The sequence below is a fragment of the Bidens hawaiensis genome, unplaced genomic scaffold, assembly GCF_021521415.1.
Source record: "Bidens hawaiensis isolate Kalapana, Puna unplaced genomic scaffold, B.hawaiensis_p1.1 tig00037728_1, whole genome shotgun sequence".
Classification (NCBI taxonomy): domain Eukaryota; kingdom Viridiplantae; phylum Streptophyta; class Magnoliopsida; order Asterales; family Asteraceae; genus Bidens; species Bidens hawaiensis.
The window spans coordinates 53,829-123,984 of record NW_027505503.1 but is presented as its reverse complement, the minus strand read 5'-3'; the positions used below and the strand labels follow the sequence as shown (position 1 = coordinate 123,984).

The 70,156-nt window shown below is 37.1% G+C and overlaps 8 protein-coding genes and 1 pseudogene across 12 annotated transcripts; 7 read left to right on the top strand and 2 right to left on the bottom strand.

Moving 5' to 3' along the window:
- Window positions 1-13,141: 13,141 nt before the first annotated feature.
- On the top strand, window positions 13,142-16,058 carry LOC143613568 (protein COP1 SUPPRESSOR 2-like). The gene is made up of 6 exons (XM_077087243.1): window positions 13,142-13,248; window positions 13,373-13,591; window positions 14,271-14,394; window positions 15,133-15,206; window positions 15,388-15,545; window positions 15,629-16,058. The coding sequence occupies exons 1-6, from the start codon at window positions 13,160-13,162 to the stop codon at window positions 15,817-15,819; spliced, it is 855 nt and encodes a 284-aa protein (XP_076943358.1). The 5' UTR covers window positions 13,142-13,159; the 3' UTR covers window positions 15,820-16,058.
- A 669-nt stretch (window positions 16,059-16,727) lies between these two features.
- LOC143613567 (large ribosomal subunit protein uL2my, C-terminal part-like) lies at window positions 16,728-18,528 on the bottom strand. 2 transcript variants are annotated; one of them, XM_077087242.1, is made up of 3 exons: window positions 18,440-18,528; window positions 17,450-17,529; window positions 16,728-17,340 (listed from the first exon to the last, which is right to left on the bottom strand). In XM_077087242.1, the coding sequence occupies exons 2-3, from the start codon at window positions 17,520-17,522 to the stop codon at window positions 16,856-16,858; spliced, it is 558 nt and encodes a 185-aa protein (XP_076943357.1). In that variant the 5' UTR covers window positions 17,523-17,529; window positions 18,440-18,528; the 3' UTR covers window positions 16,728-16,855. The 2 variants fall into 2 exon arrangements, with proteins under 2 accessions (XP_076943357.1, XP_076943356.1); XM_077087241.1 differs by having other exon boundaries at window positions 17,450-17,569; window positions 18,440-18,522.
- A 2,314-nt stretch (window positions 18,529-20,842) lies between these two features.
- Window positions 20,843-25,609, top strand: LOC143613562 (protein MODIFIED TRANSPORT TO THE VACUOLE 1-like; annotated as a pseudogene). The gene is made up of 5 exons (XR_013150140.1): window positions 20,843-21,049; window positions 22,159-22,899; window positions 24,320-24,475; window positions 24,549-25,394; window positions 25,470-25,609. The product of XR_013150140.1 is annotated as a protein MODIFIED TRANSPORT TO THE VACUOLE 1-like (transcript).
- A 2,911-nt stretch (window positions 25,610-28,520) lies between these two features.
- On the top strand, window positions 28,521-31,693 carry LOC143613569 (amino acid transporter AVT1I-like). The gene is made up of 3 exons (XM_077087244.1): window positions 28,521-28,617; window positions 29,598-30,205; window positions 31,048-31,693. The coding sequence occupies exons 1-3, from the start codon at window positions 28,524-28,526 to the stop codon at window positions 31,558-31,560; spliced, it is 1,215 nt and encodes a 404-aa protein (XP_076943359.1). The 5' UTR covers window positions 28,521-28,523; the 3' UTR covers window positions 31,561-31,693.
- Window positions 31,694-35,511: 3,818 nt separating this feature from the next.
- LOC143613566 (uncharacterized) lies at window positions 35,512-38,661 on the top strand. Its single transcript, XM_077087240.1, has 3 exons — window positions 35,512-35,643; window positions 36,393-36,464; window positions 36,556-38,661. The coding sequence occupies exons 1-3, from the start codon at window positions 35,634-35,636 to the stop codon at window positions 38,565-38,567; spliced, it is 2,094 nt and encodes a 697-aa protein (XP_076943355.1). The 5' UTR covers window positions 35,512-35,633; the 3' UTR covers window positions 38,568-38,661.
- Window positions 38,662-45,597: 6,936 nt separating this feature from the next.
- LOC143613560 (uncharacterized) lies at window positions 45,598-56,398 on the top strand. Of its 3 annotated transcripts, none has more exons than XM_077087236.1 (14): window positions 45,598-45,720; window positions 46,907-47,057; window positions 47,159-47,256; window positions 47,369-47,430; window positions 47,514-47,605; window positions 47,709-47,832; window positions 47,917-48,003; window positions 48,091-48,289; window positions 48,373-48,473; window positions 55,445-55,510; window positions 55,580-55,667; window positions 55,766-55,826; window positions 55,921-55,984; window positions 56,232-56,398. In XM_077087236.1, the coding sequence occupies exons 1-14, from the start codon at window positions 45,663-45,665 to the stop codon at window positions 56,364-56,366; spliced, it is 1,386 nt and encodes a 461-aa protein (XP_076943351.1). In that variant the 5' UTR covers window positions 45,598-45,662; the 3' UTR covers window positions 56,367-56,398. The 3 variants fall into 3 exon arrangements, with proteins under 3 accessions (XP_076943351.1, XP_076943350.1, XP_076943349.1); XM_077087235.1 differs by lacking the exons at window positions 55,445-55,510; window positions 55,580-55,667; window positions 55,766-55,826 and adding exons at window positions 49,013-49,078; window positions 49,145-49,232; window positions 49,313-49,373; XM_077087234.1 differs by lacking the exons at window positions 55,445-55,510; window positions 55,580-55,667; window positions 55,766-55,826; window positions 55,921-55,984; window positions 56,232-56,398 and adding exons at window positions 49,013-49,078; window positions 49,145-49,232; window positions 49,313-49,373; window positions 49,500-49,563; window positions 49,692-50,219.
- Window positions 53,419-55,281, top strand: LOC143613570 (E3 ubiquitin protein ligase DRIP1-like). The gene is made up of 8 exons (XM_077087245.1): window positions 53,419-53,432; window positions 53,977-54,056; window positions 54,159-54,220; window positions 54,292-54,383; window positions 54,475-54,595; window positions 54,667-54,732; window positions 54,822-54,915; window positions 55,015-55,281. The coding sequence occupies exons 1-8, from the start codon at window positions 53,419-53,421 to the stop codon at window positions 55,152-55,154; spliced, it is 669 nt and encodes a 222-aa protein (XP_076943360.1). The 3' UTR covers window positions 55,155-55,281.
- A 1,829-nt stretch (window positions 56,399-58,227) lies between the features above and the next one.
- Window positions 58,228-60,509, top strand: LOC143613563 (20 kDa chaperonin, chloroplastic-like). The gene is made up of 5 exons (XM_077087238.1): window positions 58,228-58,407; window positions 59,148-59,327; window positions 59,434-59,589; window positions 59,676-59,753; window positions 60,221-60,509. The coding sequence occupies exons 1-5, from the start codon at window positions 58,240-58,242 to the stop codon at window positions 60,392-60,394; spliced, it is 756 nt and encodes a 251-aa protein (XP_076943353.1). The 5' UTR covers window positions 58,228-58,239; the 3' UTR covers window positions 60,395-60,509.
- Window positions 60,510-60,768: 259 nt separating this feature from the next.
- Window positions 60,769-62,017, bottom strand: LOC143613565 (myb-related protein 330-like). Its single transcript, XM_077087239.1, has 2 exons — window positions 61,689-62,017; window positions 60,769-61,475 (listed from the first exon to the last, which is right to left on the bottom strand). Exons 1-2 carry the CDS (start codon window positions 61,949-61,951, stop codon window positions 60,995-60,997), a joined length of 744 nt encoding a protein of 247 aa, XP_076943354.1. The 5' UTR covers window positions 61,952-62,017; the 3' UTR covers window positions 60,769-60,994.
- Between the last annotated feature and the right edge of the window lie 8,139 nt (window positions 62,018-70,156).

The window sequence follows — 70,156 nt, the reverse complement described above, 5'->3', positions numbered from 1 at the left end:
CCTTGAAGGCGGTCGCGTACCGCGATGGGACCCAGAAATTGCCTATAAATAGCAGCCTCGGGTCTCCGTATTTTCACACACAAATTCAGTAACTCTTTCTCTCTCTAACATCTCTCTACATTCCCACAATCATATTAACGACCCACCTCGATAAACGTGCCGAAATCCCTCGAAAAACGTGTCCCGATCCTCGATTTTTGTGTCGACGTTTCCTCGAAGTGCGTGCCACCCTCCACCCACATTCGACCAAGAAAGTGTTGGTTCTCGAAAGGCGTGTCGGCCATTGATAAAGATTGGTGATCGTTGGCGTGCCAAAGTTGGTCAAGAAAGTGAAGCGGCGTTGGAGTGTTGCTCAAGTTCTTAGGGTTTCCAAAACGCCAATAAAGGTTAGGCGTAACGAAAAATATAATATGATATTATATTAAAAGGCTTAAGCCTTAAGTCGAGGTTATACTTGATACCTCAAATAAAAGAAAAGAAAAGAAAACATAACAAAGAAACAAGAGATAAGAATATGAGAATTGATAAATATATATGTGTGTAAATATATATATATATATGCATATATTCTTTGTTATGGAAATTATTATTTAAGTAATAATGAGTATTCTTAAATAATAAAAGAAAAAGAATACGTTTCTTGGAGAAGAAGAAACGTCGGGTTTTATATAAACTAAAGGTTTATAATTACTTTTAAACTAAAGATTTTCAAGTAAATGAGATATATGAACTAAAGGTTCATCGAGGTATAAAACAAGACTAAAGGTCTTAAGCCGGATTGTATATCCGACTAACAAATATTTATACTCGTACTATAGGTGCGAGATAAAAAGGGAAAGACCCTCGGACGGTGAGTGAAGCCGATCCCAAAGAGATAAGGTGAATACGCCCCCAAACTTTTACAAACTTGTTTTCAAATGAGTCAAACATGTTATATGAAAATTGTTTACAAGGAACTATGTGTTCCTAAAACCGTTATAAATAAGAGTATAAGCCTAGCCCTCAGGCTGTGGTATACATATGTCTGGATCCATACATAGGTGGTACTACGCGGTGGGCACGCCGCACCACCCTTGGTCGTAGGACGCTCTCCTGCAGGGAGGACGACCGTTGTGTATATTTACGGGTACTTAACTAAGTCGAACGCTGCGGTGCTTGCTGAGGTGACCTAGAGTAGAGGCTCAAGTTTATATACGTGTTGATTTAACTTTGTTATTCCTAAGCCACGTTGGGCCGAGACAGGCGTAGTCTCGAGGGGTAATAAAGTAAAAGAAAATATTTTAGCGTCGGCGTGTTCACCAGCATTCGTTGCTAAGTATTTTCTTACATTTTGCAGGTGAACAAGATTAGCGCTTGGATACGTCGAAGTGCTATATATTTAATCCGAAGGCTCGGATTTTCTTTTGTAAACTTGAATGTATAAATGATGGTTTTTTTTTGTAAACTATAACAAGTAATGTTTTGAACTTAGATCGGGAAATGTTTTAAATCCCGACTTTTGTTTATGTAAATATTTACAACTTTAATCCTTATATTTTATAAGACTTCAGCTAATCAAACGCAAACTCTGATTTATACAAATATAGTACTGTGACAATCGTCAATTTCAGGTTAACTCCGTTAACTCAACTCCGTCAATTCAAACTTAAAGATCACTGAATCTATAACGCACACGTCATTACATTTAAACTAGGGTTTAAATGACGCTTAACACTTACTACATGTGTAGTCTTTCGGGAATTGCACCGAAACGCAAACGAGTTGACGCAAACGATTGGTGAATAAACGAAAAACGTCAAAACAATAATTATGTGATAATTATGTGTTAGACTTATGTGTTTTGTGATAACTTGGTATAAACGTTAACTCAACGTGCTAGAACTAGTTATTTAAGCTAGAAAAGTAACATTTGGAAGTTGAGGGACTAAAGTGTAACATGTTATTATAAATAATAACATAAACTAAAACCCTAACACTCTTTCTCTCCCACCCAAACCCGACGGCAGCTCTATGCCCCCCCCCCCTTGCGATCGGCCTCATATACACACATACAATCAAGATTGTTCAAGTTTGATTGAAGATTAAGGTGTTAGGAAGGTATAAACAACTATCCTATGCATCATCTATGCTTAATTTCGATTTTAATGGGTTAATTATAAACCCTAGGTCTAATTTTTATATGTGATGGTGTTCATGTGTCTTGTTTTGATTGAAAGATGTATTGATTGTTGAATTGGTAGCTAGTATTGGTGCTATTGCATGTTAATTGTTGTGTCATTGAGTTTGAGATCAAATAAAACCCTAACCATGTGTGTATGGTGTAATTGATATGCATGGATAGTGGTTATAGTGTCTAGAATGTTATATGAATGATTTGTGGTCCATAGATAGTTAATATGTTGAGTTTGGATGCAAACAGTTTCTGGACAGATTGTGTTGTTGATGTTCAATTGACTGTAACAGGGTGTAAATGTGAAAATTGGTTGAGATAATTGATACTACAGTAAACTAGGTTGAGTCTAGTTTCTAAAGAATGTAAATTTGCAATTTTTGGACGTGTAAAAGTTAACCTTTATGATTTTACAAAAATGTTGTGCAAAGCTGAGTTGTTAGACCTGCTGTTAGGTTATTTTGTAGAGTTAGCTGTGATGTGTCCGCGGATGGTAGACCCGCCGAGTAAGAGGATTGAAATGTATATTGATGGGTTAGTACCGCAAATTCAGGGCATGGTAACGTCTTCCAGGCCAGCCACGATTCAACAAGCGATTCGGTTAGCTCACAAACTAACGGATCAAGCAGTGACCCAAGGTGCGCTACCACCTAGGGGTTCAACCACTAAAGCCCGTGACAACCCGAGTACTGACAGCAGCAGCAACAACAACCAGAGCTATGGAAAGAGAAAGTTTGACAACACCCGATCCTCATCCTCGAACCCCCCACAGCAGCAACACTACCGAAAGCCCGAATTCACCCGGAGCTTCAACAATCAGCGTCACAATAACAATAATAACGGTGGCGGGCAGGGTTCGAGCGGATATGCTGGGAAATATCCGAAGTGCAACAGGTGCAACTATCATCATGCTGGCCCGTGTGACCGTGTCAAGTGTCAGAGATGCGGAAAGATGGGTCACCAAGCAAAGGAATGTAGAGGAGACCTTGCGGCAAAGGGTGCTCCTAAACCACCCATGACAACCAAGGGATGTTTTGAGTGTGGACAAGAGGGACATTTTAAGAAGGACTGCCCTAAGCTGAAACAGAACGACAACAATGGAGGTAATGGAAGTGGAAGTGGTGGTGGAAACAATGGTAAAGGAAGAGCTTTTGTTATTGGGTCGGGTCAAGCCCGCAATGATCCGTACGTGGTGACTGGTAAGTTCCCTGTGAACGATTGTTTTGCTTCTGTATTGTTTGACACTGGAGCTAATAGGAGTTTTGTGTCGAAAGCCTTTAGTCAACTCATAGACCTAACTCCAACCCCTTTAGATGCTAAGTTTCCTATTGAATTAGCTGACGGTAAGACTATAATAACGACTCATGTACTTGCAGTATGTAAGTTAAAACTGTCAGGTCATGTTTTTGATATCGACCTTATTCCTTTTACGCTTAGTAGTTTCGATGTCGTTGTCGGCATGGACTGGTTATCCGAGAACCGAGCAGAGATTATATGTCACGACAAGATAGTCCACATTACTACCCCTTCCGGCGAGATCATTTCGATCCGAGGCGAAAGAAGCGGCATGACCACCAGCGTCATTACCCTCATGAAGGCGCAGAAGTATCTACGAAAGGGTCATCCGGCAATTTTGGCGCATATTGTTGAGAAACCCGCGGAGGAGAAGCGAATTGAAGATATACCAGTTGTGCGAGATTTTCCGGAAGTTTTCCCGGAGGATTTGCCCGGACTCCCTTCTATACGACAAGTCGAATTCCAAATCGAATTGACACCCGGTGCAGCACCCATAGCACGAGCCCCGTATCGGCTCGCACCGGCGGAGCTTCAGGAGTTGTCCACCTAGTTGCAAGATTTGTTGGATAAGGGTTTTATCCGACCTAGCTCATCGCCATGGGGAGCCCCTGTCTTATTTGTCAGAAAGAAGGACGGGACTTTCCGCATGTGCATCGACTACCGGGAGTTGAACAAGGTGACGGTCATGAACCGTTATCCTTTACCCCGAATTGATGATCTGTTTGACCAGCTCCAAGGATCGAGTTATTACTCGAAGATCGATCTGCGATCTGGTTACCATCAACTAAGAGTGCGCGAAGAAGATATTTCAAAGACGAATTTCAGAACACGGTATGGTCACTACGAGTTTTCAGTTATGCCTTTTGGTCTAACCAACGCACCAGCCGTATTTATGGATCTCATGAATCGAGTATGCAAGGCGTACCTCGACAAGTTTGTGATTGTGTTTATTGACGATATCTTGGTTTACTCCAAGGACAAGGCTGACCATGAGGAACACTTAAGGGTAATTCTGGAATTATTGAAGAACGAACAACTGTATGCTAAACTCTCGAAATGCGAATTTTGGCTTCGCGAGGTTCACTTTTTAGGACATGTGATCAACGAAAATGGTATCCATGTCGATCCCGGTAAGGTAGAGGCCATCAAAAACTGGGAAGCACCTAAGACTCCGACTGAGGTGCGGCAATTCCTAGGACTGGCCGGCTACTACCGACGTTTCATCGAGGGATTTTCAAAGATTGCTCAACCCCTCACCGCTTTGACTCACAAAGGCACTAAGTACAATTGGGGTGACGCACAAGAATCCGCTTTTCAACTGTTGAAAACCAAACTCTGTAGCGCCCCTATTTTAGCCCTCCCCGAGGGAACAGAGAATTTTGAGGTACATTGTGACGCATCGATACAAGGTCTCGGTTGTGTGCTGATGCAACTCGAGAAGGTTATAGCCTATGCCTCTCGACAACTACGGATTCACGAGAAGAACTACACGACCCATGATTTGGAACTCGGAGCTGTGGTGTTTGCCCTTAAGATATGGAGGCATTACTTGTACGGTACCAAGTTTACCATTTACACCGACCACAAGAGTCTCCAGCATATCTACGATCAGAAGGAGCTGAACATGCGACAGCGTCGTTGGGTCGAGCTGCTTAAGGATTATGATTGTGCCATCAAGTACCACCCTGGCAAGGCCAATGTAGTGGCCGACGCTCTCAGCAGAAAAGAAACAGATAAACCCAGATGAGTGCGAGCATTGCAACTCACGATTCATGTCAGCTTACCCGATCAGATTCGCGAGGCGCAACTCAAAGCTTTGAAAGATGATAATCTTCCATCAGAACTCATGCGGGGCATGAACAAGCAACTTGAAACCAAAACGGACGGGGTCCGATATTTTGAGAACCGGATTTGGGTTCCACGATACGGAGAGTTGAGAACTCTGGTGATGGACGAAGCACACAAGTCCCGATATTCTATCCACCCTGGCTCAGATAAAATGTATCATGACATAAAGGCACTTTACTGGTGGCCAAACATGAAAGCCGACATTGCCACCTACGTGAGCAAATGCTTGACTTGTGCCAGAGTCAAAATAGAATACCATAAACCATCTGGCCTACTACAACAACCGGAACTTCCTATGTGGAAATGGGAACACATTTCAATGGACTTCATCACGGGATTACCTTAAACACCGACGGGATGCGATACCATCTGGGTGATCGTTGACCGGTTGACTAAGTCTGCACACTTCTTAGTGATCAAGGAATCGGACAAAATGGAAAGACTGACTCGTGTCTACATGAAGGAAGTAGTGTCTAGACACGGAGTGCCTGTCTCAATCATTTCTGATCGAGATTCCCGTTTCACTTCGCACTTTTGGAAGTCACTGCAAAGCGCGCTAGGCACCCGTCTTGATATGAGCACAGCATACCATCCTCAGACGGATGGGCAAAGTGAACGAACTATTCAGACCTTAGAGGACATGTTGCGTGCATGTGTGTTGGATTTCGGAAAAAGTTGGGAACCTCACTTACCTTTGGTAGAGTTTTCGTATAATAACAGCTACCACGCAAGTATTAAAGCAGCGCCGTTTGAAGCACTGTACGGACGGAAGTGTCGATCACCTCTCTGCTGGGCAGAGGTGGGTGACAGCCAAATCACTGGTCCAGAACTGGTACTCGAAACTTCGGAAAAGATTGTTCAAATCTGAAATCGCATGGCAGCAGCACGAGATCGCCAAAAGAGTTACGCCGACAAGCACCGAAAACCTCTCGAATTTCAAGTGAACGATCGGGTGTTACTCAAAGTCTCGCCTTGGAAAGGTGTGGTTCGCTTGGGGAAGCGAAACAAACTCAACCCCCGATATGTTGGTCCTTACCGGATAACGGAACGCGTTGGTCCGGTGGCGTACCGACTGGACCTACCAACGGAACTCAGTGGCGTACACAATGTATTCCACGTATCCAATTTGAAGAAATGCCTATCTGATGAAACCCAAGTAGTCCCTTTGGACGAATTGCAAGTTGATGAACAGCTACGCTTCATTGAATAACCAGTTGAAGTTTTGGATTGGGAAACCAAAACACTCAAGCACAGCAAAATTCCAATCGTTAAGGTTCGTTGGAACTCGAGACGTGAACCGGAGTTCACGTGGGAACGCGAGGATCAAATGATGAAAAAGTATCCTCACCTTTTTGAAGGGCTGACCAAACACCGGAAACCGCGAAACCCGACAAACCGTCAGAAATCACCGGATGTATGAATTAAATTTCGGGACGAAATTTCTTTCTACTAGGGGATGATATGACAAACTGAAAATTTTTCTTACTTTTTCAGACACTCATCACGACTTGACTCAAATTTTCGGGACGAAAATTCTTTAACATGGGAATGATGTGACAATCGTCAATTTCAGGTTAACTCCGTTAACTCAACTCCGTCAATTCAAACTTAAAGATCACTGAATCTATAACGCACACCTCATTACATTTAAACTAGGGTTTAAATGACGCTTAACACTTACTAGATGTGTAGTCTTTCGGGAGTTGCACCGAAACGCAAACGAGTTAACGCAAACGATTGGTGAATAAAAGAAAAACGTCAAAACAATAATTATGTGATAATTATGTGTTAGACTTATGTGTTATGTGATAACATGGTATAAACGTTAACTCAATGTGCTAGAACTAGTTATTTAAGCTAGAAAAGTAACATTTGGAAGTTGAGGGACTAAAGTGTAACATGTTATTATAAATAATAACATAAACTAAAACCCTAACACTCTTTCTCTCCCTCCCAAACCCGACGGCAGCTCTATGCCCCCCCCCCCTTGCGATCGGCCTCATATACACACATACAATCAAGATTGTTCAAGTTTGATTGAAGATTAAGGTGTTAGGAAGGTATAAACAACTATCCTATGCATCCTCTATGCTTAATTTCGATTTTAATGGGTTAATTATAAACCCTAGGTCTGATTTTTATATGTGATGGTGTTCATGTGTCTTGTTTTGATTGAAAGATGTATTGATTGTTGAATTGGTAGCTAGTATTGGTGCTATTGCATGTTAATTGTTGTGTCTTTGAGTTTGAGATCAAATAAAACCCTAACCATGTGTGTATGGTGTAATTGATATGCATGGATAGTGGTTATAGTGTCTAGAATGTTATATGAATGATTTGTGGTCCATAGATAGTTAATATGTTGAGTTTGGATGCAAACAGTTTCTGGACAGATTGTGTTGTTGATGTTCAATTGACTGTAACAGGGTGTAAATGTGAAAATTGGTTGAGATAATTGATACTACAGTAAACTAGGTTGAGTCTAGTTTCTAAAGAATGTAAATTTGCAATTTTTGGACGTGTAAAAGTTAACCTTTATGATTTTACAAAAACATTGTGCAAAGCTGAGTTGTTAGACCTGCTGTTAGGTTGTTTTGTAAATGTTATATCTCATGAACTACGAGACTAATTGGGTTGGTTCCACTTCTTAAAGTTGACTTGTTGAGTTAGGAACCTAACCCAAGTGGTCTTGCAATTATTGGATTTTTCGTTTAACGGGAATTTCAAATAAAATTCTATTGCGCATGAATTTGACTGTTATGAGTTTGCTGTAATGATTTGATTATTGTGAGAAACCTATGTGGAATAAAAATATAATAAAATATGTTCTGGAAACCTAAGACATATATCCTTTTGTGATGATTTTTGGTAAATTAATTGTGATGCTATGATCGGTGGGATAGACTAGTTTTTCAAGTAGAATTCTGTCGTTAAGAAACTAGTTGCTGAATTTTGTGAAAGTTGAATGAAACAACGTGATTGCTAATTTATTATCGTGTTTTGACCAAAATGCCCTTGCGGGGAATAATTGCTAATTGATTGTCATGATTTGACCAAATTGCCCTCGTGGGGAATAATTGCTAGTTAATTGTTATGTGTTGACCAAATTGCCCTTACGGGGAGTAATTGCTAGTGATGTACATTATGAATACATGACACGTAAATAATTGCTCACACATGTAACGTATCACAAATACACTTGTTAAAGTCACACACGATTCACAAACGAAACACGAAACATGTTGTGTGCATAGGTATTATGTGCCGAGTCTAGAGACTCGATAATAGTTCCGACACTTAGAAAATCTCCTTGTTGTTTTAGAACGCTAGAGAGAGTTTTTCTGTGACGCGCATCTTGGTGAATCATTTTGGGAATACTTCGCAAACAGTGAGTTCACTTACCCCTTTTAAACTGTTTTCAAACGCTTTTCACTTGGGGGAGATAACATACTCCGAAAACGCATTTAAGATTTTGTTAATATAGATTATATATCACTTGTAAAGACTAAGTGGCAAACGCAATAACTAAAGTCCTTCATTTACATCGAACCGTTTAATATTAGATAATAGCGAGTCATTGTTGAGTAGTACTACTGGGTTTGACAAACCCCACCCAACGCTAAACTCGACTGGAGGTCGAGTGGGTGTAATCTTGGCTAAACACATACCATGGTCGGGATAGACCTGGTGGCAAGGCAAATGATAAACAGTCAGCTTCGGTGTCGAACACTTAGTAATACTTGTTTTATAGGCTAGCTACCTATAGATATATAATTGATTTAACACTATCTGGTAACGCAAAACGCTGAACGCAAAACGCTGAACGCAAACGCTAAACGCTTTATTTTATATAAACTTGTGAACTCACCAACCCCGTGTTGACACTTTTAGTATGTTATTCTCAGGTAGCCGAGGCGGGCGCGCGGTATAGGATCATGCATTGTTTGAAACGCTTTTGTTTATGCAACCTGATTTTAAACTGTTATTATGGGGTTTTGAGTCGTCCTGCGTGACGCAACTTTTATCTCTTGGTTTTTACGCTTCCGCACTTAATTTCATTTAAACGTTTTTATGGTTTGATTATAACAAATGATTCCGATCCTGTTAGTTCACACCCTCTGACGGTAAAACTCCGTTAGTGGATTTTGAGGGTGTGACAAGTACCAACTAATGGGTCACTCGCCTAGGCCCTAACCGAGGGTGTGACAGTTTGAGGTCTAGAGACTTTGACCATCCCTTTGATTTCAAGAGTAAGACCCCAAATTATATAACGACTGATATGTTTGGATTCGAGAGTTACCCAGTATGGAACTAATCGTGAAAGTTGAACTTGTTGGTATACTCCCAATGGCATATGGGCCATTATGTCTCGTTTATTGGACAGAAAATTTCCAACACTAACTGTTGGAATTCATCCCAGCTCATCTTGTACACAACTTCTTTGCCTATGGGTTCAACAACTATCGTCCACCACGATAACGCTTTGACTTGAACGAGTGAGCAACAAATCTCAATTTATCCTTCTATGCATAATCACTGATGTCTAACACTGCTTCAAATTCTTCCAACCAAATAGCTACTTTGTCACCATTCACGTTTTTTTTCTTGATATTCATCATCACGATTGTAGTTGTGATATGACTGGTGGTTGGTAGAACGACTGATGTTATTTTCCAAGTTATTGTTTTTGCTTTTGGATGTCACACCCCAACCTAAGGCGGAAATGTCGGGCGTGAGCTGATTGCTCACAGCTCTCAAGGTACTATCATGCAATAATTTAAAGGTGACAATATCTATTTAATTTAATTAAATATCCAAATAAATTCAAATTCAAAGTACAACTCATTTGAACACACAATGAATACAAATATAAGTCTTGATTATAATTCTTCTAACTTAATTCTTCAGTAAGTCTTCACTAAATCTTGCAACTAGTTCAAACAATAACCTACATAATAGAAATGTTTGTCAACAACACATGTTGAGTGAGTAAAACACCAGTTTAAGACACTACAATAATAATATATAATAAATAAACAAATGAAAACTGTTCCTGTGAGATAAGCAATTTAACCATAGCATATAAACAAATCACACATATATAAAGATAGGGCTAACCGTTGCCATGCGTCGGGCATCGGTTACCAAAAATGAGTTGCCGGTAAGCTCGATGCCAGATGAACTGGACGATGGCTACTACGATGGCGGTATGATCATACTATAATGAGAATATGTTGGACCTCTCCGAAATGTATTTAAATAAAGCAAGTAAGCAAATACTAGATATACACAAGGATTAAACAGTTAGACATAAACTGATATACACAAAAGGATTAAACAGTTGTGGTTTTGAATACTAGATAATATATAAATACTGTAAATACGCATATGTCCCCAAAATATTTAAAATAAGTAAAAAGCGGAATGATTACTCACCTCGATGATTAAGCAAGTAAACCGAGAGAACGATTAAACGAGTAAAGTTCACCGATGTGTGATCTGACCCAGACAGGCCTGATACTTATACATAAGAAAATATATTCAAAACCGAGAACATTGCCATCGGAATCAATCCAAACGGATGTATAGAACTCCGGTTATGAGATTTTCAACGAATAAGCGAGGTGGTATTGACTAGAATCTGAACAACGAGTTAGGAGTCAGGTTTTGGTCAATACACTCAATATCTCAAAAAAAAAGTCTTCTGGCCCAAAATCTAATATTGGCCAGAAGATAGAGAAATCGAATAGTCAATCTTATTGACTATGTTGCCCTAACAGGTCGGGGTCCAATTGACACAGTAAATCCCCTCAATCATATAACCTAAGGGTTTTTGTAAAAGAGATAAAATCCTACAATATTAAAGAAGACAACTTACCCAAACGAGGATTGGAACTAAGAGAAATTAATGGTTTGAAAGTCAACGACGGCTTGAAGAACTTGATTAATCCTGAAGAAACCGACAATGGAAAAGGGAAATTTTGAGGGATAGGGGGAGGATGGCTAGACTTTAGTAGTTTTTAGAGTTTAGAGGTGCATTTTTTTATCAAATATTGAGTGTTCTAATGCATTTATGAAAAAATCCACTCGATTAGGAAACAAAATAAGCTATTAATGAGAAAATATGGTATAATAACTAACCAAATTTGGTTTGGACAACAAGAAAACGAATTAGTATGTTTTAAAACATTAATTTAGATATCTTGGATCTTAAGTTTCGTTAATTTAGTCGAAAATATGCAAAACTAGCCCCTTACCTTCCATAAATGTGATTTTTAGCCGTTTTAAGCGATTTTAAAGGTTTTTAAGCATAATATAACGAGTTTGAAAGTTATATGAATATAAAATAAGTCTAACAAAGTTAAATACTAATAAATTTAAGATTTTAATAATTTGAAAATCCGAAATATATTCTTGAGTCGGGTAAATAAATAAGAATTCAAATACGAAAAACCCGAGTTGTTACAATCTCCCATACTTTAGGAAATTTCGTCCCAAAATTAAATGATGCTATAACAAAACCATTAAATTTGGAGGAAAGGAAAATTTTAAAATATAATTTAAAATTTATCATAACACATAACATTGAATAATTGAAACAACGCTCCAAATAAAAATCCAATAGGGGCACTTATATATAGGATGTGTCAGCTGCGTATCCACCATGTCCTTATCATCTTTACATTCGTACCGTTACCCCAACTACTTTTGATTCTATATTATGACACATAATTGTACGCATTATGATTTCCATGCGAGGACTTTGATAATTATGTTCCTGACCATAATTATTTAGATCGTCGGATGATCCACACAACCCGTCTCATCATGTGGGTAACAAAACATTTGAAAGACAAGATTTTTAAAGAAAGCAAGAATCTTAATACGTTTTGGTTATAAATAGAAGATAGTCATTGTGTAAAGTATTGCTAAAAATGAATTGAATTTTTTTGAGTTGTTTTAATAAAATATTTAAATTTCCAAAACATCTTTTTGGTATAGGGATATAAATCTTAAGAGTTGGAGAGGAAAGGATTCCTTAAAGTGGATATTGAGATGGGTTGGGATTGAACAAGGATAAACTACTTAAATAAGAAGTACGGTATCATAAACAATTGTCTAGTAAGATTAATTTTATTGTCCGAGATAAAACGCTTAAAATTGATGGGTTATTCAAATTGTGTTGTTTCAAAAACAAAATTAAACAAAAAGTTGCTATAGTGTATGATTGATTAGACAAAAATATGTTTAGATAAAAATGACGAAAACAACAAAAGTCTTCTTTGAAAAAATAACGATTGATTTGGATACATCTTAATTTAAAACACCTTGATTAATTGAATTTATAAAAACTTGAATAATTGGGATTAATTTATTTGAGATTGCTTGATTAGGTTGAATTTGTATGCGTTACAAAATCGGTGTTTGATTTATTGGTTTGATAAACTTGAGCCCGATGACTATGAATAAGTTGAGGACACACATGGCTTAGGGTTTCCATAGTTGTAGCAAGCACGTGTAACATATGTGTAGGGTTAAGTAGACGGCATAGACCGTTGTGGGACGTCTTGTGCACTAGGCTATGTAGGGCAAATATTTGCAACGATTATCGAAGCGATTACATTAAGTTTAAAAACGACATAAAGATTGAGTCGAATGATGAAATGTACTGGTGGAGTATAACGAGTGAATACCGATGCAAAGTTTCTTGCTCGGGATACTTTGATTTTGTCTAGGTTGATGAGTGATTTGATTAACAGCATAGTTGTGACCCCTAGGCACGATTATATAATGATCAACACTTCTAACTGGTTTGCAGAAAGAAAGAAAAAACACCAGTAAAAGATGAAGAAAAACAAAAACTTTCGAAAAAGAAGCTTAACAGAGGAAGAAGATGATCATACAACAGTTGCAGAAGACGGCAAAGACATGCGGTACGTTAATTCTTACATTACAATCTCCAATTCGTAATTTAGGGTTTGTATGTGAAATTGGGGAAAACGTTTAATTGGGGTTTAGAACTTAAGTTAAATCCAATTTGATGATGGGTTTGTGCAGATTGGCTTTGGAAGAGATCAAATTTCTGCAGAAACTGAGGGAGAAGAAGTCAGGGGTTCCAGCAGTGGTTAAAACAGGGCAGGCTGGTGGCGGAAATAATGTTGGTGGGTTGGTGTCGAAAGGCGGTGAGAAGGCGGAAGGGGATGGGGAGAAAGATGATTTGGTTTTGCAGGATACTTTTGCTCAGGAGACTGCGGTCATGGATGAAGATCCACATATGTATGTATTCACCCTTGGTTGCAATATTATTATGTGCATTTAAACAGTTACATGTATGTTAATACAGCTACACGGCCCGTTTGTTAAACGAGTTAGAATCCTATTTGTTAAACAAATTATGCTTATTTTTGTGTTGTGTTAGAATTGCTGTCTTTAGTACTACATTACTGTGTGGTATATACAAGCATAGTTTAGTTATTCAAAGCCGTTGTTTCTTGCGCCTAGGCCCCTTTTTCAGGCGAGGCTTAATAAATGCGTTTCTAGTTCTTAGGTGAGCGCTTTGGCATTGTCTATGCCAGGAACATGAGAAGATAAAAGCTTAGCGAAAGAAACGCAAGGAGTGCTGTTGAAACTTAGATCTAGGAGAGATCAAAGGCATTATACTGATACATTTTGTTTTTCATATGTTGGAATTACATTTGAAAATTGACTATTTAGTTCGTTTGGTGCTAATTAGGTGATAGTAACTGTTATATAATAGCTTTTGTTTATTTTATTTGAAAATTAGTAATATCATAATATATTTTTAATTTTTTTCAAGTGCGCTTTTTTTTCCTCAGGCCCTCGCTTTTTTTGCGCCTAGGCCCCAGGCGAGGCCTATGTGCCTTGAGCACGCCTAGCACATTTGATAACTATGTATACAAGACAACATAATGATTTTATTGTGGGTGATGTGCAGGTTAAAGTATATTGAGCAAGAGTTGGCGAAGAAGAAAGGGAAGAATATTGATGTGACAAATCAAGTTGAGAATGATATAAAGCATGCAGAGGACGAACTATACAAAATTCCAGAGCATCTTAAGGTGATACATTGGCTTAATATTATTATACCTTATTATTTACTGATGTGATTGTGTAGCGTACTCTTTGATTATTATATCAATTTGAAGAAATTACCACCTTAATTAAAAGTTTAGAAAATTAGGCGGTTGGTTGACAAATGGCTAGTGCTTGTTTGGTTAAGAAGGGATTAAGTGAATGTTTAAGTAGATAAGTACATTGTCTAGTTTTGATGTATTAAACATGGCTAATGTAAAATAACCTTGATGTTAAAGTTTACCTATTTGTCTATTGTTAGTTATTTTAGAAAGTCCTAAGTGGTCAAGTGACCTTTAAATGAGATGAAGAAGTTGCTTAATAGAAAGCATAAGTTGTTCATATTTATGTACAAAATATAATTACATCTACATCATGTTAACATATGAAGGATATAAAGTTGATGCAGTTCTCTTATGATATAGTTGCTAGTTTCGGTGTTTTGTTTACAGTTTTCATCATATTATTTTTACGGGTTGTCCCGTTCTATTGTAACAAAAAGAAGCAATCAATTTCACTTATGCAAGACTAAAAGCTATCCATCTGTTAAAATTACAAAATAATCAAATTTGGGTGTGTTGTCAATATGTCATGAAAACATGTAGCTACCTAATTACTTGCCAAAACAGATAAAGACTGGCTTATGTTATAGAATATCCTATGAATTTTCATTAATAGTGTATGAACTTGTTATACTTACGCTTACAATCTATGTGTTGATTTAGGTCAAACGACGAAACTCAGAGGAAAGCTCTACTCAATGGACCACTGGAATCGCTGAAATCCAGCTTCCTATTGAGTATGCCTCTTTCTCTCTCTATATATTGTGTGTGTATGTATATATTGTATTCCCTAATGATAAAAGAATGCAGTTATGGGAAGTTTATTTTGTTTATAAACTTGGTAAAAAATCTGTTAACTTGCTATTGGTGCAGATTTAAGCTGAAAAATATTGAGGAGTTAACTTGCTATTGGTGCAGATTTAAGCTGAAAAATATTGAGGAAACAGAGGCTGCTAAAAAGCTCCTGCAGGAGAAAAGACTAATGGGTCGGGCTAAAACTGAATCCACAATACCTTCAAGTTATAGTGCTGACTATTTCCAACGTGGCAAGGACTATGCTGAAAAACTTAGGAGAGGTATGTCTTAACACATCCAACTATTCGTCACTTTCTATTATTTCTTTTTATATGCTCTAACAATATTAATGGATGACTTATAGATCATCCTGAGCTTTACAAGAAAAAAGGTGCAAATAACAATGGGGAATCTAGAGCCAATGATTCTGCTGCTGTAGAGGGAGGTGATGGCGGTGGTGGTGGTGCAGGCGGTGGTGGAAGACAAGCAGCAACGGATCAGATCATGCTTGAGCGGTTCAGAAAGAGAGAACGCCATCGTGTGACCAGGAGATGACGAACAAGTTAGTTTTTTGGTGTCTTGTACTGGCCTGTGGGCTCTTTGACGGCTTAGTGTTTTCTTTAAAAAGAAGTTGAAGATGAAGGGTGTCTTTGTTGTTGGAGAAACTGGCATTTGATTATGTTTATGATTTTAAATCATAAGAATTAGTGTTTTGTTATTTAAGGAAAACTAAAAATGATTTATTTACACTTATCAGGTTTACATTTATTAATTCAGTTCTAGCATTTCAAATCCAAAAATTTTCAATTTCTTTTATGATTTGATCTGTATTTGAATGCAACTAAACATATTGGATTGTTTATCCTAAGCAAAGTATTATTTAAGTAAATATTTTTTTTCATCATTATAGGGTGTGATATTAATATCTTGGACCATTCCGACATTCTACCACTGGCCTTCTGTCAAAGCAAACTGGTCGTGCACATAGCCTTCTCAAAACACATAGCCGTTTGTCAAAGCATACTGGTCGTGCACATACTGATCGTATCTCTTGGACCATTCCAACATTCTACCACTGGCTGTCACATCAGTCAATTTACCAGGACACATACGTGATCAATTCTCAATATTTCAATCTCTTCAATACACATATTATCGGTAAACTAGCTAGGATGTCAAATTTTGACAAACCATCCGACTTCAGGTGTTGAGGCTTTCAAAAAGATTACATTTTCCACCCCGAACATTAACAAAACATGTTTTGTTTTAGATGTTTACATCTCTCGAGGACTTGATAAACCGGTGCATGCCAATGGTGCCTAGTAATCACATGTAACTTGACCCATAACATGTGATACTGCCCGTATTGCATGTCAGTGACGTCTGCTAAGGGGCCTTTATAAATTACATCCAAAAATGTAAAATGGTCACATAGCTTCATTTGGCACAAAAAATTCATCTAAATTGTTCAAAAATCCATAATATTATTATCATGAATACCTCAAACATAATCCATAACCAAAAGCATCTTAGAACATTTGCACCAAACTGCAAAATCAACATCCTCTAAAAGACACCAAACAATAATTACCTATTTCCTACGCTTCAGCGGGCCAGTTTTGTACCCACTCTTAGTCGGTTTTCCCCACGGAGTAACTGAAGTCCGACCCCTGCACCCACTACTCTTACTTTTACCTTCACCACCACCATGAGGATGGTCCACAGGGTTCATTGCCACACCTCTAACCACAGGCCTGCGCCCGAGCCAGCGGCTATGACCAGCCTTCCTGAGCTTCCTGGCCTTATGCTCTGTGTTTGACACCTGCCCAATGGTTGCCCTGCACTGGACATCAATCAGTTTCTGCTCTTTAGAAGGCAGCTCAATTAAAACCATTTTAGAGGCGCTCGGTTCCTTTAAGATCTTTGCAAAGGTGCCAGCTGCCCGGACCAGCTTCCCTCCTTGACCCGGGTTGACTTCAATGTTATGAATTATGGTTCCGATTCGCATCATGGATATGGGCATGCAACTACCAACTTGTGAACTGATGTCCAGAGAGAATGTCGGGTTATAGGCATCTGTATAAGAAACAGTTGTTACATAGAAATTCATAGCTTTGGATTATTTTTTACAGCATTAAAAAATTATCAATAAATATCAGTGGAGGGCCGTTTGAGAGAAACATACTGGAAGAAGAGCTAAAAGCCCGTTTGCCAAATAAAGCTGAAGAAACAGCACGAGCTCTGTATAAGAATGCCATTGTGCTTCTGCAGATTAACATCGAGATATATAAATACCATAATAATCCTGTCGCATAAAATCACAATCGTCCATTACTCCAACAGAAACTGCAATATTTCAATTTTTGCTAACTTTTTGTAAAGATTATTTCATTATTTTCATCACTACAAGGACATGATGATACGAAAACCATAGTTATTAAAAGCCCTCGTTTCTTGCGCCTTGCACATTTTTTCAAGTGAAGCCCCTATATATGTGCTTCGAGTTCCTAGGCCTCACTTCTTGAAGTTGGCAACACCTCTACTGGTATTGATGACGGATCAAGAACAATGATCATTAGAACCTTTACTTTTTATTACTTTTTGAACTTTTGGTCTTCATGTTTTGAACATTTTGTTATTCAAGTTTTCAAATTACATTTAAATCTTGACTCTTTTAGAGCTCTCGGTATTAATAAGATGATACTAAATGTTATATAATAGTTTTTGTTTATTTTATATGAAGAATAGTATAACTTTTTTAATAGACTAATACATTATATATTCTAGTTTTTTTATATTTCAGTGTGCTTTTTTTTCCTTAGGCCCTCACTTTTTTAGCGCCTTTGATAACTATGACTAAAACAAAATGGAGCGACTAAATTTGAAGCTCGTTTGTTGTTTGAGTTGTAATAATATTGTACTTTTTACATATATCAAACAAAAAATATATTTTTTACATACAAACAATTCAGAATTTATACATTAAATCCCTAAAATAAAAATGCAGATTCAATACATATAGTAATAAATGAAAGTGCAGTGGTGAATAAACAATTTTCCAAACAAATTAATAAATGGTGTAATTAGGTCGTGTTGATACAGAATAAAGAGATTTACACCGATCAATTAGGCACAGTCTAAAAAGAAACTTAAATAAACAGAGAGAGTTACAAACCTCAATCGAATGTCACGATGGATGGCCGACCGGCGACGATGATGATGGTGGACTTGCGATTGATTGATTTAGGGTCCTTGCCTGCCTGCCTGCCTGCGCTGCAGTCGACGATGATTTTAATTTTGGCCCAGGCTTGGTAATGAAGAATATTGGGCTTCTTAGCGAAACTCTGAAAGAGTAGAGTTTGGATTTTCTTTCTTAATATTAATATATATCGTGTGAATCGGGTTTTTCTAATACCTGATTTATGCACCTCTAATCGAATGGACCTTATTGAAGTTTGTTTTTTTTCGTCCTTAATATATGTGCCCGGATTTGATTCGTCCTTAAAATCGGGTTCCAGTATGTTCAATTCATGTTTGAGTACTTACCAGCTTCAAATGTCCCAAAACAAGTTCATTGGTTGGTTTCGGGTTTAAGTACATGCAATGCTTCAAGATAGGCTTTTGTGCATTTCTATGAGATTCGTCCTTTGCTAAGCCTAAATGAGAAGGAGATAAGATTGTTGAGGTTTGATGAGCAAAGAGAAGCCTATTGAGTAGGGCCGTTCAAACTGCTCGTCGCTCGCTCGGAAAATGCCTGCTCGTTTTTTTGCTTGATTGAAAATGAGCCGCTTTGCTCGGTTTGATTTCTAAACGAGCCAAACAACGAGCAAAGGCCTGCTCGGTTCGGTTCGGCTCGAATATTTTTAATTTATTTTATATATAATTATATATGAAAAAATATAAAAATATATAGACAAAACACATAAATATAAGCTTACAATTATTTTTACCCATTTAAATTTTTCATATTCCGTCAGTTTTATTGATTTATTTGTTCGATTCAAGTTTTAGAATACTAGAAATCTGTTTACATTATCATTATCAAACTTATTTTTAATAAAAAAATTACAATATATTACACGTTTGTCTAAAAACTACTAATTTATTTATAAAATATATTAGTACAACCTTCAAATTTGTTTATTATTAAAAATTTTAAAGTGAAAAAGAAATAAATAATACTCGAAATCGATCGATGTTCGATCGAAAAATGCTCGATTCGATTTTGCTTCGTTTCGGCTTTCGCTCTGTTCGAATTTCAATCGTTCGGTTTGGTTCGGTTCGAATTTAAGGAAGTGCTCGAAATTGATGTAACTATGTGCGGAGGACTTTGCCGAAGGGGCAAAACGTACAAAAACTAGTGCAACCTGCACATACGTCTCTTCAAGCGGGTTGGAGAATCAAATTGACTTCGACCTAAACTTGTCCGAATGTTATTTGAAAGACCAAGGTTGTAGCCGCCCTCCGGGTAGGGATCGTGGGAAAAAAAACGGCTGATGACGACTATAAAAAGGAAATTAAGGAATTGTCAAGTGGCCTTCTCTCGATTGGTGAAGCTCGACATAAAAAAACCGTTTCAAGAGTAGCTTTTCTAGCCAAAGACTTTAGCCACCTACCGCCGTCCGACCAAACGATAATGAAGAAAGAAAAATATCGTATTCGGAAAGAATTGAAAACAAAAAAATAAAAACACTATTTTTTGTATTTTTTTATTTTCCTTTTCATTTATGTTTTAATGAAATATTTTAATTTATATCTTTGTGTATAACAAAAAAAAATATAAAAAATACATTCAATTAAGCCCCGAATCACTTGGACCACTACACCCTCTGGGGCTTGATCTTGTGCCACGTCGGCGCCTACGTGACGTAAATATATTAGATCACTTTGGGTTGGATTAAGCCCCACTACCTTTAACCTTATTCAATTTTGTGTCTACATGTTTTTAATCAATGTTTTAAACATTAAAAAACTTCTAACCTTTGGTGTTTTTTTTGTCTTTCCGTTTCATTAAGCAAATCAACATAAAAATACAAAAAAACACTAGACATAATAAATACTTTATCCGTCCCATTTTAAGTGTCCTAGTTTGATTTTTCAAGTATTTCTTGTTTAACTTTGACTGACAATATTTTTGTTTGTGTTATATAATACTTGATGTAAAATATATGAATGGATTGGGTTTTAAATGTATTTTACATTGATATAATTTTCATCAAGGATTATATGACACGAACAAAAATATTTACGGTCAATGTTGCAAACGAAAGACTTGAAAAGTCAAACTATAACACTTATAATGGGACAGAGGGAGTATAATAAAACCAAAATAAATAAATTCTCTCTTTCTAAAAATTATTATTATTATTATTATTATTATTATGTAAATAACCACTCCGGAGAGGCAGTATGATAGTGCCTGCCCAGCTGTTCCACCAGATCATTATCATCAATCATCCTACTATCATTCCAATCTCCCCAATTAACCCTAATAATAATAATAATTTCTACAATTTCATATCAATTCAATTCAATTAGGGTTTGTATCTATCTATCTATCTATCTATCTACTGGAGAGATGGATACAAGCAGGCGAGCAGTGGAATCGTACTGGCGGTCAAAGATGATCGATGCGGCCACTTCTGATGAAGACAAAGTCACTCCTCTTTATAAGCTCGATGAAATCTGCGACCTTCTGAGATCTTCTCACGTCTCCATTGTTAAGGAAGTCGCCGACTTTATATTCAAGCGGCTGCAACACAAATCCCCAATTGTTAAGCAAAAGGTACATTTCGGTTATTCGATACGCACCGGTAACTTTCGTTAATAGTTTCAGGTTAAGTTAGGTTGAGAACTGGTTCTGATATGTAGTGTTTATGATATTGTTGATTATTTAGGGTCAAACAACCGTGTTCGGATAAGTGTATAGTGATCTGAATGTATCTGGATTGGTCAAATGATTAAGGATTGGATTTATAACTTGCATCAAAATTCAAAACACTACTGGCTATATGATTAATGAAATGGTTATATGATTCTGGTTCTTAAGTGGACCAAGGCTTGCTTTGAAAACTCGCATCCAACGCTTCAAACACCCCTGGCTATTGGCATAAATGTGAAGTGACCTAAATGTATCTAGATTTAATCATATGATTACATGATTCTGATTCTTAAATGGTTGAACACTTGCTTTAGAAACTTGTATCCAAACTCACCTGGCTATTGGCATACATGTAAAATGGTCTACATATGATATATTATTTGATCATATGATTACATGATTTTGATTCTTAAGTGGATGAAGAATTGCTTTGAAAACTTGCTTCCAAACACCCCTGGCTATTGGCATACATATAAAATACCTAAATAATACCTAGATTTAATCAAATGATTTTCAGGTGGATCACGAGTTGCTTTTAAAACTTGCATCATAACACCCCTGGCCATTGACATAAATGTAAATTGACTTAAATATATCTAGATTTGATGAAATGTTTACATGATTGTGATTCCTAAGTGGATCAAGATTCAACATATTGCTTTTAAAACTTGCATCCAGACACCCCTGGCTATTGACATATTTGTAAAGTGACCAAAATATATCTGGATTTGATGAAATAGTTACATGATTTTGATTCTTAAATGGATCAAGAGTGACTCTGAAAACTTGCATCCAAACATCCCCTTAATGTGATTTTAGTTGATTATTAGTCCTCATTTGACCTATCATTTATCATTTGTCTGGTCGATAAATTATTATTGAGGTAGTGCTTAATAACATGGAATTTGAAGTTTGTAACTGGAAGTAAAGCTTGGTTCATTTTTGTTTAAACTGTGATTTATATTTTTCTTGTTAATATACACTACAGTTTTGATCACTTTTGGTATTTCTAGGCGTTGAGAGTGATCAAGTATGCAGTAGGAAAGTCGGGTGCAAATTTCAAGAGAGAAATGCAAAGAAACTCTGTGGCCATCCGAGAGCTAATTCACCATAAGGGTCAACCCGACCCATTAAAGGGTGACGCCCTTAATAAATCTGTTAGGGAAACCGCACAAGAAGCTTTAACAGCTTTATTTTCTGGGGAAGACACCAGTAAACCGCCACCTAACGAAGGTCTCGCCCAAAGAATACAAGGGTTTGGAAATACCAATTTTGACCCTCCATCAGATGACAAGAAGTCATTTCTTAATGAGGTGGTTGGCATTGGAAGCGCAACCATTAAACAGGGATTAAATAATTTAACACAAACTCAGACCTCAAATAAGAATAATAACATGGGGAGTTACAAGAGCCCGAATATAAGAAGATCATTGACTAATGAAAGTAGTTACAGTGGGGCCCTACCTTCTGCTCGGCTGTCAACAGAAGTGTCGGGTCCATGGGGTCAAGAGGTTAAAGCAAGTCAGGCAGATGTTTCGAGTGGTGGTTCAGGTTCGGGTTCGGGTTTGGGTTCATGGAATTTAGGTGTAAAGAGCCGTGAAGAGAGATTGATAGAGACTATGGTAACATCTGGTGGGATTCGGTTACAACCCACTCGAGATGCTCTTCAGGTGTTTTTGACCGAGGCTTAAAAGTTGGATGCTTTAGCTTTAAGTCAAGCACTTGAAGCAAAACTTCAATCACATATGTGGCAGGTATGTGTGCATTTAAAGTCTCTTAATTTTTATAGGTGAATGTAGCTTAATGTCACATGTATAGGTGGCTAGGCTTGTAAACGAACCTAAGTAACACGAACAAAGCATCTTCATATTTGTTCATTTAACTTTAACCGAGCAAACGATCAAACACGAGCAATTAAACAAACGGAGTTTTCCTTTTTGTGTCCGTTCTTTAAGATAATGAGCATGATCGTGTTTGTTTATGTTTGTTTGTTAATAGTATAAGTTCAGGAACGTAAACGAACAAACATAGTTGAACGTAGATGAATGAACATAACCTAGCTTACACCAATTAAAAAGTAAACATTAGCATAAATATGTTGGGAACAAGACTAGATTGTTAGAGGTGATATTTTTATTTATAAAGTTAAAACAAATTATAATCGGCTTAAATACTTTGCATGAATATATAAATGAATGTAAATGAACAAAGTTATACTAAAAAACATAAAAGAATGCAAACAAACAAACATAAATGAAGGAACATAAAGGAATGTTCACGAACATAAATGAACGGAAGCGACATGTGTTCTTGTTCGCTGGTTTAACTAGATGAACAAAAAAATGCTCATGTTTGCTCGTTTATTAAAATAAAAGAACATAAACGAACTTCCCACAGAAGGGTTCACCAAACGTTTGGTTCGTTTACAGGCTTAAAGGTGGCAATTTTGACCCAGAGTTATTTTCTAAGGCAAAAACCTTCTAAAAATCACTTTACTCTAAACATTTGATAATTATAGTTAATTAGTTATAGTAATCATTTTTGACTTACTATTAATTTGGTAAACAAACATGTTGGCAAAAAGCATCGGGTCAATACAATCTGACGTGTTACCCAACTCACCAGTTTTTTCCACTTTTAGGACCCTAGGTTGTATTATCTTTAAAAAAAAGATTCAAACTTAAGCTTCTCAAATTTCATCATCATCATCATCATCATCATCATCATCATCATCGTACTCAGTATATCCCACCAATAGCAATGCTATGGTAGGGTCTGAGGAGGGTAAGATGTAGACAGCCTTACCTCTATCCCATAGGGATAGAGAGGCTGCTTCCGGTGAGACCCCCTGCTCGATAGTAGTTTTGAATCAAGCCTTGGACATAAGACACATAACACTCAATCCTCGGGACACCGGCTGATTGGTGCATGTGCCCTTGTCTTTCGGCTATCAACGCCACCACATGATGCCTGATTAACCTTCCGCCACTTTTAACGTTATTTTCACGTGATTAGTAAAATAACGTCAAAATTAGTGCAATTTTACTTTTGCCCACCCAAGGGTTCACACATATATACATTATATGTGCGCACCGCAAGCAGGGCGTTAAGCTTCTCAAATTTAAGGACTTTTTTTGTTTTTTCTAAATCTTACTTGGTTAATCATTATGTCAGGTTTGTGTGAGAGGATTATGTGTGCTTGAGGCAATCTTGAGGAAGAAAGATGATGAAAATTTTCTTATTGTGGCTTCATATTTCACTGAAAATATAGACGTTGTAATAAAATGTTCTCAATCTCCTCAAGCTTCCGCAAGGGAAAAGGCAAATAAGGTATTGCAGACTTGCTTTAAAGTTTTATTTAAATGCAAAACACATCTTTTTATTAAATCTTTATGCAAATAAGGTGTTGGGCCTTCTCACTGGAGAGCAAACTGGTAGCAAGATGAGTCAGCAAGATAAAAACTTGGAACCCGAGAAACCCGTAATTCAAATGCCTGATTTAATCGACACCAACGAGCCAAACAGGAATGAACAGGAGAACCATGTATCTGTGTCAACACCAACCACCAATTTGATGGATGACTTTTTTGGTGATTCGGGTACTGATGTGGCCAACAATCAATCGGTGAACAATGATGATCCGTTTACTGACGTGTCATTTCATGGGCAAAACAATATAGAACAACAAGAACCAGTCGATATCTTTTCAGGATTGGCTACTGTTGACAAGTCAAGTCAAAGCCAACCAGAATTATTTGACCTGTTTGGTTCTAAAGATAATGTTAACGATTTGATGGCTGGTTTATCTGTAACCGAGAACGAGTCATCACCATCGCAGAACGGGCCCGCTCAAAAGGAATCACTGGAAACAGTCTTTTCAGATTCTACAAGTAATATAAATCCACAGCTGAACGATGTTATGAGTAACATGCTTCAATTTCAAGGACATGGGATGAGTCAAAATCCTATGTTTCCTATGGCTATGGATCCTGGTGCATATAATAATACTCTGATGTTGAATCCTATGTTATTTGGTTCTCAACAGATTAATTATGCTGCAATGAGCAATCTTTTAGCTCAGCAGCAGTTTTTATCCACGATGAATAACTTGCAATCCCAGAATATTGGTTCAGCAAGTAGTTCTTCAGCTTTTCCAGATATATTTAATCCGGTTATTGCAAACCAAACCCCTACTTCAACGATGAGCAGTGCAAAGAAAGATGATACTAAAGCATTTGATTTCATATCTGTAAGTTTTTGTTACGTTTGTTTAATTTTGATATCAGTAAATTTTGCTATCTCTAACTTTATTATGGATTTGCAGGATCATCTTGCAGCAGCTCGTGCCCCGAAAAGGGTAAACTAAGAGATTGAATATTTGAATGATTTGATACTTGAATTTGGGATCGGTTAATGGTGTATGGAAAACATTTATTAATTTGGAAAGTGTATATTTTCTTACAATGATATCATGTTGTGACTGTGTTGAGGTGCTTAGATAACTTTTGTCACTGTGGTAACTGATACATGCTATTCGGCATTTGGGAGTTTAAATTATGTATGAGTAACTTGAATGTTTTTTTATTTTGAATTTAATTGCATTCTTTGGTCTGGATTGCTAAAGTATTGTAAGGAGCTAGACAAAATACAAAACAAAGTGGTTGGTAGATTCATCATGTACCCCGCAAACCGGACAACTTTAAGAGTCAAAGTTGATACTAGGGGTGTTCGTGGTCTGGTTTTCGTGGTTTTTGGGTCAAACCGTGAACCAAACCGTTGAACTCTTAAACCAAACCGTAAGTTACGGTTTGGTTCCGGTTTGGTTTCACGGTTTAGACCTATTGTGATGTGAATAATTTGCAAAAGTTAACAAGTCAATTTACAATTCACCCATAGTCACATTTAAACACAAGATATTCAGAAATATGAAAATACATCAATCTAACTATCCAAGTATATCAAGATAACTATTTATCAATATAATTTTGACCGGGAAGTCCAAATACACCAAAAAGGTCCTCAAATACATCAAAATAAAGGTATTGGATGCATTAACAATTTATATTTAACACAAATACTGAGATACATATAATACCATATATATACATTACCGGTTTATATTTAGTTAATATGTATGTATTATATACATTATCGGTTTATATTTAGCACAAATATTGATATATATAATATAATATAAATTATACGGTTCGGTCTGGTTTTATACGGTTGGTTTTTTATAGAAACCATAAACCAAACCGTTCGCTACGGTGTGAAATTTTTTAAACCGACCGATAGAAATTTGAAAAACAAAACCAACCGTGAAACCGAACCGATGACCGGTTTGGACGGTTTCACGGTTTCGAACTGAACCATGTACACCCCTAGTTGATACCTCGTTTTACCAAGAAGTCTTTTGATCAGGGCAACATTGTTCCCTTTGAATGGGTGATTTGTAGTCGGAGCCGTTTTCGATGGCATCACAGGTCGAGCATATTTGTTAATTATCTAAATTCTAGTATTTTCCTTTTTTATTGGTAACTTTCAATTTTATTTACAATGAGTAAATGATTCGTGTTGTTGCATTAAACTTGTATATTAATTAACTTTCTAAGATTATATTAGAAAAATATGTGTCCAATTGTCCGTAGTTGTTCATTAAATTTATTTTACAAACTACTAATATGCTCTAACTAGTGATTAAGAGCTGATGGACTATTCACCTAGTGACATCATGTGTTTATTCACACACTAGTGCAAGTTCAAATCCAAAAAAGTTAAGCTTTAGACAAAATTTATTGTGATATTTTTCATAGGTGATTATTCAAACAGTAGTGCAAGTTCAAATAAAAAAAATTAAGCTTTAGACAAATTTTAGAAATGGATTTAAAGGGTGTGATATTTTTCATAATTTATGTATTTTTAGTGATAAATAGTTTGCAATCAAATTACAAAGTTTATATAATTTGTATTATTTAAAAAAAAACTATTTCATTTAATATTTTAAAAACTTTTATGAAGTTTGTTAAACTTTATTTGTTTTAATAAAAATTAAATAAGAGAGACTGTGAAACCCAAAAACGTTTGATATAATTTAATTTTCAGAATCTTTTGATACACAAAATGGATAATATTTGACCAATGATGATGACTATAACACACCCTCCAATCCCGCATGTAAATATACAATTTTTTTTTAACAGCCAATTTATTAATGGTAAATGAACAACCACCTAGCAAGAAGCTCGACTATTAACAATGATACAAAAAATTTAAAACAAAACACCAATTTTTCTAATCTAACCCCACTTGTTATCTCCGCTTCTTCACCCAAAGATAACTTAGTCTTTTGATGTCCTCCTTTATTCTATTAACCGAATCACGTTTATTCTCGAATATAGCCTCGCTTCTTGCTTTCCATGGGCACTAGTATGTAAATTTACAAATCTAACTTGTAAATTAATTTTATTGAAAAGGAACTATTTAATATCTTCATTCTTTTTAATAGTGTTTGGAACCACCCTTAATACCTGAATGAGTCTTCATGGAATGAGTTGTCAATTTTTCATACTGATTTTGACGCTCCATGTCTGAATATCTTTTCTGGAAAAAAAACCGAACTTATATATAATTAATTATTAGTTTTCTAATACACAAACTATATTTTCTTTAATTATCATAAAATAAACTTTAATCAGTTAATCCTATACTATTGAGTATTGATTAAACTTTTATTGTTTTTGAACGATATTTATGATGAACAAAATTGGTAATGTTTGACGAATGATATTGATGGCCATTAAAAGGATGCAAAAACGTATCTCCCAAGTTTGCATTAAATTGTTAGTTGTAACAATTTCCTTTTAATTTGGCAGACGGTGAGCACGAGAAATATGATGTATATATGTGTGAACTCTCGGGTGGGCAAAAGTGAAATTGCACTAATTTTGACGTTATTTTACTAATCTCGTGAAAATAACGTTAAAAGTGACGGACGGTTAATCAGGCATCATGTAGTGGCGTTGATAGCTGAAAGATAAGGGTACATGCACCGATCAGCCGGTGTCCCGATGATTGAGTGCTATGTGCCTTATGTCCAAGGCTTGATGCAAAACTACTATCGAGCCGGGGGTCTCACCGGAAGCAGCCTCTCTATCCCTATGGGGTAGAGGTAAGGCTGCCTACATCTTACCATCCTTAGACCCTACCATAGCTTTGCTATTTGTGGGATATACTGAGTACGATGATGATGATGATGATGATGATAATGATGATGATGATGAGCACGAGAAATAGCATATTTCAAAGACATATATAGAAACTGAAAACCCCTATCATAAATAAGTTCAAAATTCACTTCTTACTCTCTCTAAACAACACAATGGAAGCACAATACGAGGAACATCAACATTTGACCACTGCTCTCACTTCCTCCTTTGTCAACACATGTTTTAACGGTCTCAATGCTCTATCGGGTATGTTACTAGCTATATTATATATATGCCTTTCAATGCTCAAAACATGCATGTCGGATCTACCTCAGCGTTTGTTTATCGTGGAGGAGATATCGATCCTTAGGGCGTTTGTTTGTGTTCATCCATATTATGGATGGATGGTGGGCTCATCTCACGTAACTAAAACTTTTAAAAAGATATTGAAAAGTATGTAGTATTAAAGGGAAAATTAAAGGATGAGTAAAAGTCTTATTTAAAAGAAAAATAACAAGTTATTGAAAAAAGTGTGTGGTGCTAAATAGAAAGTTAGAGGATGAGTATGGGAAAATCACAAAAATGTATATTTTGATTAATATTATATCAACATAAACATTGACTTTTACTCTTCGAAACATAAATATGTGCAAACCAGCCAACCACGGGCTAACCCAACCACGGTCTAAGATGACTAGAATTGAGCTGGCATTAATAAAAACCTTCTAAAGTAAAATGGGTTCACAACCAACAAAAATCAAAACAATACGGTGAAAAGAGTTGGGGGGTTGGGAGGGGGGGGGGGGGGGATTTAAATGGCGAATAAAAAAGCATGGGCATAATCCTAGTCGACAGAAAAAGGCGAGGACACAATCTGAGCCGCTGGCTAAAAACGAGTGCTAAATCGTGTTACATGTGTTTTATACTAATTGGTTTCTATGAGCCCCATTATATTTTTTTATTAAGGCTAATTTCTAGTTGTTTTAGTTTGCAATGCTTATTTGTCGAATATTTATTGCTAGTTTTGGCGTGTCTTTCTGCAAGGGCTAAAAGTACTTTTTTGATCAAAATATTTAGTTTGATAGTTTTTCCAAAATCTCATGTGGGAGCTAACATGACATAATTGTGGGCATCTAAAACTTTAGGCATACAAGATGCTATTAGTGTTTTCTTATTTGTTATCGACTCTAGGAATCATAAACATCTATTTCACATGTCACAACCAAACATGTCGTTTGTTTCCTTAGGTATTGGGATTATATCAGTTCCATATGCAGTTGCAACAGGAGGATGGTTGAGCTTGTTACTGCTTTTAACCATAGCCGTCTCCACTTTCTTCACCGGTTTACTCATTAAACGATGCATGGACATCGATCCCACTATCAGAAGTTACTCTGACATTGGAGATCGAGCATTTGGTAAAACCGGTAGGATCATAGTATTACTCACCACAAACCTAGAGTTGTATTTGGTTGCTACAGCTTTCTTGATTCTAGAAGGTGATAACTTAAGCAACTTATTTCCACATGTGCATTTCAATATATATGGACTTCACATAAGTAGCAAGAAGAGCTTTGTTATCATGGTTGCTGCGATCATACTCCCGACAACTTGGTTCAATAATATGAAAATTCTTTCGTATATATCAGCCATTGGTGTCCTAGCATCTTTTGTCATTTTAGGCTCGATCCTTTGGGTCGGTAAGTTTGATGGTGTTGGGTTTCAGGAAAAGGGGAAAATAATAAACTGGAATGGGATGCCTTCTGCTTTGTGTTTGTTTGCGTTTTGCTATGGTGCGCACCCGGTTTTCCCAACTTTGTATACTTCCATGAAGAACAAACGTCACTTCTCAAAGGTACTAATTGCAATCATAGTTTTGGTAAACGGTGGCAGTTATCTATTTGACATTTTTACGCTAATGAGTTTTGTGTGTGACGGTTTGACTCATTAGAGAAAAAACATATCCGAGTCCACCTATTCAGAAACGTAAGCTCCAGTATGATCACATTGCATGCTTAGTAGAATTATTGGGGTCAAAGTCTAGAAGTTGGTCTTTATTTTCTCAAAGTTACTTGTCTAAACTTGATCCATTTAGTTTGTTTATCTTATGAGGGCTCAATATCGACTTGTTTGAAGCTTTATTTTTAAAGATCATACTCAACCGTGAGTAGTTTTTCATGCGCAGTCAGCAGTGACTCATTTCTATTTATAATTATCTAGGCTTTAGTTATTTGAAATATATATTTATAGTTAAAAAAAATTATCTATAACTTAGATATACTATTTAATTATTTTGATTCTAACTTTATATATAATAATATTCTTATGTAAATATATACAATATACATTATATTAAAAAAATGTATATAAATAATAGGCTCATTTAGGCGGGCTAAACTTACCTGAGCTCAATAAGCCGAATGCATATGGGCTCAAAGTTGTTTATTAAACAAGCTTATATTTGATGAGCTGATCCTTAGTATTTCACAAGCGACTTAGCTCGTTTACAGTACACCTAGTTGTTATAAGTATTTAAAATTCTAAACATCTTAATTATCTACAAAAGTGGGAAAGGATAAGTGCACCTCCAACCCAAAGTTGGTTGTGTCATTGTGTTACATAAGGTACAAGATTCATACACTGCTATAAGCCTATAACTATAACTTTCTAACATGTGTTCTAACTTCTAAAGTGCAGGTGTTGTTGTTGTGTTTTGTCTTGTGCACAATGACATACTCTTCAATGGCAATTGTCCGTTACCGAATGTTTGGTTCAAAGGCCGAGTCGCAAATTACCTTAAACCTTCCTACCAACAAAACAAGCTCCAAAGCAGCTATATTCACAACACTGGTGAGCCCAATAGTCAAATACGCGCTACTAGTGATACCAATTGTGAACACAATTGAAGACCGGTTTCCATCATTTAATACAAGAACATATAGCCTATGCATCCGAACAACACTCGTTATAAGCACAATAATTGTAGCCATCACCTTCCCTTTCTTCGGATATCTGATGTCAATTGTGGGCGCGCTTTTAACTGTCACTGCATCCATTATATTGCCACCGTTGTGTTATTTGAAGATATCGGGCACTTATAGAGTATTTGGACTCGAGTTGGTGATGGTTGGATTTGTTGTGCTCATTGGGATGGTGATTGCAACTGTGGGTACGTACACATCTATGGCAGATATTGTAAGGAAACTATAAGCATGGAATTGCTATTTGTTTTGAGTGCCTGTGTAATGCATTCTAATTGTTTATCTATATGGGAATATCTTCCTTTCTTTGAATCATTCTCTAGTGATAGTTGTATTTTAATTTTGTTTATGATTTTTAGAAATATATAACTTTCCATAAAACTTTTGGTTGGAACATTAAATGTTATTAAATCAAATAATTTGATAAAGATTTGTTTTAATATGTAATAGTAAGAATATCCACAACAACAAACCTCCACGAATTGCATCGGTCAAAGAACCAATGATGGTCAAAAGGGAAGAAAAGATAAATCACAGTTTCAATGTTACCGTTGTGATAAATTCAATCACTTTGCGTCTACGTGTCTTAAACGTATGAAGAAAGATGATGAAACTATTTTAATCAGGCTTGAAGATACGGATCTTGCTTTATTTATGATAAAAGAGTGATGAAGAAATGGTGTTCTTGAATGAAAAACGGGTGGCTTCGAAGCGTTACAAAACCAAGCCAATAGAAAACCATGTTTGATTTCTTGACAACGGAGCATCGAATCACATCACGAGTAATAAACTGTAATTTTATTAACTAAATGAGCCGGTCACGAGAAAAGTAAAAGTTCGGAAAAGAATCTTGTATTGACATTTATGGGGAAGGGGTTGGTTCTAATTGAAGGAAAGAGGGGAACAAGCGCCCTTTGACCTGTGTCTACAAGACTACAACATCTTGAGCCTATATAGCAATATTATAACTCTTGGTCAAGCAACAACAGGTGGATGCAACATTCACATGAAACATGGTTTGTTACCTGTTCAAGACAATATGTATAAGCTTTTGATGAATGTGAAAAGGACCAACTGATTATACAAGATTATCGACATTATAGCAAGTCCCGGTACAAATGCTAGCATGGTTGAAATGAAGAATTTTGCGGGTTGAGACCTATAAAGTGTTGGACTGAAAGATCCAAGTTCTATGTTTAAGCCCAAAATTCAAAGTCCAAAAAAAAAGTGTTCAATAAATTGAAAGCACAATCAAGAAAGAAAATCAAGCCCAAAGAACGATATCTAATGATCCCAAAAAGCAGGTGTTCATTAAAGTTAAGCGGATCTCATAGTACACTGCAAGAGATCAAAATGATCCTCGAGCTAATCAGGGTGAAGACATGGTTGGAGTTGAAGACCCACTAGTTTCGATTTGAAAATTAGGAGGGTGATTGTTGAACGTAATTCCCTCTCGAACACAGGACGGTATCGGGTTAGGTCAAGTGGGCGGTTTTGAGTTACGGTCAACTAGTTAAATCAATTAAAGTATAAGGTATATGAGTTGTATTTAGTTTATAATAGCTAATTAGATTCATGGATAAATATGTGAGTTTTATTTATCTTTAATTAAGAGTTAAAGTTCTATCTTTAATTGGACCTAATCAAAGCATGTGAGTTTTATTTATGTTACTGTCTTGAGGGATACAATTAAAGTCATCATGTGTTATTTGGTTTGATTGGTGATTGACACTTGATTAAACATAAAAAAGAAATATTAATAGTTGGTTACTTCCATTATGACAAAGTAACGACCACATATTATTCATTTCCTATAGGCTTTGGAAAAAAATGCAGCTATCTATAACGTAGTTAAAATTAATAATTAAGTATGTTATATTTTCTATAGTTAAACGTGATCAATAATAATATATCATTATATTTATTTTCTTAATTATTTACAAGAGAACTTAGGTCAGTCAACAATGTTCAATAGAGACAAAACAGACCAGTGCACGAATATATTCCCTTGGTTTTCAGTTGCTCTTGTCCTAACTACCAAACAAGAATGAGATTGGGATGGTATCAGTATCAATCCCGAAAATTCCGATCTTAAAATTCGGAAATATTTGGTACTGGTATCGAAATGTTTGGTTCGGTACCGATATTTCGTGCAAAATTCGAGAAATACCGGTATCGTATCGATACCGAAAACTCAAAACTTGGTACAAATTCAGTACCGACAGTGCCAAATCAGTATCGGTACGAATTAGTAACAGTACCGAAAACGCTCATCCCTACTACCAAATTCAATTATTTGCTCAACCAGTTCAAGTATAATTTTGTCAAAATTAAAATGATGATAACAATATAAAATTAAATATACTCATGCATAGTATTAAACATTAAGGTGCTATTTGTTTTTTCAGAAATAAAATTTATGCAGTTTGTGAACCACATATGCAGACATTTGTAGAAAAAGAGATGAATCAAACATTTGCTATATGCAAGAAGAAGATTGTTTGTATTTTAACGTCTGTAAACTGCTAAATAAAATAGTGGTAGTGGGTGGTGGATGATGATGGACGGTGGTGGTGGTGGACGATGGTGGTAGATGGCGGTGGTGACGGACGATGGGTGGTGGTGACAGACGGTGGGGGTAGACGGTGAATGGTGGTGGGTTGTGGTGGTGGTGGCGGGCGGTGGTGGTGGACAATGTGTGATAGTAGGTGGTTGTGTTTAAGCCTCTGCAAATCTTAGAAGAACTTAGAAGTTGGTGGGTCAAGTCTACATCAAGAAAAGTTCGCACAGACGTTTTTTAATGAGATGTCTTCAAAAAACAAAAGTCTGCAGAAAACAATGTTTGCGCGTGATATGCACAACGCAGGCAAAAAAGTTTGCGCAAACTTTTTTTAAAAAACAAACATCACATAATTGATGGTTGGTTGCAAACCGCATTAGTTTGCATATGTTGGAAATGCATATGGCTTAAATTAAAAAGTGAGGTTGCAAAGTACATCCACCGTTTGTCACATGAGTACAAAAAGTACTTAACTCTTTAAGAAAATTTATTCACTCTCTCCTCATCTATTTTTTTAACGATCAACAAATAGAGAATTGTCTAGGTACTCCGTGCGAGGTAACCTAATGACAAAATACCACCACCATCTAACCCAACCTAGCCATACGAAACCCTTAAACGACTCAAAATTATCTCCAGTTTCGAGAAAAACCCGCTCACTGGTAAAGACGATTATGACGTTTTTCTGAGCCAGAAGCATCTCTCCTTTCTAACCATCACCACACGTTGTTTCCCCTGTTATCCTTGTATGTGCAAATCTCCACATACCACGCCTTGGGATTCTAGACTTCCGGTTGACCACATTCTATGAAATTACCCGATAAACCCTAGTTAAACTCGTGTTTCTTCCTAAAACTTAAAACAAAAGTATATTCCATTATTTCTTATTATAAAATATTAAAAAAAAAACACTTTATTTGTTTTTTTCCAAATAAAAATAAAATACTAGTCTTATTCTTTCACTTTCGTTCCAGAAAAATAAAAATATCAGCCTCCTTTATTTCATTGTTTTGTTTATTTCCTTCACTTTGACACATGGTCCGCACACATACAACCATACAAGGCAAACTCCATTTATTAAAAAACTATATGAACCAAACCAAACCAAACCAAACCAAACCAAACCAAACAAAAAAAAAGAAATAAAAAACTCATCTTTAATCTTTATGCACCTTGAAAATTGTGACTGAAATTACTTTAAATATTTGTCATTGAAAATGGGGTCTGTCTATAGGGAATCAAGAGAGCTTCAAAACAAAGATTCAAAGACCAGTAAACCACAAGACCAGACAAGAAAAACCAAACTACTATAAATTATATATATATATATATATATATATATTCCTTAAAAAAAAGAAAAAAAAAACATATGTGGGTTGTGGGTGGAGGTGAGAGTGGGAAGCATCATCAGCATCATCTTCATCATTGTAAGCTCTTGTCTTGATGTTTCTTTTTTCCCTTCAAATATTTTTCTTTCTTTTTTGGCATGTTACATCTTTCTGTCACTTCTAATAATAATAATAATAATAATCACTACATATATTTATCTATCTGTCTGTCTGTGTATCCAGGGTTTCATTCTTTACTCCACCACATTGGGCTCCATGGTGAGTGAGTGAGTGAGTGAGTGAGTGAGTGAGTGAGTGAGTGATTACATGTAGTGTTGAAGATGTCAAGATGCTACTGTATTCAACCAAACCCATTCTAAATCTTGCAGCTTTTTCACATTTTCAGACACCAATATGCAAACAGGTGACTCTTTTTCAACTTTCTTGTTCTTCATTCTTTGATTTTTTTTGTTGTTTTCTCTTGAATTAGACATGTTTAATGAAGTTGGGTTTTTGCTTATTAAAATGTTTTTTAAGTATGCAATGCTAGTGGATTGGTTAAGTTAAGTTAAGTTATACCTGCATAATTTGCCCTAATTGTACATTGGTGTCTATGAAGGGTGTTTGGAAATGAGAGTTTGACCCTTTTAGGGATTATGATTTTTAAGGTCAAAATTACCAGATTTGGAGAAACTAGTGTAAGATTACCTAAGTACCCCTATCAGGCTAACAAATTATCCGGTTTCGGTGTTTGAAAATGCGCATCCAAACGCCCTTGAACTCGTAAAAGAAGACGTGTGTAGATAAAGTTAATGCCTTTATCAGGATTAGTATGCACCTATGGGTGTAAGTAACATTAGACCAATTTACCCCTTTTAGAAATGGATAATTAGATCACCAGTTGATTAGAGCCAGGTGAGGTGTGTAATTTTACATTTATCTATAATTTCACTTTTCATACAGTTTCTTATCTGCTTATCCATATTTAGCTGTTTTGACACTAAATAATCGGAAAGCCATTATTATCATTGTGACAAACACACATCCAAACACCACCGTAGTAATCCCAAAACATAATCTATGCTAGCTTAACAGGTTAAAGATTCTTAAAATTACTTTCTTTTCATACTATTTAGACGTATAAACGACGCTATGTTATCTTTGCATGGTTAGGTTCAAGTCAATACGATTTGGGTTCGGTTGGTGGACAAAGTTTAGATGGAAGTTTCAGAAAAACAGAATCAGGTTTGCATCATTAGTCTAACAATATGAAGTTAATTATTTAGTTTATCCAACTTAAGTTCCAATAACTAATTTTAAAACCTTCCAAATACAGTTATATCGTCGCGCAGTGCATCAAGCTCAAAACAAGCATTAAAAACAACTAAAGAAATCGCAAGAAACCTCACCGACATCGATTTATTCACACACCACCTTGAAGAATGGGTCACAGATAACAGTTTTGCTTCACCTTTTTCACTCGACGAGTTACAAAACCTCGATTTCGCATTGGAATCCGTGTTATTTCAACAGTTGCACCGCATGCCATGCTCTCACACCTCAAAAGAACAAGAATTCTTAGCACTTGAAGACTTTTTGCATGCTATAACTGATTCTTTATGGCACACGTTATGGGATGAAAACGGGCCATCCCCATTTTCGATATGGTGTCCTAGTTATTCGGGATCTAAATTTTACACGGTGGAGAAAGCAATAGCAAGAAGAAGACTTGATTCTCTATGTGGAGCTGCTTTAGTTTCAAGAAACGAGTCTGACCCGGATGTAAGGTGGGACCAGGTTGTCCACTTTGCGGTTTTTGGGCCCGGTATTGTAAATGAAGACGGGTTAACATTGTCGGCTTCTTCTATATGTAAAGCTTTGTTTTTTGCTGCACGCATAATGCTGTCGAGAACGTTAAGCAAGTATACATCCGCTAGCAATGATTGCGTTTATGTTTTGGTTCTTGATTCCACTTTTGGTGGGGTTGTTAAACTCGAAGGCGATATGGGAAGACTTGAACTATTTTCGGGTAATCCGTATTTGTCAGTGGTAAGTTGGATTATAAACCATGCAGAAGTCAAAGTTTCTCAGGTTGACCGAATTTGGAACAAGTTAGGAAATGCAAACTGGAGAGATTTGGGATGTTTGCAGATTGTTTTAGCGACATATTACTCGATCGTTCAATGGTGCGGAGAGTCGAAAAGGTCATTAATGTCATTGGCAACGGATCACAGTCGCCGCCTTCATCAAAGGCGGGTCGAGCGGCGGCTGGGAGGAGAAGGTGAAAAGATGATTATACCCTTTGATCATGAGGTTGAAAGCGTCGAGATTGTCGAGAAACCGAGTCAAAATCACCGGTTGAAGCTCGAGAAAGGAGAAATTTTGGAGCTTGAAGCGGTTCAAGATCGGTTTCAGGTGCAAGAATTGCTGCACGGGTGGAACGGGTGTTGTTATGAAGCGTTTTCGTTAGAGTTTCCGACCGAGCCGTTAATGTTGTATGTCGGGGCCCACCCGACTCGACTAGAACCGTCATGGGAAGATATGAGCTTATGGTATCAAGTCCAACGACAAACAAAGATTCTAAACATTTTCGCAGACCAAGGAATCTGCAGCAAGAATCTTCCTCAAATCGTTTCTCACGGGAGGATCTTGCATTCGGGTAACTGTAACCGACAGAGTCCGAAAGGGAGGTGTGATCACCCGTCATGCGGTACACCGATTCTAGTCGTGCATCCCACCGGCCAACCGCTGTCAACAAAATCCATCCCGTTTACTTCCGATGACGCGATCCGTTGCTGTCGTGACAGCCTGTCAGCTCTCAAAAGTGCCAAGTCAGCTAACGTCCAGCATGGCGACATATGTCCCGAAAACATAATAACAACAAACGGTTTTTACGTTTTGGTTTCGTGGGGCCGTGCGGTTTTGGACGATAAAGACACGTGTCCGTCCGTGAACCTACAGTTCTCGTCTGCATACGCGTTACAGCATGGTAAACTTTGTCCTTCATCGGACGCAGAGAGTCTCGTATACGTTCTTTACTACATTTGTGGCGGAAAAATGGCGGGTCAAGATCAGGTTGACTCGATCGAGTCAGCGTTAAAGTGGCGGGAAAGATGTTGGCGGAAGCGAGTGATTCAGCAGTACCTCGGTGAAGTATCGTCGTTGTTAAAGGCGTTTGCGGATTATATTGATGGGATTGTTGGGACGCCGTACGCGGTTGATTATGATGTTTGGGTTGAGCGGTTTAACAAGGCGGTTGATGGCGGTAGGAACCGAGGGAAGGTGGTTGAACAGGTGGTTAGAAGTGAAGATGTTGGTGAGTCTTCTGGGATCAATGAGAGCAGTTGATATATTGATGTATGGTTTAGTTTGTGGGTTTGTGTAAAAACCGATTTTTTCGACTCGGATTATGATTTGTTTTTGAAATGTTATAGTGTTTTCAGCCATTGTTGTTGTGTATGATTCAAGCAACATTTTGCAGGTGCCTTGAAGGTGATTTGAATGCTAAAAAAGTTGCATCACAAATCACAATATACAAGTATGTGGAATAATGCCATCAAAGCAAAATATATGGTCAAATGATACAAACTTTAGGTGTACAAATCAATTGTGTTACAAAAATGTATTTAGATTTTAGATCATATAACATAAGGTTTACACAGTTTTTGATTAATCAGTAGTTTAACAGACGAGATAATTTTAACAGCTAGGATATTTTTTATGAACTAAGAATCTCTCTCGTCTATGGTCGATTTGAGATTTGTTTAAGGTGTACAGTTAGTCCATGTTAATTTTCTTTGTATCGTTATAGATTTAATAAACATAGACACGGGACTATGATAAATATAGTAATTTTATTCTGTGCAAGTTTAAACAATATCTGAAACAAATACAATGATTCGTTGAGTCATTTCAATTTTAATGGGCTACAAATCAATTTAGTACGTGTACTTTAACATATGTTCACATGCACGTTAACCTTCTAAAAGTTATTGTTCGAATGTGAGGTCCACCCCGACTAAGATGTTCACTTTAATAGTTGTCCAACATGTTTTTTAACATATTATATATCACATTATTTTAATAAAAATAATCATATAAGTCTAGTTTTATGCTAATATTATTAAGCATTTTAAACAAAATGACATAAATGAAAAAATAAATGAAATAAGATTATAGTTAATACTAATATTATTAAGGATTTGAAAGAGTTTGAAACGTTGTTTCATATATTTATCTTTATATTATGTTGGTTAATTACTTTATATAATAAAAAGAAGTTTTTCCCACTAGGTTAGTTCGCTTAAGATCATTCTCAATGGGTTCTTCATACCCATCTTTATTTCAAAATTTAGAAAAAACATCTAAGTAATCACTCCAATCATTCTCTATCTCCAAACTCCATCTCTAAATTTTAATGAAATGATATAGGAAGCCTCTAAATTTAGAGTGTTGTCACAATACTCCATTTCCAACTATCATTCTATAAATATAAATTAGAAATCAATTTATATTGAAAATGATAATAAGACAAAAGAATATAGAAATGGTAATGGAGAATGGGTTTGGGGGAGGTTATTAGAAAATGGTGTATAAATTATAGAAATTATGTTTTTTAGTTAAATTTTAAAGATGAAGATAGAGAACCCATTAGGAATGCTCTAACGTTGCAACCAATGTATTTCCTTACCCAAGATTCTATTCAAAATACAAATAAAAGTATTTTACCTCAGTCGATTAATACTAACAATGTAAACCTACATAGAAGAAGAAAAAAAACCTAGTATTACATTGCATCCCTCAGAAGGGATGCAATGTGATACCGCTCGACGACCACGTGAATACAGTAAGTTCATTTTTGAAATAAGGGGCTCAAGTTGTTCTCACACCAAAATCACATAGACGCAAACTGCAATTTATTTCTTTCTTTTATAAAACACTCATTTTGAATCTTAGGGGGTGTTTGGGATTCCTTATTTTTACCTCCTCGTGACTTAGAGCATTCATAATCCTTAAGCTATATTTTGTAAACGAAGTTTTTATAATATAGGGTGTAATACTCGGAAATTTCTTAAACAATAAAATAATAATTGTTGAGTACATCATTAATTAAAAGTGTTAGTATCTCGAAAATGGGTAGAACGTTAATGAAATATAAGCTAAACTTTTTAACATAAATACTATTTTAACATATACATGAGTAATAATAACCAAAAGTAAAAGGTTACTTAAAACAAACACTAAAGCAAAATGTTTGCTAAGTAAATGTGGAAATAAATTAAGAAGCAAAGATGGAGGACCATAGTTGACATTTCCTTAAACTATATTTGAAACCATTACGTCTCCATCCCCATGAAAACGGAAGTTCTATTTTTAAGTAAATCTAATCTAATCCTAGCGATTTGAAGTGAGATTCGGATAGATATCTTAGTTTAAATACAACAACAATTTGTTTATCGAAACCCTATCTCTCTGTATTGTTTACCATATTCACCATAGCCGCCTTGCAAACTTCGCCGCCCTACCAGCCATCATATTTCGGTTCCGCCGCTATTTGCAACCACTACAGCATCCGCGCACCGCCGCCTTGCACCGTTGATGTTGCTTCTTACCACCTGACTTCTCGCTCCGGCGCATCCGTGTTCGATTTTGATACGTTCGGTCTCGCGGCTATTGAGGTAATAGTCGGCTCTCTGTTAATCGTTTGTTTGCATGAGTAGTCGGGTTGAGTTTATTTCAATTCGTTTCCGGCGACTAAGATGTAAATTTGATTTGGTGAACATAAACAAACATGATAATTATGTCACTCAAGAGTTTTTGTTTGTTCGTTTTATTATCAGTTTCACACTTAAACCCCCAAACAAAGTTTTGATATAGAGTGTGTATATATATATACATGACTGTATAATAACATATAAGCTTTATATTTACGTTGGAAAGTATTTAAATCAATATATGGAGGAAGTTTTAATCCAATTAATTAGGAGCAATCACATTTAATAGGAGGATAAGTCAACGCCATGATCGTTGTATATATATATAATACATATATATGGTTACAGGTAATCTGCAGGTTATACGATAAATTTTTTTGAGCTGAAATATGTTATCAAATATACGATTTAATTGGAATGATTAAAAGCTACCTACGACTAAATATTTATATTAATTATATTATTCTAATTAATTGACTAGATGAAGCCTTAGTCAAAACTGAGAGGTTCAAATAAAGTACCTATAATGAATGTTTACGAACAAGAGTTCTTGTTTATGTCGTCGGAAAATCACTCAACAGATAAATAAGATATATAGGTTGAACTCCGTATATTTTAATCCGTGTAGGTTTTCTTTGTTGTTAAATGGCGAGTTGAGTTGTTTTGCTTTCCGTGCTAAACCAAGGTACGGATTCTGGTTTCTGTCACTCATAGTATAAATTTTATTTTGTTACTTTGTAGTACGGTTTCTGTTTTTGTTCACTTTTAGTATTGACTCTATTCCGTTACTTTGTAGTACGGATTTTCGTTACGCGTCGGTTATATTTTGAGTTCAGTTATTTTATATAATATATTTTAGTTATACGACTTTAGTTCAGTATTCTGTTACCCGAGCATTTCTGACTTGTCGTTGGGGCGTCAACGACATGGCACTTATCGTGACAGTGCGTAATCAAAGTTCACGGCGTCTCTGAAAGTACTCATGTAGTACCTTGGCCACTTAGAGGCGTATAGATCGATCCTAACTCCGACTCCTGACTCCTGACTCCTGACATGGCACTTATCGTGACAGTGCGTAATCAAAGTTCACGGCGTCTCTGAAAGTACTCATGTAGTACCTTGGCCACTTAGAGGCGTATAGATCGATCTGAGCTCCGACTTCTGACTCCTGACTCCTGACTTCTGTTTGAGATGGAACAATGTGTGCACGCCACCCACACCGTCTCTTTGGTGCATGGACTAGCTAGCTGTGTACCCCTCTGTTTAGGCTCTGGGTGCTTCCGTATTACACGACCTATTTATTTTAACATCATCGTCGTGTATTTTAGTAATTATATTTTGTTTCGCTATATTTCTGGTCCGTTTTGATATGTGTATATGCATTTGATTTAAATTTGAGTATATTCAGATTACGTCCCGATCGTGTATCGGATTATGTTTCGCATTAAATTATAGTTCAGTTAAATGTTACACGTTATATGTTACTCGTCACACATTATATGTTACAAGTTATATGTTTCTGGCTCTGGGTGTTTTTGTTATAGTTCTGATATATTTCCGCATGCGTTTGACCATGTTCTGGCCAAGTGTCGGATCATACATCCGAATTTTATTAAGTATATGTTTCGGTAAAAAAGTTGGTTTCGAGTTTGAATTGAAGTTCGTATATTTATTCTCTTACGTCTGTCCTTACCTATACTATTGTTCTTTCCGTTACTGGGCAATTTTTGGCTCAGCCGTGTTTTCTTGTTTTGTTTTTCTTATTTTGTTTTCAGGTAATTCGGGATTCTGGAAATTTAGTGATGAGAGATAAAAAATGAAGTTCAAGCTTCTAAAAGTTAATTCATTTTGTTTAATAATATGACGTAGGTTGCATTAATTTTTGTTGTATTTTGGATTGTGGCGTTGATTTGATATCTGTAATAGTAACACGTTAGCCTGTTCCGGGTTGGGGTGTTACATAGGGAGTGGTTTAAAGTGTTGTGAGTGATAAAGTGAGAAATTACAATGATTATTCAATATATTTGAAAAGTTTCTATAGCACCTTATAAACTTATAATATATTTTGAAAGTGGTTGGGAGTGACGGACAGAGAAAATGTAATGATATAGGTTTAAAAAAAACTAATTGAAATAAAGAAAAAATATGTAGTGATTTTTAATATAATATTGGATTTGGAGATGGGGAAGGAAGAGCATTCTCAATATCCATCTCTATAATCACACTAAAAACACAATCTTTTTCTCTCATTTTCAAAATAATAATATTTTTTATAATTTTATCATTATCTTTTCTCTCTCATTCACTCACAACCACTTTCAAAAACATTAAAAAGTTATAGAGGTAAACAGTGTATTTCTTCAAATTTAACCATAAACAGTAACATTTTCTTTCTCCTCCTCTCACAACTACTTTTAACGATCTATAAAAAATGGAGACCCTCCTCACATAATATGGAGAATGGATTGGGAAGACTCTTAGAGCGTTCCCAAGAGCAACTTTGTCCCCATCTCTATAATTATATTAAAAAAATACTACATATTCTATCTCATTTTCAGTTAAATAATATTTATTTTTTACTTTTATCGTTACATTTTATGTCTCCTCCACTCACAACCACTTTCAATAAACATTGAAAATTATAGAGAGTGAATAGTGTTTTTCTAAATTTACTCATAAACAAAAGTTTATCTATCTCCTTCACTCACAACTACTCTATAATATAAATAACCAACTTACAATAATACGGGGTGCCTGTTGAGAATGCTCTTATAGCAATAAATTAAAAGTTAGAAGTTTGTAACGTATCCTCTCACATATAAGTAATCCCAAAACATATACAAAGCTTAAAAGGCACAAAACGCGGCCCAAAAAACATAAACGGGGCCGAAAAGGCAAAAAAGAAGTCCAAAAGACACAAACGGAACTCAAAAGGCACAACCAAAGCCCAAAAGGCACAAATGAGCTTAAAAGGCACAAACAGAGCCCAAAAGATATAATTGAAGCCAAGAGGCACTAACAGAGCCCAATGCACAAAAAGAGCCCAAAAGGCACAAATGGAGCCTAAAAGACGCAAAAGAGCCCAAAAGGCACAAACATAGCCCAAATGCTTTAAGAAGCCAAAAAGGCACTAAGGGAACCTAAAAGGCACAAACGATCACAAAAGGCACTAACGAATCCCAATAGGCGCTAACGGAGCACAAAAGGCACAAACGGGGACTAAAAGACACAAGCAAAGTCCAAAAGGCCCTAACAAAGCCCACAATGCACAAATGGAGCCCAAAATGCACAAAGAGCTAAAAGGCACAAACGATCACAAAAGGCACTAACGAATCCTAATATGCGTTAACGGAGCACAAAAGGCACAAACGAGGACTAAAAGACACAAGCAAAGTCCAAAAGGCCCTAATGAAGCCCACAATGCACAAATGGAGCCCAAAATGCACAAAGAGCTAAAAGGCAAAAACAGATCCCACAATGCACAAATGGAGCGAGCCCAAAAGGCACAAAAAGCTAAAAGGCACTAACAAAGCCCAGAAGGCACTGATAGAGCCCAAAAGGCACAAAAGAGCTAAAAGGCACTAAAAAGGCCCAGAAGGCACTAATAGAGCCCAAAAGTCACCATCGAAGCTTAAAAGGCACAAAGAGAGCCTAAAAGACGTAAACGGAGCCCAAAAGGCACTGACAGAGCTAATCATTTTGTTTGATACTATTAATTTTGAGATGTTAAACAAATGAATAAACACAGATGTATAGATGACATTCATGCCCATTATTCAAAGAATGAGTTGATTTTAATTATAAAAAATAAATTATATATGAGTTTATTGGGTTACCTTACATTATATAATAGATCAATTTGAGTTTATTTGAATTGGAATTTGGACAATAGGTCAAAGTTCAAACATTGAACTATTATTAAACTTGTGAATTTAAAAATGGTTAAGCATGAATGCGACAATGCGCTATTCCTGGCCATTGCTTGTCTTCATTATCGAATCGTCATGATTGGTACCATCGTCACCGACTTACCCACCGCCACCACTATCACCATCAACACCACTTTTTTGGCACATCCATCTCTGATCTCAAATCGCAACCAACACCACCTTGAGGCCGTCATCATCAAAGTTGTTGCCAATACAACCACCTCCACTGCCAGTCACCATAAAAAATTATAGTTGCTGAATCTATTTTAGCACTTTTTTCTAAAACAACTTACTTCAATTTGGCTTCATTTTGACTCGAACCCATTTGAGTCGAACCACTTTAATACTTTTTTTAAACAACTCATTTTGCTCAGAACTTGCATTTGACTCAAGCCAAACTAATACATCTTTCTTCATTTCGACCCAAACTTATTTTTCTTAAAATCTCTATCGGTCCGAATCCCTTTAAATCAATCAACCAAACCCGCTCAAGCCACGTAGTTTCCGGGGCTTGCTTAGGTGAAAGCTTCCTGAAGAATCTCCACTTACCTTGTTGATTTGTTCCATAACATTACTGTCTGTCAAAATTAGAACGGATTTTAAGCAATAAAATAACTTATTTGATTGAGATCCTAATTAAGTAACTAGAGTTGGTGAGGTTTAAGTTTAACCCATCTCTACAAGTTAACATCAACCGATAACCAAAAAATATTATTATTATTATTATTCCTTGACAAATGAAATAAAACCCCCATTTTTGTTCTTCTTCCGTAAAGAAACGTGCGAACAAGGAATCATCAATGGAACAAGGAGAGGCTTCTGGTTCAAAACCCCATGATGCAATTTGGTCCAAACTTGGTACTCTTTCTTCAATTACCATTCAAACAAACCCAATTTACAATTTTTATTCTTGTTAATCACATTATTCATTTATTATCACTGTCACCGATGATTCCGTGGTTTTTCTTGATTAAAAGCTTCAACATTTCTTTTCTGGGGTTTCTTTTCTTGCAGATATAAAATCAAGATTCAATTTTTCTTTTTTAACCATTATTTGATAATTTTTAGTACTTTGCAGTCAAATTTATATTAACCCTATAATTCCTGTAGTTGCTGGTGTGTAACGGTCAATCAGATAAACGTATCTATCAGGTTGTTTGGGGACATGCATGCGAATTGATTATTTATTGTGATTTCCATAATCAAATAAATACATTTTTCTTGCTTGTATCCAAAAGCCAATTTAGTTTTGAGTTTTGACCTCTGGTTGATTTAGTGATTTTTGAATTCTAAGTAATTATTGCAACTTTTAAGAATCAAATTGTTGTATTACCACTTCAAGTAATGGATAGAGATGTTCATGTCATGTATGATGCAACTTTACTACTTTACCAACATTAGTTTTCTGGTCCAGTACTTTGCCCCTAAAAAAACAAGAAAACAGAATTAGTCCTTTTTTTTGTGAACCTTAATTATTTTTGCAGCGTATCCAAACACCCCCTTATTGTTTTGTTGATCCACTTTGTAATTTAAGTAGTTACTGGATCTGATGTAGAGTCTCTTGGAGATGACTTTACTCATGGTGACGAGAAGCCTTAACATTGTTATTATTATTATTATTATTATTATTGTTAGTATTAATGTTAATATTATATATTTTTAATGTTGTATTGTGGAAAACGATCAATATATGTTTATTTCTTTCATTTGTTATGAATTAAAGAACCTTTACATAAGCAAACCTTGTCATACACTCGTCTTTAACTTCCAATGAATTTGTTTGATTGCTATTTGTTAACCTTTGTTTGAACATTTTCCACAAATAAGAGGATGTTTGGATAATTGGATAAGGATTTGTGCTTTCAAAGTAAAACTTGTAGCTGAAAGAGTTGGGAATTAGAATGAGATAATAATCTGAATAGAGTTAGGTGATTTTACATTCCCCTTAAAGTGATATCGTTAATATTTATTATAATTTCTTTTATCGTTTCAAAAAATAAGTTGCAAGATACAAGCTTGATAAACTGTTATTGTCATGTTACAGTGCCATCAAATTCCAAGTACTCAGATGTTGAATTGCGGTCTGATGAGGTAGATATACACTCGGATGTCAAAATCTCTTCGTTTGAAAAACAGGAATGGTGTAAAATTACAAGAAATACAGATCTCTGTTCTGCAACATTACAAAATAAGAGGTACTTAATTACATGAAAGATTTTCTTGTCTAAGTACAAAGTTTGATATTATCTGCTATTTAATTGGATCTCATGTTAATATTTGGTCTTTGCTTGTGCAGTTTAAATGTGATATTTGTTGATGGCACTGATGTTCCAACTGAAGATACAATCATAATTAGGTGTGGAAGTGAGATAATCCCGGGCCCTGTTTCTGATGGTATAAAAACCTCACACTAGTCTTTTTTCTTTTTTATTTTTAAAAACATTTTTGGAAGAAAAAAAAATAGCATTTGATTATAAGTCGGTTTATTTGTTCTTGATGCTCAAAGGCTATTTGAGTTACAGATTTAAAGTGATGCCAATGGATGAATCTCCCAAGAAAGTGCTAAAGGTAAAAATTATTTATAAATAAAAGCCATTTCAGATTATTGTATGGTGATGAAAATTGAAAGCATGTTTTGTTGATTATGCTAGATTTCTTTAGATTCGGATCATGCAAAATGCAGCATATGTTTAAATATCTGGCATGATGTTGTCACAGTCGCCCCTTGTCTCCACAACTTTTGGTATGCAACTTAAAACTTTTCTTGAAAAAAAAAATACAATTGTTTCTCAGAGTGGTTAAAAATATTATTTACACTAAATTCTTTTCATATTTGTCTTTTGAAGCAATGGATGTTTCTCAGAGTGGTTAAAAAGGTCACAGCAGAAACATACAATTGTTCTTTGTCCCCATTGCAGATCCGCTGTACAATTTGTCGGGAGAAACCATTTCCTACATAGCATTGAAGAGGTATATATTCATAATCATTAATCCATAAAATCACTTAATATCAATTATTTAATTATAAAAAAACATCTACTTATCATTTTGCAGGATATACTGCAAAGTGACGCTTCTTTAAGACGTAGTGATGAAGAAATTGCTGTTTTAAACTCGTGCGCGTTAATAAAATCACCTCTAGTGAGTCATTTAACTCGTATGTTTAAACCATGTAAACAATCTATTTATTTCACTTAGTTGTTAATACTTAAATTCCATGATAATTAGGTTATTGACAATGGTAAGAAGCCTAGAAACAAGAGGCCACGTTCAACGCCAGAAGATAATAACAACACAGATCTTGCATGTGCTCAATGTGGTAACGAGTATAGCGGATTCCAGTGCAACCAGAACACGGTACATCTGCAGTGTCATGCGTGTGGTGGAATGATGCCTTCTAGAACCAATATACGTGTGGCACAACACTGTGAGTGGTCAAGAAATTCACTGACTCGCTTTTAAGATTGATCGTTAGTGCCAAATTTTGACTCGTTTAATACAAATTTGCAGGCATAGGGTGTGATAGAGCATTTTGTGGTGCTTATTGGCATTCACAACAGGTTACAAGAAGTGACTCACATCATATGTGTGCTCCCGAGACTTTTAAGCCAGTAAGTTATTCATATTATCATTATCCTGTTATTTTGTTCGTTAATCTTTTCTGTATCAGTGCCCTGCTTGCGGTGCGCGCATATAATGTATATATGTGTGAACCCTCGGGTGGGGAAAAGTGAAATTGCACTAATTTTGACGTTATTTTACTAATTTTGTGAAAATAACGTTAAAAGTGATGGAAGGTTAATCAGGCATCATGTGGTGGCGTTGATAGCCGAAAGACGAGGGTACATGCACCAATCAGCCGGCGTCCCGATGATTGAGTGCTATGTGCCTTATGTAATATGTCCAAGGCTTGATGCAAAACTACTATCGAGCCGGGGGTCTCACCGGAAGCAGCCTCTCTATCCCCATGGGGTAGAGGTAAGGCTGTCTACATCTTACCCTCCTCAGACCCTACCATAGCTTTGCTATTGGTGGGATATACTGAGTACGACGATGATGATGATGATGATGATGATGAATCTTTTCTGTATCATATAATTTGTAATTATGATTTTAACTTTTTTTAATTAAATATGAAAATGGTTGACAGATTGGAGAACGAACTATTACAAGAATTCCGTTTTCGGCACACGAAAAGAACCGACACGAACAAGAGGTATGAAAATTTATTTTTCACCCCTTAAAAATGTCTGATGTGACAATAACTACCTTCAACTTTCAGATTACTGAAAGATGCATAAGGCAGCTGGGGAGAACGCTCCAAGATGTTGTGTCTGAATGGGTTACAAAATTGAATAATCGAGAAATAGGTAAAACAAAAATCGCGCTTTTGAAATAATGATGCATTTAAAGTTAACGTTATGGTGAGATTAATGCATGAACGGTGCAGATCGTGCACGGATGCCTTTGAATCATGCGGATATGATTACTTCTGCAACACATGTTTGCAAGTATGTTTTATGAGCTTGCAGATTATCATTAGTCAAACAGTCAAACTCACAAATTTCTAGTATGCTTGAGTGATTACAGTTAGTATTATAACTTTTTTAACTGTTTTTTATGCTGTTTTTGTGTAGTGAATGCTATGATAAATTAGTCTCGTTCCTCCTGTACTGGTTCAGGATCTGCTTGCCAAAATATGTATGTGCGCCAACACTTCAAAATTTCTATATGCATGTTTTAACTTTTAAGGTCAAACAGATTAATTTGTTCTTTTTAATCATTTTTATTGTTATTTGCATTTACAAAAACCGGTTTTACCCTTGTAGCGTCTACCTGCGGATGCAGCACAAAGGGAAGATTGTTGGTATGGCTACACTTGTCGAACACAGAACCATAATGACAATCATGCACGTAAAAGGAACCATGTTTGTCGTCCGACCAGGGGTGGTACTGGAAATTAGCTGCAGCTTGATCTTTTTCGCACTTATGTTCTTTGTTTTGAATCAGTACGTTGGTAAAAAGTTTGATACTTGTGTAGGTAAGGCAACTGAATTAGTGTTTTTTGAATGTTTTACTGTTTTAGGTTAATATTTTTTTTACGAATTATCAAGTGCTTGTTGACGTATAGGGAATCCATGGCTATAATGTTTTATGCTGGTGTTATAGCTTTTACGTGACTCTAAGATCGCGTATAGACGTTTATTTTCTCTAATTCGGTGTTATATGCGAACATCCAGTCGCGTATTACTCATTCACTTGGTTAGCATCTGAAAACTGTCTTTTTTAACAAGGAATCACGGTAAAACGTGACAAACTTGTATCGCATCTATATATTAAATTTCCTTGGTGTTCATCCTTAATTGTTCCTTAATATTCCTTAACACATTGTTCAGTAAGAAAATGTAATCATACATATCTGTGCATATAGAAATTTGAGTTCAATAAAATTGAGTTTAATGTTAAATTAAAATAGATAAAACGTGTAACTTGTTATATCTAATATATAAATGATATTGCTGACATGTTACTATAGGCATGTGAATGAACCAAACAAATACGACTGCTCAATAACAAAATGAACATATTTTTGTTTGTTTATGTTTATTCGTTAATATATTAATCGAACAGTTCACGAACATAAACTAACACAAAAGAATTCAAACAAATCGAAATGAACATAAATGGAACAATTCGTGCTAAAGTGCAAACTAAAAATTATTTTTTCCTTTTAAGTTAAGCTTATCACCAATTAGCGAAACAAAGGGAACATAAATGAGCCAACTAGAAACGTGTTCATGTTTGTTCGTATTATTTAACGAACAAATTTTGTGTTAATGTTTGTTCACTTCTCGTCTTATAGATCGATTGTAGTAAGTCCATGTTTACTTTCATGCAGTTTTTATGAAAGTGTTTATCTGTGTGATTTTTTCCATATACGCTCAAAAGCCACTTAGGTAGTTGACATGGTGGTAGAGACTAGGGGTGTTCATAATACCCGAACCCGACCCGAACCCGAATAAGCAAATTCGGTTCGGGTTAAATAGGGTCAAAAAGTATTAATCGGGTTAACCTGAATAACCCGAATAGTTAATAGGGTCGGGTTTCGGGTTCATTTTTAGAAAAAACAAATCGGGTTGATAACCCGATTAGTGGTGATACTTAACTTTAAATACAATTATTAAAAGGTGAAATAAGCACTATAAAGGCAATAATGTAAGCTTTATATAGAAGTTAATTATTCTTTATGTTCATGAACCGTTCAATGGAAATTTCATTTATGTTGTATTCTTATAATTAAACGAACGAACATGAACACATGTTTTACTCGTTCATCTATGTTTGTGAACGTTTTTTTATGATTGTTCATTTAAGTTTGTTTACGTTTGTTCATGTTCCTTTACATATTAACAGAAAATTATTAAATATTATTTGCATTTAACAATTATATCACCCTAATATGTTTTATATTTGTTTGTTTGTGTTTATTTAAATGTGTTCATTTATGTTCGTGAATGTATGTTTGTGTTCGTTAATGTATGTACATATATGTTCCTTCATGTTTGTTTATCTTTGTTTAATTATGTTCATTTATGTTCGTGAATCGTGAACTCTTCGTTTGGATTTTAAATGCACGAATATAAACGAACACGAACATGTTTAGTTTTTAACTAATGATCATGAACACATATATTTGTTCGATTACGTGTTCGTGTTCGTGTTCGTTAAAAGTTAAATGAAAGAACACGGACATGTTTTTCTTCATGTTCGTTCGGTTCGTTTACAAGTCTATATATGCAATTATAAGACAATTACTTGTAAAAGCAATTAAAAATTGAGTGGAATGATAAATTTTGCAGCCCACAAGTTACAAACACAAAAAACAACTTAAAATTATAAAGTAACATGGTTAACCTGAAAGCCAAATAACCCGAACCCGACTAACCCAAACCTTAATAGGGTCGGATTGCGGGTTAGATATTTTCTAAGGGAAACCCGATTAACCCGAAACCCGATCGGATTGACCCGACAACACCCCTAGTAGAGACTTATGACTCTCGGTGAAAGATGACGAGTGGTAATATAATTTAGAGTGGTACAGTTAATAATAATAATAATAAGTATATACGTTGAAGAAAGAATGTTACTAGTTTCTAACTTAATTAATTGCCGTTGACTTAAAAGAAAAACGGATTGTCAAATCACCAATAATAATAATCCAAATTTAGATATTTTAGAGTTCTGAAAAGACCATTTCTTTCTTGAATGACCCTCATGTCATTATCATTGTAGATATATACATTACTACTTGTGTTCAGCACTCTTCTTCAATATCCTCCGTATTTAGCACTCTTCTTCTTAATATATAAAATAATACTTCGTCTATAAAAACAACATGCCAACAAACATACAAACAACAACAACAACAACAACGTAAACAATAAAACATCAATGGAGCAAGGACAGGGTTCTAGCTCAAAGCAACATCATCAAACTCATGGTATTCTAACCTTTTTGTTTCTCAAATAAATTGTTATTAATGTACACTTTAACTCAAGTTTGTTTTGATACCTACCATGCATTGATTGATTTAGATTTGGATCATTTGCATGTTTAAAGTTATTATTGTTCATTTGTTGCTAGCTTGTTATTAGGAACGGCAAACGGGTCAGGGCGCGGGTTTGGCTCATGGGTCGGAACGGGTCGTTTCAAAAATTGGTTATTTTGGTTCTATACAGAACGGGTTTGGGTCAAAACGGGTTGTTTTTAAAAGTTTGTTTGTTTTTTTTAACTTACTGCATACTTCAGCTTTATTTCTGGTTTTTGTCAGTAGACCACTAGTTACCTGCGTTTAGGCATTGGTTACGTGGGCGACGTAGGTTACACACGTTCAGGTGTCGGTTACATGAATGATAGTGTCGGTTACATGAATTATAGTGCCGGTTATGTGCATTATGGTGCCGGTTATGCGTACCAGGGCCAGGTAACACGAGTCCAATGCCACGTAATGTGCGTAACCAGGCCCCGGTATGCGCTTAATTCAACGCTTTGCATGGGTAACCGGTGTCGGTTATGCGTGTTACGTGCATTTAAGTTCCTGTTAAGCGCGCTGAGATTGTGTTCAGGCGTTAGTTACATTTGTGGCGTCTGTTAAGCGTGTTAGTTTGACTGTACATCCAAACACTCCAATATTATTTTGCTGGCTCACTTTGTGATTTAAGTAGTTAAATGCTAAATAAGAATGGAATATTTAATGACAGATGAACAAGGTGTGAATGGTGAAGGACATGAAATGGAGTCTCTTGCAGATGACTTTAAGTCTTTACTTATTGGTAATGAGAAGAAACTATGATTATTGTTATTGTTATTGTTATTATTATTTTAAAAAAGAATTTGCAGGATATAAGTTTGGTAAAGAGATATTGTTGTGTTTCAGTTCCGTCGAATTCCAAATATTCAGATGTTGAACTGCGGTCTGATGAGGTGGAGATACATTCAGATGTCGAACAAGGATGGTGTAACATTACAAGAAGTTCAGATCTCTGTTCTGCAACTATGCAAAATAAGAGGTACTTAGTTACTAAATTTGGGATTATAAGAGCTTTATGATATTCCCTTTGTTTACAACTATATCACACAAATGGTTTGGGATTATAGGCTTTCGAAAATCACGAAAATAGCCCCATTGACCATAAATATAACCATTTGACTATTTTTCTTGACGCCTTTTAAAAGGCGCACAATATTTGGTACAATGTGTTGGGAGCCACTGCACATGTACGACACGTGGCACATTTTCGTTGGTTGAATTCCTTTGAAAAGAAGAAGTCAGTGACATTTTTACTAATTTGTTCGCCAACAGGTCTATTTTGGTGATTTTCCCTTAATTAACTTATTTCTCGTTTAAAAAATAAAATGATAACCGTTGTAAATTGTTTTAATCCAGACATTCATACGACACGGCCCATTTCGACCTGTATTAAAATAACCTGTTTGTGTTAGTTCAACCCGCCTTACCTGCCTAACCATAAGCTCTTAGGAAATAAGGTCTAGTAACTAATATTAACTGCTATTAATAGACTTCACATGAATGTTTGTTCTTTGCTTGTGCAGTTTAAATGAGCAGTTTGTTGATGAGACTGATGTTCCAACTGAAGATACAATCATGAATATTCCTAGCCTTGTTTCTGAAGGTATACAGACTTCACACTAGTTTCTTGTGTTTTCTTTCAATTTACATTTTGGAAAAGATAGCCTCTAACATTAAGTCTGTTATTTCTTCTTGACGTTCAAAGGCTATTCGGGTTACAAATTTCAGATAATGCCAATCAAAAAGTCTCCCAAGATGGCGTGCAAGGTAAAATAGTCATTTGTAAAGTATATACAATGCAGATTATTTTATAGTGATGAAATTATGTGTTTTTTTAGATTTCTTTAGACCCAAAACATGCGATATGCAGCCTATGTTTAAACATTTGGCATGATGTGGTCACAGTTTCCCCTTGTCTCCACAACTTTTGGTATGCACACTTATAATTTTTCTTGATGATTTTGTATTCTTAGTCAAATGATATTATTTATAACAGATCCATTTTTTTATGTCATTGAAAGCAATGAATGCTTCTCAGAGTGGTCAAGGTCACAAGAGGAACATGCAATTGTTCTTTGTCCCCATTGCAGCTCTGATGTACAATCCGTGGGGAGAAACCGTTCTCTACATGAGATTGAAAAGGTATTTATATTCCATATAATCACTTAATGTCAACCATCCAATTCAAACTAACATTTATAATTATTTTTCAGAGAATGCGCAAAAGTGATTCTTCCCCTAGACGTAGCAATGAAGAACCGTTGATAAAATCACTTCCTGTGAGTTATATAACTCATTATATCATATATTTATCATCAACATTATTCGAACCATTTAAACAATCATACTCGAACTCCATGATAATTAGGTCATTAAGCATGGAAAGAAGCCTAGAAGCAAGAGATCTCGTTTAATGCGAGAAGAAGTTAATATTGGCACAAATCTTGGATGTGCTGAATGTGGTAATGCACAGGTGCACTCGAATAAATTAAATATGTGTTATCCATTTCTTTAATTTAATTTGACACTTATACTTCTAATGTCGGTCCTTAATCACTCAGGCACAGACTACGGTGGCTTTGAGTGCAACAAGAACACGGTGCATCTGGAATGTCATGCATGTGGAAACATGATGCCTTTGAGAACCGACATAGTTGTGCCACAACACTGTGAGTGGTCAACATATTCATTGACAACTTAAGGTTGATTACAGGCGTCAATTTTGACCCGTTTGATACAAATTTGCAGGCATAGGGTGTGACAGGCCATTTTGTGGTCCTTATTGGCAATCCCAGCAGGATACAAGAAGTAACTCAATTCCATGTAATCCCTGGATATTTAAGCCCGTAAGCTATTCATATTATCTTATCATATGTTAATTTTTTACACTATCTGTTGGTTAATTTTTTCTGCATCATATAGTTGTAATTATGAATACAAAATTTGCTGTGCAACTTCTCATGTTTTATTAAATATGAAAATGTGTGACAGATTGGCGAACGGACTATTATAAGGATTCCTTATCTGGCACACGAATGGAACTGGCAAGAACAATATGTATGAAAATATTTTGATTTTCATCCCCTAAAGATGCCTGATATGACAATAGCTACATTCATGTTTCAGGTCACTGAAAGATGCATAGAGCAGATGGGGAAAACCCTCCAAGATGTCGTGTCAGAATGGGTTGAAAAATTGGATAATCAAGATATAGGTAAAAGATACCGCCTTCTACAAATTAATTTCAAGAAAATAAAAACCGAGCTTTTTGATAGTTGACATTATGGTGATATTAATGCATAAATGGTGCAGATCTTTCAATGATGCCACTGAATCACGCCGAGATGATTACTTCTGAAACACATGTTTGCAAGTATGTTTTATGGGCTTGCAGGTTATCAATAGTAAACATGTTTCGAATAAATATTTTAACTGTTTTAACGGTTTTGAATGTTGTTTTCGTGTAGCGATTGCTATGATAAACTAGTCTCGTTCTTCTTATACTGGTTCCGGATCTCCTTGCCAAAAGATGTAAGTGTGTAAACACTTCAACCATATACACTTTGACTTTTAAGGTCCAAAGATCAATTTACAACTTCAAAATTGATATATGGACCTTTAATGTATACATTATAAAATCATAAAAATTAGCATATATTAGTAAAATTTGAGCTTAATCTTGTATACCAAGCACATGTCAGTTTAGAAGTAATTTGTTTGACTGTAAAAGTCAAATTACCTTTTCCAACATGTTTTAATTCCGATTTTGCCCTTGTAGCATTTACCTCCGGATGCAGCGGAAAGGGAAGATTGTTGGTATGGCTACGCTTGTCGAACACAGAAGCATAATGAGGATCATGCACGTAAAAGGAACCATGTTTGTCGTCCAACCAAGGGTAGTATTGAATATTAGCTGCAGCTTGGTTATTTCACTCCTATGTTCTTTGTTTTTGAATCAATATGTTGGTAAAATGTTTGATGCATGTGAAGATTTGAATTACGAATTGCTTGTTGATGAATTTGGGCCTGTAATGTGTGTTTCTGTACACTTGGTAAATATATGTGTGTATTCTTGTGTTATAAAATAATACAAATCTAAAGCTGTAAGGTTTTTAACTTCTTTTTTATCATAGTTCTTAGAAGCTAAGGACTTTAATGAAGTCAAAGAATGATGGCTACCAAAAAAATGCAACCTAAGCTATGTTAGGGTTGGCGGGTTGATCGGTTTAACTTAACACCAACATATATTTATTTGTGTTTTTGAGCCACTTATATTTTTCATGTTGTTCAAGTTGCGCTTTGGGAAGTCATGATTGTTTTCCATTTGTGGATAAAATGCGTAATATCTAGTGGCTTGGTAACAATTTAAATACCAATACTTTGAGTAATATCTGAGGCCGGTGCAAGGGCTATTATAACTCGTTTTCAAATATGTAAATTCAAGTGAGAAACTGAGAATTACAAACCAAGACACAAGTACATAACAATAGGATAGTGCTAAGACTCTATTTTTCTCTTTGGAGGCACAAGTACAAATCTCATTGTTCCCAACTTTATCTTTCAATGTTTTTTACATCTCATGAAAATAGATTATGAAAGTACTATGTCAATTCAAACACACATTTTTTACACATCAAGTATGATGTTGACGTAGCTCGCCTGGCCTCATGTGGACACCTCTTTAGGGGGTGTTTGGGATTCTTATTTCCACCAACGTATGACTTATAAACTTTTTGAAAAGTTAATAATGTGTAAAAGGTGTTTGACAAACAATAAGGACTTACGGTTTTTAACTTATGGCCAAGGCAATACAAGAGGGTTTTGAAAAGTTATGATTCTCAAACTTATTAACTTAATGGGTATAATATTCCCGTTAAACCCTTCACAAATCACGACCACCTGCATCTTAACTTCTCTATCTACCATGCATCATAACTTCTCCATCTACCACCTGCATCTCTTTAATTCTCTCTTTACTTCTCTGTTCAACAACCACCTACACCCCACTACATATAAAGCGTATACGTGTGATGGGGTTCCAATGACCATGGTCACGATGGTTATCGACCAATTAGCCTTTGTTTTTTTTTCTTTTTCAAATCTATTTCGTATTAAATAATATAAATAAAAAGAATAATGCAGAATGGTCTCTAACATGGATTGAGTGGTGAGGTTGAATGATGAATGAAAAACTAAGGTGACACTGATGTGACGAATGATAAAAAAATGACAAAGAATGGCGTATAACACATACCATAAGTCCGTAAGGTAAGTAGTATGACTGTTAAATAAAGTCGCGACTTGTAGCTCGCTCAATAAAAACTCGAATAAATCTAGCTAAAAAACTTGATTTCAAACGATCAGAGCCACGCTAGCTCATTTTTATAACCAAGTCAAAGCTCGGCTCGACTCGATCCTAAGCTCGTTTAACTTCGAGCTCATGCTCGCCGACTTAACTCATTTACAGTCCCGAATCACTAGTGCGAGTTCGATTCCCACTACGTAGGCATAAACACAAAAAGCTTCTGGAAACATCTGTTGTTGTATATATATATATAACAATATAAATATAAATATAATTGTATAAAACCCCCTAAATCTAATCTAATCTAATCTTGTTTCTAGGGTTTTGTTATCCTTTCAGTTTCCATTCATACTTTCACACCAACCTCATCAATGTATGCACAATACATTCACCAACACCATTTCAATTCAATAACCCAATTGATTAATTAAATAAACCACTAATCATTTCATTCTTGTGTATATTAATTTAGTTTTGAGAAATGGCAGCTGCTCAATTGACATCCACCTGTTTCGTTCCATCGTATGATGGTTTGAGGTCTTCAGCATCCAAAGCTTCATCGGTTATGGTGGCTTTGCCGTTTGGAAGCTTTAAACTTAAGTCTACACGTGGGTTAGTTGTCAAAGCTGCCACCACTGTGGCTCCAAAGGTTGAATTTTGCAACTCATTTGTGCTTGTACTTTATACATTATCTGCCTTTTGTTTCTTTTTTTGTGCGGGTTGGTGTCGGATGTGAAACGGGTCAGTTTTGTTATCCGGGATTAGACACAAGTTTTATTTTTGGAAAATGATTGTTTTTTATTGAAATTATGTCTTTGAACAAAATCTTGATGTGGTAGCTTGGTTTTATAATGTATACATTAGCAGCGTATAATGCGTGATGCGATGATGAGAATATGAGACCGCGTCTTTGATGTGATTCTGTGACGCGCGTATGATGCAGCTGATGAGTTTTGATGTGGGGCCTTTTGCAGTTGACCGGTGTTTGAACAAATTAGACCTTGGTTTTTCGAAATCTGGCTGTCGGTTGAGCAATGGGTTTTAGTGTTTAATTAAGTTACTATTGAACACATCTGACCAGAAATGATGAGAATCTTATATTTTAGAGTTTAAAAGTTGAAAATTATAGAATGTTATCTATAAATAAGTTTTAGTATTTTGTGATGCACACACTTTGCACGTCAGCTTTTGGGATCATAATGCGTCGGAGCACCACACGCTTTTCAAAACCAAGGCTAATAGTATTGATTAATCAGTAATTGGCATTGATAAAACGCTTAAATGACTGCTTTTCAGTGCTTTGTTTTGCATAATCATCTGCTTTTTACCGACTTACATTGATTCTGTTTCATAAATTTTTGATCCATGTGATCTTATTTCATTCTGCAGTACACTACATTGAAACCTTTGGGTGATAGAGTGTTGGTAAAAATCAAGGCTGCAGAGGAGAAGACTATAGGCGGTATACTATTGCCATCAACTGCACAGACGAAACCACAAGGTGGTGAGGTTGTTGCCATTGGAGAAGGTAGGACAATTGGAGACAAAAAGGTGGACATTGGTGTGAAGGTAATCATTTCATTAAATAATTAAATTAGTCGACGTTTCATACATGTATTCGGATAGTAACAATGGATATGTTAACTAATTACTGTTTAATACTATTTTATTGTAGACTGGCACCCCAGTTGTATATTCCAAGTATGCAGGGACCGAGGTTGAGTTTAACGGCTTAAGCCACCTTGTACTAAAGGAGGATGACATTGTTGGTATCCTTGAAACCGATGATGTTAAGGATTTAAAGCTTCTTAATGACAGAGTTCTTATCAAGGTTAGTTAACCTTGATCATGTGCTTTACTTTATTATAAAGTCCCAAAATTTTGCTTATTTTAACTTGCTTGACATGTGTAGCAAAGGTTGAGGAGGCCGAGGAAACAACTGCTGGTGGATTATTGCTTACACAAGCAACCAAAGAGAAACCCTCCATTGGCATGGTGAGTAATAGCCTCTACATATAATTGCATCACAAATTATATATATAAGTAAATGTGTATGTGTATGTGTGTGTGTTCTGGAGGTGGCTATTTTGACCCTTTTTGCGTACGAATAGCTTGTTTCGGGTTGTGCTTATTTTAACGGGCCAAATAAAATAATTTAGTTGACAGGGGAATGTATCAACTTGTTAAAAGTTGTCAAAGTTTATATCTTTTTTATATCTTTTGTGCAAATTCGGTTGATACGTTTTGTTCAAAGATGTAGATTATTTTGTAATATTTGTCTTATTTAATCATATAGCATCAGTTGTGTAAGAAGCTGTTTTGACCCATTATCTAACCAGCCCAACCCATGCACCTTGTCATCTCCAATATTTAACCAGTGCCATGTTTTGCTTATAAAAAAATCTTAATCTTTTTGCTTGTATCTTGTGCTTACTACATGTCAATGGGCTTTGGAACCACAGGTGATTGCAGTTGGGCCGGGCCTTCTGGATGAAGAAGGAAACAGAGCAGGATTGCCAGTGTCTCCCGGAAACACCGTTCTTTATTCAAAATTCGCAGGGAACGACTTCAAAGGAGCCGACGATTCAGAGTACATTGCTCTTCGTGCTTCCGATATCATGGCTGTTCTTTCTTAGTTTTGCTAGCCTTACAATAATAATATTCATGCTTGTTTTCATTAAAGGATAACTTAGCATCGCAGTGTTGTAATCCCATTTTTCTATAAAAGGATTCGGCTTTATTCTACGCTTATCATTTATTCTTCATAATCGTGTTACTCGTGTCTTGCTACGATATAACTCGATTTTGGATCTAAATTTCTTTTGGGTAAAAAAGTTTGGTACAAAACTTGATAAGATAACATTTAATAGAAACAGATAGGTTGGTTGAGAACCTAACAACCAAGATTTTCAAAGTACTAAAAAAACAGTGTTTTCTCTTTATCCAAATGCACAGGTCTGGTCTGGTCAAGCATTCATTGAATCATTCAAGATTCGTCTTTAATAAGAAGTTTGATTATGTATACATGTTTTAAAGGCATCCAAACCAACATGCACGGTCGGCCCATCTGTAAACCTCAAGCCCACATGGGCCAGAGTGTAACTGTTGGCCGGAACAACAACTCAACTCAACTAACCAAACCAAAGCTGCTTCCTTTAACACAAAAAATTGTCTTAATTTAATTTAATATAATAGCTAATTAGCTACTTGCAATAATAATAAGATCATAAAGACTGTCATCTCCATATACTAATACTATGCTCATTGTTAAACAACAAGCCAAATCCATTACCATTACTATTACTACTTTCTTGATAAAACGAAAATGATGAAACCGGTGGCGGAGCGGTCTTCACCGCCACTGTCACTGCCTGTGGTTTTCCAGAAACCACAGGCAGACCAATTGACAGCTCGAGATTGATCTCGGGCTCAATAACATTCACCACCGGTGTAGGCGTATATTCTTCCGTTGATAATCCACTAGTAGTGGTGGTACTACCACCTCCACCGCTGGTGGATGACTCCACCACCGGTGGAGAATACTCCGGTAGTACCACGGGTGTTTGTGGTACGTCTTTTACAACATTGGTGGTGGTGGCGGTGGCAGCAACGGTGGTGGGATGATTGACGGATAGTTTCCTCTTAATATGCGTATTCCAGTAGTTTTTAATTTCGTTATCTGTCCTTCCCGGTAATCTAGATGCAATCATGGACCATCTTCAACAACAAATAAAATAATTTAAAACCCCAATATTTAATTTTGACAAGACTAATTGAATAGAAGAGTTTTTTTTTTCTTAGCGTGAAAAACCACATAATACACTTGTATTTACATATAACAGTTATAAAACTGCTTAACATACAAGTGTTTTATGTGTTTCTCGCAGTTATATGCATCATAATATAAAGAATTATAAATTAACAACATACTTGTTGCCAAGGACTGCATGGAGACTAACAATGAGCTGATCTTCTTGAGGCGTAAAGTTTCCGCGTTTAAGATCGGGGCGAAGATAATTAATCCATCGAAGCCTGCAGCTTTTGCCGCAACGGTTGAGGCCAGCGGACTTAGGGAGAGACCTCCAGGAGCCTTCGCCGTGAATATTGATGTAGCGGACAAGGCGCTCGTCTTCCTCCTTGGTCCATGCACCTTTGTTGGTGTGGTCTTTCTCACAGCAGGGGGATCTCACCATGGAGAATTGTTGGGAGGAAGGAAGATTGATGGTGGGGAAATAAATAAGGAGTTGGTGGGAGAGAGAGAAAGAGTGGTTGTGATTGAAGTTAGTGCTTGATTTGGTAGGTACACATCTGCCCTACTTTCCATCTTCCTTTTTTATTATTATTTATTGCTACAAATATTTTCTTTAATTTTAAAAATAAATAATGGTTTTGTAAATTTATCTTGGCATGTGTTATATTAAAAAATGTAATAATAATAAGTTGAAAGGGTAGGCATTTTAAAGGATAAACTAAATAGATATGATATTTTATTTTTGTCTAAGTTTTATAATGATTTTGTTTTATTTAGTATATGAAAGATGAAAATGATATTTATGATGATGCTTTAAAAAGATATAAAATGTATTTGAAATTAATCCTATGTGGAAAGTGAATCTTATTGTTAATGTGAACTTGGATAATTTATTGATATTTGATAAAGTATGCATGTTCTATGTATGAACATGTAGCTAAGTTCAAGTTATTTATTACATGAATGAAAAAATATGGCATTGAAAAGAAAATTATATATATGACGTCATATGAGGGTATGTTTGAAATTAATCCTGCTTGCAAATTAATTTAGGATGAGATCTTTTAGACGACAATCAGTCTGGGGGAATTGTTATCGGTGTGGTAGATGAAGGCATGAAGCGTGTGTTGTAGTTGTTGCAGCCGGTGTTAGCATGAAAACAGCTTGAACAATGTGTGGTTCTTTTGTTCATGCATGCATGAGGTTGGCCTTCGACCATTAGGTTCTGTTGAAGCTTTTTCGTAGGCAAATGATGTATAATCGATCACTTTAACCGTTGTCCGCTGTAGTCTCAAAGGACGAGTTGAATCATCTGTGGTTGGCCTTTTGTTTCACGCATGTTGGATTTGAAAGAATATTTAAAATTAAGAATATCACATTCTCTTATTAAAACTTTAATGTATACTCCTATCCACCTCAATATTTTTGTACAAGTTGTATGTACCTTGTTTAGCTAAGGTAGCTGATTTGATAAGCCGCAAGTAAAGTTATTAAAAGCTTGAAACTAATAAAAGTAGTAAAATATATAAACTAATAAGACAAAATATATATTAAGTAGGAAAGGGTGCAAAACATATTGAGTTTGATGTTTTAACCGAATAAACCCCAAGGTTTATCCAACCAATGAGCTGGTCTTTCATTTTCTTCTAGAAGGTCTCAACCACTCCACTCTAACACATATATTCCTAAAGAATAATATTCATATTTAAAATTATAAAATTTTACACGCCTTTTCACTTTTCTTATTAATGATAATGAAACTACTTTTCTTCAACTTGAAATTGTACTAACGAATAATATTAAAATACAGTTTGTGTAGGTAAAGTCGTAAAGAGCCAATTGAAACATAAATATAATTTGTTCAAGGCAAGTAATAATTCACGTTTTATTGATGTTAGATAATATTAAGATAAAATTAGAGGTGAAGAGGTAGGTCCCAGTAGAGCCCATTTGGTCCCGCAAGACTCACCTTAAACAGGGACGTCTGCGCAAAAACCAACTGGATCCGCAGGACCAACCATGCTCAGAGACGTGACGTCCTTACGCGCAGTACGCAAGCTGTTCCCGCAGGAAATGCCTCCCATGGTAAAGGACTCCGCCTGTTCCCGCAGCCTCGGATACAAGCCATGAGGGAAGGACACCCGCGCAGCATGGCTACACGCACTAGGTACTTAGCTCTCGATCATTCAGTGTCACCTGAAGGAATGAGCAAAGCCGGGAGCAATCCCGCACAGAGGCGGGAGGGGGAATACTCCCGCCCAAATAAGCCAGTCTGTATACTGAAGGACCTTTTACTGTACCTGACGAGGTATGGGCGAAAGATCTGATCAGAGATACGACAGCTCACTGATACAGCATGGCGAGCAGCATGCTCCTGTACTGTATCACTATTAGCCGCTGCCTACTTACCAACTACTGTCATACCACGTGCGTAGCCGGCAGTTGGTGGAAAGGGAACAGTATACAGCAGGCCTGGTCACTATCAGCCGCTGCCTACCCACCAACTACCAGCAGGGCACGTGCGTAGGCTACTGTTGATGAACAGGAACACTGTTGCAGCCGGCCATACCTCCTTGGAAACCTACCTTCGGCTATAAATACCCCAAATGGTATGATCATCGACACATTACATTATCATATTATCATCATAATATACCTGATATCTGCTCTAGCAATCTCTTAATATACTTTTATATTTAAAGAGCAATCTAGTCTGATTCTCACGCCGGAGGGTGGTCACAAGGAGGAATCCCCCCCTTCTCAGTGACGAGCTCACGGTGTCTGTTTTGCAGGTTATCAGAAGAACCATCTTCCAAGGGTCTAACCCCTCGTGGGAAACAGCTATCCAACCCCCAGGTTACCAGTAATCTGCCCGGGGTCCGGTTAGTGTTTCTTCATTGGCGCCATCCGTGGGACTAAGGTAGAACTTTATTTTTCTCCAGTTTTTTCAAACTTCTACAAAGATGGTTAGAGAAATTCCGGTAACCACAACCCCAGCTACTGGGATGAACACCGGCAACACAGTTTTTACGAACACTACCCCGGCTACCGAAGCCGGGGCAAGTGAAGTAAATTTTACGAACACTACCCCACTTACCAAAGCTGGGGCAAGTGCAGTAAATGATCACCTATTGGGATCCACCGATATCCAGTTTGAGAAACGAAGACTCCCCCGCCAGACTCTCGATGAAGTTAAGGCATGGGCGGAGGCACGACAAAAGGAATTCCAGGCTGAGTTGGACGAACGCTTGCGTTCCGTGCAACAGGCCGACGAATTCGAATACTGGGAGGATGACTCGGAGGAATCCGACTCCGACGCGAACCCTCGCCATAGGGCAAAAGGGAAGCGTAAGGAAACGGAATCCCAACCGAAAAGGCATTTTGGACAAGCCTTCAAACCAAAAAACACAGGTGGAAGTCCACGGGACTTCTCTAAAACGTTCAGACCAAACGTTGCAAATGCAGGAACGTCCAAATTTGCAAGGGACATTGCTGAAGCAATCGCCCCAAAGAGTGCCAAACAAATGCCTAACATAGGCACATATGACGGTATATCTGATCCAGACGATCATTTGAACAGGTTCATAGCGGGGGCAACCGTCAGTAATTGGACGGAACCCACGTGGTGTTACATGTTCCAAATGACGCTGGTGGGGGCTGCTAGAGCATGGTTCGATCGTCTACCGGTCAACCACATTTACGACTGGGCAGACTTCCAACAGAAGTTTAGCCAACACTTCAGCCAGCAACGAAAGTATACCGAGGAGCAATGGACAATCCTCAAATGCATACGAGAGGAAAATGAATCTCTGCCAAACTTCATCACTCGCTTCAACTCAAAGAAGCTAAGTTTGGGCAATATCAGCGAAGATCTCGTTCGCGCTGCCTTCATCCAGGGCGCACATGACCCAGAGCTCATCCGCACCCTAACGGGTAAAGATGGCATGCCATCCACATGGGATGGCATCATGACAGCAGCAAAACGCTATGAGGAAACAGAGAAGCAACTGGGTAGAGATCTCCCACAGAGCACAAACCTCTACACCCAGAGGACGAGAGAAGACAACGTCCTCACCGCCCGACTAAATAAAAAACGAAAGCTAGGCATTTGGCAGTCAAGGGTAAACTTTGACACCTCATCCGGCTTGCAACATCGGTTGGACGGAAGGGATAATGTACAGTCGCACCGGAACTCCAGATGGACGCCACTCACCAAAAGCGTCACTGAGATATTCGCCACTGAAGAGCTCCCATGGCCAAAGCCTCCAATAATCCGACATCGTCACGATGCCGATCGGAGCAAATACTGTGACTTTCACAAGACAAAGGGCCACAACACTGAAGAATGCATAGATGTAAAAGATATGGTCGAAGCATTTGTCAGAGATGGGACGCTCGCGCACCTCGTGGCGTAATAAAGGCTGAGCAGGCGAGTGCGTATAGAACCCCAGCTGGGAAAAACACGAATCAATTCCAGCTTCAAAATCGAGACTACATGCTGCGTAAAGAACGAGATCCCGAACCAGGTGCGTATCGGCTCGATGGCACTCCCATCCCAACATGGAAGGGAACTCATTTACACAGTCTGCATGTAAATCAATTCCAATTTGTAAAGAAAAGGCCAAGAGCCACTTCTAATGGAAATGATTCTCTTTAAGAACACCGAAGCTGATGATTTTACATTTATACTTTTCTGAACTAATATGCCGGTTTTCACCGCATAATTACGTCGTCATTGCATGGGAAGGCGGTCCTACCCGCACGAACCCAGCAACGTGACAAACCTTCACGCAGGTCAGTTGAAGGGGAAAAAGTTCAGCACCCAAAAATGAAAGTGTCGGTCTATCCGCATGAATCATTAAGAAAACTGAATAATAACCTATCGACAACCGCGCGTCGAACGGTTCAAAACAAAATTCTTAAAAAAGGATAAGAAAAACCTACACGCAGGTCAGATAAGGGTAAAGTTTTGCCATCCTACTAAGTGCAAGTGACGGTTCTACCCGCACAATCACGAAAGAGGAAGCAAAACTTCACACCTATTATCAACCACGTTCAAAGGTTAACTTATCCTCAAAAGGTAAGAAAAACCTACACGCAGGTCAGATAAGGGTAAAGTTTTGCCATCCTACTAAGTGCAAGTGACGGTTCTACCCGCACAATCACGAAAGAGGAAGCAAAACTTCACACCTATTATCAACCACGTTCAAAGGTTAACTTATCCTCAAAAGGTAAGAAAAACCTACACGCAGGTCAGATAAGGGTAAAGTTTTGCCATCCTACTAAGTGCAAGTGACGGTTCTACCCGCACAATCACGAAAGAGGAAGCAAAACTTCACACCTATTATCAACCACGTTCAAAGGTTAACTTATCCTCAAAAGGTAAGAAAAACCTACACGCAGGTCAGATAAGGGTAAAGTTTTGCCATCCTACTAAGTGCAAGTGACGGTTCTACCCGCACAATCACGAAAGAGGAAGCAAAACTTCACACCTATTATCAACCACGTTCAAAGGTTAACTTATCCTCAAAAGGTAAGAAAAACCTACACGCAGGTCAGATAAGGGTAAAGTTTTGCCATCCTACTAAGTGCAAGTGACGGTTCTACCCGCACAATCACGAAAGAGGAAGCAAAACTTCACACCTATTATCAACCACGTTCAAAGGTTAACTTATCCTCAAAAGGTAAGAAAAATCTACACGCAGGTCAGATAAGGGTAAAGTTTTGCCATCCTACTAAGTGCAAGGAAGCAAGACTTCCTGTTATCAACCACGTTCGAAGGTCAACTTATCTTAATGCCTTAGAAATTTCGAAAAGGAAAACCTACACGCAGGTCAGATATAAGTTAAAGTTTAGCCATCCTACCAAGTGCAAGTGACGGTTCTACCCGCACAATCACGAAGGAGGAAGCGAAACTTTAACCCACTATCAACCACGTTCAAAGGTTCTTATTCTAAACACTTGGAAAATTGCTAATTTAAACTAAGTATGCAAGTCATAAGTTTATAAAGCAAGGAACCCAAAGAAGGAAATAACAATCTTATACGCAAAAAGATTAATATTTCAAGAATATATTACAAGAATGGCCGGGTAACTACCCGCCTAAAAGAAAAAAAAAAAAAACTATACAAGTCTATCTTAGCAATGGGAAGGGATCTTCAGGATCAAGCTTCAGGGCCGCTTCCACTTGGACCCGCTCCGTCAGAAGAACGGGGTGGTTCGAGGAACGCTTTGAGGACAGTTAACCCATCATCAGCAGCAGCCACTTCGTCCACCTTCTCCACCAATGGAAGCGGGAAGGCGGCGTATTGGTTCAATGCTTGGTCATAAATGGCTTCGGTATCCACATTGAACAAAGGGAAGTTGGAAGGCGGGACGCCTTTCTCAACAAACCCTAGACCAAGCAAGAAGCCGGCCTTTTCCCCATCCTCATGAGAAGCGTTGAGGGCTGCGGTCATAGCATCATCGTAAGAGGTCTCTGAAAAGACCCGACGCACAACCTACAAAGAAAACACAACTATTAGAACCTTTTCTTACAAAAGAAAAACGTGAAGATAAAACTAAACATACCTGAGGCAACGCTTCTCGAAGAAGCCATTGGAGGGCAGCTTGAGCTTCGTTATGGGCGCGTTCGGCTTCGCTCTTGTTAAGGTTGGCAAGTAAAACTTCCTTTGCGGCAGCCTCTTCGACGCCCTTAAGCTTCCGCTGGGTCTGGTCAAGCACCCCCCTCTGGTCCAGGATTTCCTGGAGTTTCTTGGCATCTTCCATTGCCAAGGCATCATGAGCGCGTTGGAGAGCCTCTAATTTGCCTTTCAGCTCCTCATTCTCCACACGCAAAGGCTCAGCAACGGCTTCAGCCTTGGCAGCCCTCTCGGTTGCGTTTCGCGCAGTCTCCCTGGCCAGCCGAAGCTGTTCATTCACAGCTTGGGCAGCCTTGGAGCGGGCCTCGAGTCGCGCCTGAACTTCAACCTCGAGGGCCTTGAAGGCTTTCTCCTTGTCGGCGGCAGCTGCCGCCAGCTGTTGGTTCTCCTCCCGAAGAGCACGCGCCTCAGATATGTCCTTGGCGCGAGCTGCTTTCAACTTGTCGTTTTCACGACAAAGCAGCTCGACGCGCGGCTGCATCCGGGCCTGGAGAACCCGAAGCTCATTAGTTAGCCTACCCTCCTGGTAGCTAACCATGGCTTCCCCCAACGCACCCGGAGGAGCAGCGTGGCGAGCCCAGTCCACGCACTCCACAGGTGTGCGAAGGGTTGTTCCTCGGCGTATGTTCCATCGAGGAACATACACTTCATTGGAATCCGACACTGCAAAAGAAACAAAAGCAGTAAGGAAAAGATGATAAAAAACATAAGGGAAAAAGAAAGGAACCCTACGCACCTGTAGGGTCAATGACAGGCCGATAGCCGCCAAACCCATCACCTGAACCTAAAGGAAATCCATCCAACAGGTCAGGCAGACGGGAAGGTGGCAAAAATCGACGGGAAGCCCTGCGCGTACCTGATGGTCCGGCCATCGGTGCCGGTGGCGCGGGCATGGCGGCAGCCGCCGTGGTCGCCGTTGTGGTCGCCGCCTTGTAAGCAGCAGCAGTAACCGCCGGCTCTGTGAAGGATGCTGTAAAAATCGCACTCACAGCCGGCGGTGACGTCATCTCTGCCGGAACAGTTGGCTCAAAGGAATGAGCAACTGGACCAGCGGATGCAGGCGCAGGCGCCTGGGTCGACGCCTCAGGAAGGCTGACCGAGCCTACCGTCATTGGCGGGGGGATACTCCCCTGCGCTTCACCCCGGAATGCGTCAACACCCACGCCTGCACAAAGAAGAAAGTGTTAGATAAATTTATAGCGATAAATCTGCAGACATTATGATTGTACTTACGGGTTTTCTTGACCCTGAACGTACGGACGGGCGGGGAGGAACCCGATGGAGCCGGCCTCTTGGTACCGGTCACCGTCGTCTTCGTTGGTTCTCCGGAGGTAACGGTCGTAGCCTCCGGAGTAGTGGTCTCCTCACCACCGGGCTTCCCCGCCACCTCTTCACTATCTGACTCAGAGTCAGAGAGAACCACTGGATCAGCTGTGGAGGCCTTCTCCTTCCCCTTCACGCCGGCAGCAGCCTTCTTCTTCCGCACAAGGGGAGGACCATCTGCGGATTCCTCAGAAGAAGACAGGATGTAAGGATTTCCAGCAACGGGTACAGCATTGAGGGGTTCAGGATAGAATATCTCCTTACCTGGCCGCCGGTGGCTCAGGATCTCTTGGCCCGGCGGATAGACCTCCACAAACCTATCCGCCGTTTGCTCCAGGATGGGCAACTCATTGTCGTCCAGAGCACGAGTGCCCACCCGCACGGGACTGTCAGCTTCCCGCGGGAACAGGAGCGACTCCAAATTATTCCCCTCTGAAAGAAAAAGAAACAGTTAGAAAATTAACTAATATCAGCAAGAAAGACAAGACATACCATAAGGAATAGAGTTCAAACCATATTCAAGAAGGATGGGAAACCGGGACGCATCCTTCCATACCCGGCTCATCCCCAGCAGCACCATCCCGGACTCCGCAAACCGGTAAACCGGAGATTGGACCCGGGATATCTTCGCGAACCATTCAGCCTCCTGGTAGCTGGAAGCGTGAAGGCTCGGAAGCGCTTGA

Coding starts and splice junctions, on each gene's coding strand:
- LOC143613568 (XM_077087243.1), top strand. CDS start 13,160: ATGAAGAAAAACAAAAACTTTCGAAAAAGAAGCTTAACAGAGGAAGAA. Junction 13,249..13,372: donor GAAGACGGCAAAGACATGCG/GTACGTTAATTC, acceptor GGGTTTGTGCAG/ATTGGCTTTGGAAGAGATCA. Junction 15,546..15,628: donor TGCTGAAAAACTTAGGAGAG/GTATGTCTTAAC, acceptor GATGACTTATAG/ATCATCCTGAGCTTTACAAG.
- LOC143613567 (XM_077087241.1), bottom strand. CDS start 17,543: ATGTTAATCTGCAGAAGCACAATGGCATTCTTATACAGAGCTCGTGCT. Junction 17,341..17,449: donor GGCTTTTAGCTCTTCTTCCA/GTATGTTTCTCT, acceptor TTTCTTATACAG/ATGCCTATAACCCGACATTC.
- LOC143613569 (XM_077087244.1), top strand. CDS start 28,524: ATGGAAGCACAATACGAGGAACATCAACATTTGACCACTGCTCTCACT. Junction 28,618..29,597: donor CGGTCTCAATGCTCTATCGG/GTATGTTACTAG, acceptor TTGTTTCCTTAG/GTATTGGGATTATATCAGTT. Junction 30,206..31,047: donor ACAAACGTCACTTCTCAAAG/GTACTAATTGCA, acceptor TCTAAAGTGCAG/GTGTTGTTGTTGTGTTTTGT.
- LOC143613566 (XM_077087240.1), top strand. Junction 36,465..36,555: donor TTTCAGAAAAACAGAATCAG/GTTTGCATCATT, acceptor TTCCAAATACAG/TTATATCGTCGCGCAGTGCA.
- LOC143613560 (XM_077087236.1), top strand. CDS start 45,663: ATGGAACAAGGAGAGGCTTCTGGTTCAAAACCCCATGATGCAATTTGG. Junction 48,290..48,372: donor TATACGTGTGGCACAACACT/GTGAGTGGTCAA, acceptor ACAAATTTGCAG/GCATAGGGTGTGATAGAGCA. Junction 55,985..56,231: donor GGATCTCCTTGCCAAAAGAT/GTAAGTGTGTAA, acceptor TTGCCCTTGTAG/CATTTACCTCCGGATGCAGC.
- LOC143613570 (XM_077087245.1), top strand. Junction 54,057..54,158: donor TCCTAGCCTTGTTTCTGAAG/GTATACAGACTT, acceptor TGACGTTCAAAG/GCTATTCGGGTTACAAATTT. Junction 54,384..54,474: donor CCTTGTCTCCACAACTTTTG/GTATGCACACTT, acceptor TGTCATTGAAAG/CAATGAATGCTTCTCAGAGT.
- LOC143613563 (XM_077087238.1), top strand. CDS start 58,240: ATGGCAGCTGCTCAATTGACATCCACCTGTTTCGTTCCATCGTATGAT. Junction 58,408..59,147: donor CCACCACTGTGGCTCCAAAG/GTTGAATTTTGC, acceptor TTCATTCTGCAG/TACACTACATTGAAACCTTT. Junction 59,754..60,220: donor AGAAACCCTCCATTGGCATG/GTGAGTAATAGC, acceptor TTGGAACCACAG/GTGATTGCAGTTGGGCCGGG.
- LOC143613565 (XM_077087239.1), bottom strand. CDS start 61,951: ATGGTGAGATCCCCCTGCTGTGAGAAAGACCACACCAACAAAGGTGCA. Junction 61,476..61,688: donor CATGCAGTCCTTGGCAACAA/GTATGTTGTTAA, acceptor TTGTTGTTGAAG/ATGGTCCATGATTGCATCTA.